The sequence below is a fragment of the Macaca fascicularis genome, chromosome 19 (assembly GCF_037993035.2).
Source record: "Macaca fascicularis isolate 582-1 chromosome 19, T2T-MFA8v1.1".
NCBI classification, from domain to species: domain Eukaryota; kingdom Metazoa; phylum Chordata; class Mammalia; order Primates; family Cercopithecidae; genus Macaca; species Macaca fascicularis.
The window spans coordinates 64912447-64973431 of record NC_088393.1 but is presented as its reverse complement, the minus strand read 5'-3'; the positions used below and the strand labels follow the sequence as shown (position 1 = coordinate 64973431).

At 45.3% G+C, this 60985-nt stretch overlaps 3 protein-coding genes and 1 long non-coding RNA gene across 5 annotated transcripts; 2 read left to right on the top strand and 2 right to left on the bottom strand.

Annotated features, from left to right (window-relative positions):
- The first annotated feature begins 627 nt into the window (after window positions 1-627).
- Window positions 628-10173, top strand: DUXA (double homeobox A). The gene is made up of 6 exons (XM_005590495.3): window positions 628-694; window positions 3609-3763; window positions 4614-4725; window positions 5776-5921; window positions 7967-8072; window positions 8886-10173. The coding sequence occupies exons 1-6, from the start codon at window positions 670-672 to the stop codon at window positions 8954-8956; spliced, it is 615 nt and encodes a 204-aa protein (XP_005590552.2). The 5' UTR covers window positions 628-669; the 3' UTR covers window positions 8957-10173.
- A 4906-nt stretch (window positions 10174-15079) lies between these two features.
- Window positions 15080-25985, top strand: ZIM3 (zinc finger imprinted 3). 2 transcript variants are annotated; one of them, XM_045379787.2, is made up of 5 exons: window positions 15080-15938; window positions 20342-20398; window positions 22184-22310; window positions 23561-23659; window positions 24445-25985. In XM_045379787.2, exons 2-5 carry the CDS (start codon window positions 20384-20386, stop codon window positions 25677-25679), a joined length of 1476 nt encoding a protein of 491 aa, XP_045235722.2. In that variant the 5' UTR covers window positions 15080-15938; window positions 20342-20383; the 3' UTR covers window positions 25680-25985. The 2 variants fall into 2 exon arrangements, with proteins under 2 accessions (XP_045235722.2, XP_073881013.1); XM_074024912.1 differs by lacking the exon at window positions 22184-22310 and having other exon boundaries at window positions 15086-15938; window positions 20342-20369.
- A 1572-nt stretch (window positions 25986-27557) lies between these two features.
- USP29 (ubiquitin specific peptidase 29) lies at window positions 27558-31202 on the bottom strand. The gene has a single exon (XM_005590493.4). It carries the CDS (start codon window positions 31184-31186, stop codon window positions 28448-28450), a length of 2739 nt encoding a protein of 912 aa, XP_005590550.3. The 5' UTR covers window positions 31187-31202; the 3' UTR covers window positions 27558-28447.
- Window positions 31203-37793: 6591 nt separating this feature from the next.
- LOC135968613 (uncharacterized) lies at window positions 37794-41534 on the bottom strand. Its single transcript, XR_010583533.1, has 3 exons — window positions 41142-41534; window positions 39488-39639; window positions 37794-37894 (listed from the first exon to the last, which is right to left on the bottom strand). It is a non-coding gene; the product is annotated as an uncharacterized lncRNA (long non-coding RNA).
- Window positions 41535-60985: the final 19451 nt, after the last annotated feature.

Genomic DNA, 60985 nt, shown 5'->3' with positions numbered 1-60985 from the left:
ATTCAAATATTATTTATCTTGATCATAGAATTTTTAGCACCCCCTTAAATTTTGTTCCTGTCTCACTAGCCTCACTCTTAATTGGTACTAATTAGAAATAACACTTCTGATTTAATAAGCAGAGGCCACTATGTCAAAAAATAGGTGGAGAGCATAAAAACCCCATTTACAAAAGAATAAATGTATATCATAAGCATTGAAAAAATATGTATAAGCAGAATAGTACTCAAAAATATTCTTTTTTAAAGAAATTGGGAACTATTGCAAGCTTGTCTCCCTGTTCAGATTCCAGTGATTTGGGAGGAATTTTTTTCCCACAAGGGGGTTAGGGGAGCCAAGGAGCATGACTCTGTGTATTCATGAGTTGGCATGGGGCAAAATGTTCTTGTGATGGCTTAAGTGTAGGGGTTGATAACAATTTATACATTGGTGTATATTATTAACTATCCGTTGACGAAAAGGAGTTCTATCGAGTCCTTTTTAGATTGAGGACACACGTTTCTAAGGAGTTTCTAGGGAGTAATAAAATTACTAAGGGTGGAACTAGAGATTTATGTAAATGGTTTAAAAAAGTGGGCGGGACCACCTGGCTAAGCGTATAAAACCCAGCCCTGTGCAGAGTGACTTGTCTCTCAGACGGTGGCTCAGCCTTCAGGACTCTCTTCCAGCATGGCCAAAGACACCTCTTCACACAGTAAGTTCCCTTGTGCTTGACTGAGCGTTTGTTGGCTTGGGGGAAAAGTCGGGCTAAAAACCTAGTGGTCTTCTCAGAAGTTGTGAGAGTTCCATTTGTAAACTTTAAAATAACTGTATCTGGATAAGGGAAAACCAGTTTCTCCGATGTGATATTATGAAAACAGGCTGTTTTCAGTGCATTTGAGCATTGGGAATTTCAGAAAGGTACAGATATTCAAGAACTAAATAAGACATATTTGAGCTTCAGGTGGGAAGAGAGGAGGAAGGAGCAGAAAAGAAAAAAAAGGAGAGGGAGACAGATACTAAAAGAAAGCAACTATGGGCCACGTCACAAAGTTGAGAGCTCAAAATATCCTTGGAATCAAGGATTCCAAATCTGGAGAGCACTTTCCAGATTTCTCTCTACAGAACGTTTGAACTTTTCTCCTGAACTTTGGACTTTATCTAATCGCCTACTGGTCTCTAACAGGCATCTCAGACTCAACGTGTTCCAAACTGAGCTCCTGATGTTCACATCTAAACTATTCCTCCCACTGTTTTCTCCAGCTCTGGAGGTGACAGGTCATGTCTCATATCTAGAAAACACCCCGACTCCATTTTTTTCCTCATAACATAATCTAGTCAGGCTGGACATTCTGATGGCTTTAACGTTCAAATATTTAAGGAATCTGACCATTTCTTGGTCCATCTCCTTAGATGATTGGTCCATTGCATTAGATTATTGCAGCCTTCTCCTAACTGATCTCTCTGCTTCCACCAACCTATTCTCAATGCTGTACCTCATGTGATGTTGTTAAACTGTTAATTAAATTATGGTAGCCAGGTGCGGTGGCTCATGCCTGTACTCCCAACACTTTGGGAGGCTGAGGTGGGCGGATCACGAGGTCAGGAGTTCGAGACCAGTCTGGCCAACATGGTGAAACCCTGTCTCTACTAAAAAAATTAGTAGAGACAAAAATTAGTGGCCGGGCGCGGTGGCTCAAGCCTGTAATCCCAGCACTTTGGGAGGCCGAGACGGGCGGATCACGAGGTCGGGAGATCGAGACCATCCTGGCTAACACGGTGAAACCCCGTCTCTACTAAAAAAAATACAAAAAACTAGCCGGGCGAGGTGGCGGGCGCCCGTAGTCCCAGCTACTCGGGAGGCTGAGGCAGGAGAATGGCATGAACCCGGGAGGCGGAGCTTGCAGTGAGCTGAGATCTGGCCACTGCACTCCAGCCTGGGCGACAGAGAGAGACTCCGTCTCAAAAAAAAAAAAAAAAAAAAAAAATTAGCTGGGCGTGGGGGCATGTGCCTGTAACCCCAGCTACTTGGGAGGCTGAGGCAGGAGAATCACTTGAACCTGGGAGGCGGAGGTTGCAGTGAGCCAAGACTGCACCATTGCACTCCAGCCTTGGCAACAAGAGTGAAACTCTGTCTCAAAAACAAAAAAACAAAAAAACAAAACGATGGATCAGTTGTGTGAAACTGAAGACAGGGACAAGCATTCAAAGATCAAACAAAAAAGCTGTTGGGCTTTTAACTGAACCTCTAGCATCTCTAATAACTTTTCTTGTCATCTCAATTCACTAAGTCTAATTCTGTTACAGAGTGGTATGTTCCAAAATGCTTTCCAGATTTGGTTATTTCAAGGGGATGTCCTATCCAGAAAATTATGTGATGTTGTTTTTTTTTTTTTCCTATTGGAAAATTCTACTGAAAGTATGAAATTCTTTTTCCAGTTAGTTTTGTCCTCTCTGTGGTGTTTTTAAAAACATCTTGGAAACTGATACTGTTTGCCTGCTATTGCTATTTGCAATGGAGCAATGGAGCAATGTAAAAAAATATGCTCCGGCCAGGGGTGGTGGCTCATATCTGTAATCTCAGCACTTTGGGAGGCCAAGGCTGGGGGATCGCTTGAGCCCAGGAATTTGAGACCAGCCTGGACAATGTGGTGAAACTGTATCAAAAAGTAGAAAAATTAGCTGGGTGTGGAGGTGTGCACCTGCAATCCCAGCTACTCCGGAGGCTGAGGTAGGAGGATCACCTGAGCCTGTGGAGGTGAAAGCTGCAGTGAGCCATGATTGCACCACTGCACTCCAGCCTGGGCAACACAGTGAGATCCGGCCTGAAAAAATAAAAATAAAAAAAAATAAAATATATGCACCAAGGAATTTTGACCTGAAAAACTGAAAGGGGTTGAAATGGTCCATTGTATCACAAACTCTTCGTTTCTATGACTTCATCACTATGCCATATCACCTGCATTATTGACATATTGTTTCTAATCCATATGAACAGAACACATTGTTTTTCTTAAAAAAATTATTGGTATTTTCACGACATACACATTGTTTTTTTGTTTTGTTTTGTTTTGTATGCTTTTGTTTTTTTTTTGTTTTTTTGAGATGGAGTCTCGCTCTGTCACCCAGGCTGGAGTGCAATGGCATGATCTCAGCTCACTGCAACCTCCGCCTCCCAGGTTCAAGCAATTCTCCTGCCTCCACCTTCTGAGTAGCTGGGATTACAGGCACATGCCATCACGACTGGCTAATTATTTGTATTTTTAGTATAGATGGGGTTTCACCATGTTGGCCAGGCCGGTCTCGAACTCCTGACCTCATGATCTGCCCACCTTGACCTCCCAAAGTGCTGAGATTACAGGTGCGAACCACCGCGCCCAGCTCACAATGGTTTTTAATGGTTTTACAAAACAGAGGATCCCTGACTTCTTAGGATGGCATTCAGATGAGCTCAAGAAGTTGAAAAATCGCCATCGTGTGTTCAAGAGCTCCACCATTGTACAAGGGCAGTTCTCCCCGAGTGGGTTCCCGTGGATTCGGGAAGAGGAAGTGAGAGACTAGCCTGAACCTGAAGTTCGAATATATAAATTAACCTATTACATGCTGCTTCTTTTGTAATCTTCCTACAGAGATGGTAACAACAAATCACAGGCGCAGTCGCACCAAATTCACAGAAGATCAATTGAAAATCCTCATCAATACCTTCAATCAAAAGCCTTACCCAGGTTACGCTACCAAACAAAAACTTGCTTTAGAAATCAATACAGAAGAGTCCAGAATCCAGGTAAGTTTAAGTTCGGTATCTCCAGGACTGGAAATAGAAAGGCAGGAGGGAGAACCATTAACAGAGCCCGTACTATGTACCCATGTGTTGAGGGTTTGGTGGGGAGTCTCTCAACGGACCCTCAATAAACCCACAAAGGTGTTGGTTGATTGACCAGCTAATTTTCTTTTGTATTTTTAGTAGAGACGGAGTTTCACTATGTTGGCCAGGCTGGTCTTGAACTCCTGACCTCATGATCTGCTTGCCTCAGCCTCCCAAAGTGCTGGGATTACAGGGATGAGCCACCGCGCCCAGCAGGCTAACCTTTTTTTTTTTTTTTTTTACTTTTTTGTTTTTAGTAGAGATGATGTTGTCACACTATGTTGCCCTGGGTGTGAATGCCAAGTCTTGACCTAAGACTAGGTAGATGGGCCAGGCGTGGTAGGTCATGCTTATAATCCCAGCATTTTGGGAAGCCAAGACAGGTGGATCACCTGAGGTCAGGAGTTTGAGATCAGCCTGACCAACATGGAGAAACCCCATCTCTACTAAAAATACAAAAATTAGCCAGGCATGATGGCACACGCCTATAATCCCAGATCCTTGGGAGGCTGAGGCAGGAGAATACTTGAACTCAGGAGGTGGAGGTTGCAGTGAGCCAAGATCATGCCACTGCACTCCAGCCTGGGCCACAGAGTGTGACTCCATCCCAAAAAAAAAAAAAGAAAGAAGAAGACTTGGCAGAATGTGACAGAAGTGAGTAATAATCCTGGGCTTAGGCCCAATAAGAATTGCTCACTTTGGGAACAGGCAGTGATGTAGCTTAAATGACATTAACATGTAATTCTCTCCTTTTGTTTTCCTCACTTAGATTTGGTTTCAGAATCGAAGAGCTAGGCAGAGATACCAGAAAAGACCAGAAGCTGACACTTTAGAGTCAAGCCATAGCCAGGGGCAAGATCAACCTGGTGTAGAGTTTCAAAGTAAATAAGCATCTCAGTTCTGTTCCCCAGCAGAGCTTCTCTACAGTGAAGCCAACTGCTACTTTGAAAAAAGAATGTCTCTTCCCTGACGACCTCCTATTCAGGGTCTTATGGTGGCAAAGGGTTCATCATACCCTAGAAGTTCTCCCCTGCCCTCTTCCCAGGCCTTCTGAGTGTTTCTCTTGTCTATTTTCTATTTATTTATTTATTTATTTATTTTTTTTGAGACGGAGTCTCGCTCTGTCGCCCAGGCTGGAGTGCAGTGGCCGGATCTCGGCTCACTGCAAGCTCCGCCTCCCGGGTTCACGCCATTCTCCTGCCTCAGCCTCCCGAGTGGCTGGGACCACAGGCGCCCGCCACCTCGCCCGGCTAGTTTTTTGTATTTTTTAGTAGAGACAGGGTTTCACCGTGTTAGCCAGGATGGTCTCGATCTCCTGACCTCGTGATCCGCCCGTCTCGGCCTCCCAAAGTGCTGGGATTACAGGCTTGAGCCACCTTGTCCGGCCTCTATTTATTTATTATTTATTTTATTATTATTATTTTTTGAGACGGAGTCTCACTCTGTCACCCAGGCTGGAGTGCAATGGCTTGATCTTGGCTCCCTGCAACCTCTGCGTCCCGGGTTCAAGCAATTCTCCCGCCTCTGCCTCCCAAGTAGCTGGGATTTACAGGCAGGCGCCACCACGCCCAGCAAATTTTTGTATTTTTAGTAGAGATGAGGTTTTGCCATAATGGTCAGGCTGGTCTCGAACTCCTGACCTCGTGATCTGCCCCCCTCAGCCTCTCAAAGTGCTGGGATTACAGGCGTAAGCCACTGCGCCCGGCCTCTTGCCTACTTTCTACTCGAGTCCAGAAGTCCAGACATATCATCCCGTGTCTCCTCTAGAACTTTCCACCTCGAAGGAACCTGGGACAAGACCCTCTCAGGAGGAGTCAGTGGGATCGAAATTGGATGGAGAGTGACAAGTTTGGGTTGTGTGTTTGAATATGTAAACGGACTCTTGAAATATTCCTTGACCGCCTCCCTCAATCTTTCCATGCCCTCCCTAGGTAGAGAAGCCAGACGGTGTCGTACCACCTACAGCACCTCTCAATTACACACTCTCATCAAGGCGTTTGTGAAAAACCCATACCCTGGGATTGACTCCAGAGAAGAACTTGCTAAAGAAATCGGTGTTCCAGAGTCAAGAGTCCAAGTGAGTGATAAGCGTGGCTGTCCCATCTCCTAGGGCTATAGGTATACAGGAAGGGAAGCCGCATGGGTCTCAGGCAGTTCCTCATCATGCGGGGCACAGTTCAGGGTCTTTCACAGCTGGCTGTTCCCTGTCTGCTGGCTTCTACCCCCAGGTGCCCACAGGATTCAATCTCACATCCCCTTCTGGTATTTTCTGTCTGTCCTGAGCAATGTTGTATTCCTTGGGCCCCGAACAGTGCGTGGCAGTGAGAATTTGTTGAGTTAGTGAATATTAGTTAACATGGCATATAAGCCAGGCATTTGGCTAAAGCCTTTTTTTTTTTTTTCCACAAGATGGGTACTCACCCTATTACCCAGGCTGGAGTGCAGCGGCGACATCTTGCCTCACTGCTGCCTAGACCTCCTGGGTTCAAGTGGTTTTTGTGCTTCGGCTGCCTGAGTAGCTAGGATTACAGGTGTGTGTCACCACGCCCGGCTAATATTTTTTGTATTTTTAATAGAGACAGGGTTTCGCCAAGTTGCCCAAGCTGATCTTGAACTCCTGGCCTCAGGTGATCCACCCTCCTTGGCTTCCCAAAGTGCTGGGATTACAGGGTTGAGCCACCGTGCCCTGCTTATTTGACTAAAGTCTTTATGTCTACCTTATCCTTCAGATCTTTAAGTATGCCCTGAGGTTAGAATTATGAGGTCCAGGCTGGGCGCGGCGGCTCACATCTGTAATCCCAGCACTTTGGGAGGCTGAGATGGGCAGATCACCTGAGGTCAGGAGTTCAAAACCAGCCTGGCCAACATGGTGAAACCCCGTCTCTACAAAAATACAAAAATTAGCCGGGCATGGTGGCGCACGCCTGTAGTCCCAGCTACTTGGCAGGCTGAGGGAGGAGAATCGCTTGAACCTGGGAGGTGGAGGTTGCAGTGAGTAGAGATTGCGCCACTGCACTCCAACCTGGGCAACAGAGCAAGACTCCGTCTTGGAAAAAAAAAATTATGAGGTCCACTTTAGACATTTAACATTTAGCTCAGAGAAATGTACCAGTCTGTCCGAGGATTCATTCCTGACACATCTTAAAACGGAATAAAATTGTCGGACTGCTGCGTAGGGTGTGTGTGCGTTTAAATCAGTGCTGCCTCCTGTAAGCAGGACATGAATGCACATTAGTGGTTCTGATGGTTCTTTCTCTTTACCTCCCTCATCTTATTTTCATTTTTCATTCTCTCCTTTCATTTTGCATTATTTGGAGCATCTACTATGTGCTAGGTACTGTACTAGGTAGTGATTGCTATGGTTTGAATGTTTGTCTCCTCCAAAACCAATGTTGAAACTTAACTGCCATTGTAACACTATTAAGAGTTGTGGCCGGGCACAGTGGCTCACACCTATAATCCCAGCACTTTGGGAGGCCGAGGCGGGTGGATCACCTGAGGTCGGGAGTTCGAGATCAGCCTGACCAACATGGAGAAACCCGGTCTCTACTAAAAATACAAAAATTTAGCTGGGCATGGTGCTGCATGCCTGTAATCCCAACTACTCGGGAGGCTGAGGCAGGAGAATTGCTTGAACTTGGGAGGTGGAGGTTGTGGTGAGCCGAGATCACGCCACTGCACTCCAGCCTGGGTGACCGAGAGAGACTCAAGAAAAGAAAAAAAAAAACAACAGTGTATATATATACTATATATACACACTATATATAAAAAATTTATATAAAATATAATATATACTATATATATATAATATACTATATATATTATATATACGTATATCTTGGGTTGGGCATAGTCAAGTGTGCCTCTAGTCCCAGCTACTTGGGAGGATTGCTTGAGCCCAGAAAGTCATCAGCCTGGACCACGTGGTGAAACCTTGTCTCTACAGAAAGTTTAAAAATTAGCCTAGTGTGATGATACACACCTGTAGCACTAGCTACTCTGAGAGAGACCGCTGTCTCAAAAAAAAAAAAAAAAAAAAAAAAGAAAAAAGAGAAGAAAGCAATCATGAGTTTTACACAACATCCTTTGTTTAAATTAAGTTTCTTTGTCTTACCCACTTAGATTTGGTTCCAAAATCGAAGATCTAGATTACTTCTCCAGAGAAAAAGGGAACCTGTGGCTTCCTTAGAACAAGAAGAGCAGGACAAGATTCCTGAGGGACTGCAAGGTAACTAGCCTGTTGTTGCAATGTGGTTCACAAGCAGAGCCCTTGGATGTCCAGTGCTTCGTCCTGGTGGAGCCGACAGCTGCTCTGGGAGGTGGAGGATATTCCCACCCAAGTGTTCTATGGTTCCGTGGGATTGCTCACAGTCCCCAAAGACTCTTCCCAGGCCTGTGGACCTTCTAAAGAATCCACTGCCCACTTTCCAACTGGAGTTCAGCAACCCCACGGATACAAATTCTGTTCACCGACGTATCCACAGTGCCTGGTGCAAAGTAGACGCTCAATACACTTCTGTTGAAGGTGTGATTGAGTGAGCGGAGGAATGAATCCTCCTGTGTGGTCTGCCAGGGACAGCAGGGGCATGGCTTTCTCAGGAGGTAGTAGGTTCCATATTGGATTGAAAAGGTGGGGGCTGGGCGCGGTGGCTCACACCTGTAATCCCAGCACTTTGGGACGCCGAGGTGGGCGGATCACGAGGTCAGGAGATGGAGACCATCCTGGCTAACACGGTGAAACCCCATCTCTACTAAAAATACAAAAAATTAGCCGGGTGAGGTGGTGGGCACCTGTAGTCCCAGCTAGTCGGGAGGCTGAGGCAGGAGAATGGTGTGAACCTGGGAAGTGGAGCTTGCAGTGAGCCGAGATCGCACCACTGCACTCTAGCCTGGGCGACACAGCAAGACTCCGTCTCAAAAAAAAAAAAAAAAAAAAAAAAAAAGGAAAAGAAAAAAGACAAGGTGGGAAAAGGTTGACTTCCATGTTTGTGAATATAAGCTGACCTCTTGTATTCTTTCCCCTATCTTTTTTCCGCCTTAGGTACAGAAGATACACAAAACGGCACCAACTTCAGTAACGACTCTCGTTTCTCTGGAGCCAGAACGTGGTGAACATAGTCAAGTTCAGTGTACTCGATATTATCCATTGGGCCCCAAATCTCTCTCACACTCTTTCTGGGAGTCTGTCCTTCTGTTGAAACTGCAACCTAAGCCTTCTGAAGATGGTAAAGGACTTGGCCCGATGTGGTGGCTCACACTTGGAATCCCAGTACTTTGGGAGGCCAAGGCAGAAAGATTGCTTGAGCCCAGGAGTTTGAAACCAGCCTGGACGGCGTATAGGAAGACTGTCTCTATTATTAAAAAAGAAACAAAATAAATGAAAAGGACTGTAGGAGGCAGAGACAGGTACAGGAGGTACCACACTACCCTGTCGACACAGCCTAGATCCAGAGTTTAGCAGACCTTGAGACAATGAAAATAAACTTGGTAATCATTTTTTTTCAATCATCACAGTAATTATTGATTTGGACAAAAATCACTTGACGTTGGAACCTTAAAGTGACACTGCTCTGTCTGTGGAGTAGTCATTCTTTTATTCCTTTATTTTCTAACAAATTTACTTTCACTTGAAAAAAAAAAATCTTAGAGTTCAAGGAAGAATGAGATATATACCTCATCTCAAATAATCTACTCACACACACTTATTCATTGCAAAAGGAAAATCAGTAATATGGCAGTGGAGAAATATGGCCAACTCCACCTTAACCGCGTGGCTGAAAGTCACAGTAATGGCACAAACCAACGTGAGCGGCTTCCTGATATGATACAGGAAGAAGGCCAGTCTCTTCTGCATGTTACTGACAAACAGTGGGTGAGCTGAAACTCATAATTAGGCAAAGTCAAGCAAACACAAACTCGGGATGACAGACTGCAAAGTAACATCCATGTACTCTTCAACAACGGATTGATCAGGGCTACTCCGGAGGCTGAGGCGGGAGGATTGCTTGAGGCCAGGAGTTCCAGATCAGCCCGGGCAACATGATGAGACCCTATCTCTACAAACAAGTTTTTAAAAAATGAGCCAGATGTGGTAGTGTGCGTCTGTAGTCTCAGCTACTCAGGAGCCTGAGGCAGGAGAATGGTTTGAACACAGGAGATTGAGGCTGCAGTGAGCCATGATCGTGCTACTGCACTCTGGCCTGGGTGACACAGCAAGTTCCTGTTTCCAAACAATGACAACAACAACAGCAAAACAAAAAACAAACAACAAATGGATAGAATAATGACAATAAACATGGAGAAAAAGTAGGCTGACTCAGGAAATACTTAGAAAGTACAGTCATACTTTGCCGGGCACGGAGGCTCACGCCTGTAATCCCAGTACTTTGGGAGGCAGGTGGATCATGAGGTTAGGAGATTGAGACCATCCTGGCTAACATGGTGAAACCCCGTCTCTACTAACAATATTTTAAAAATTAGCCGGGTGTGGTGGTGGGTGCCTGTAGTCCCAGCTACTCGGGAGGCTGAGGCAGGAGAACGGCGGGAACCCGGGAGGTGGAGGTTGCAGTGAGCTGAGATCGCGCCACTGCACTCCAGCCTGGGCCACAGAGTGAGACTCCGTCTCAAAAAAAAATTTAAAAAATTTAAAAAAAAGTACAGCCATACCTCAAAGACATTGTGGATTGGGTTCCAGACCACCACAATAAAGCAAATATTGCTATAAAGCGAGTCACACAAATTGTTTTGTTTCCTTATGAATATAAAGTTACATTGGCCGGGTGTGGTGGCTCATGCCTATAATCCCAGTACTTTAGGACATAGAAGGGGGAGGATCACTTGAGCCTAGGAGTTGTGAGGTCAACCTGGGCAATATAGGGAGATCCTGTCTCTACTTAAAAAACTAAGCTACATTTACTCTACACTGTAGTCTAATAAAGTGTGAAATGGCTTATGTCTAGGAAACAAGGTACATACCTTAATTTTAAAATACCCCATGCCAGCTGGGTGCCGTGGCTCATGCCTGTACTCCCAGCACTTTGGGAGGCTGAGGCAGGTGGATTGCTTGAGCTCAACCTGGACAACATGGCAAAACCCCGTCTCTAAAATAAAACAAAAACAAAAAAGCTTGATGCCCTTATTTGTAGCTCAATTATTTTTTAAAAAGAAAATATATAAAAATACTTTATTGCTAAAAATACTAATTATCTTAGCTTTCAGGGAGTCATAATCTTTTTGCTGGTGAAGAGTTGCCTCGATGTGGTTGGCTGCCGGCTGATAAGGGTGGTGGCTGCTAAATATTGAAGTGGTTGTAACCATTTCTTAAAACAACAATGAAATTTGCCACAGTAACTGACCCTTCCTTCCACGAAAGATTTCTCTGTAGCATGCGATGTTGTTTGATAGCATTTTACCCACCGTAGAACTTCTTTCAAAAGTGGAGCCAATCCTCTCAAACCCTGCCACTGCTTTTTAAACTTCGTGCATCAATATTGTCTTCGGACAATTCAGGCCCCTGAATTGTCCTAGGAATTTTCTTTGCTAAGCATTTGTGAAGACACTGGGATGAAGGTTGGGTTAAACTTTTGAATTTGAAGTAGGCCAGGCATGGTGACTCAGGCATGTAATCCCAGAGTTTGGAGAGGCCCTGGCAGGAGTATTGCTTGAGGCTAAGAGTTCAAGACCAGCCTGGGCAACATGGCCAGACTCTATCTCGACAAACAAATTTTTCAAAAAAATTTGCCAGGTGAAGTGGCACATGCCTGTGGTCCCAGCTACTTGGGAGCTGAGATGGGAGGATTGCTTGAATCCAGGAGGTCGAGGCTGCAGTGAGCTGTGATTGCACCACTGCACTCCAGCCTGGGTGACAAAGAGAAACCTTGTCTCAAAAAAAAAAAAAAAAAAAAAAAAGACTTTGAAGGAAAGTGACTTACGGGGAAAGAATGTGAAGAAAACATTGGCGGCCAATGCTGTGGTTCACACCTGTAATCCCAGCACTTTGGGAGGCCGAGGCGCTTGGATCATCTGAGGTCAGGAGTTTTAGACCAGCCTGGCCAACATGGTGAAACCCCGTCTCTACTAAAAATACAAAAGATTAGCCGGGCGTGTTGGCGCATGTCATTAATCCCAGCTACTTGGGAGGCTGAGGCAGGAGAATTGCTTGAATTCTCTGGGAGACAGAGCTTGCAGTGAGCCAAGATCACGCCATTGCACTACAGCCTGGGTGACAGAGCGAGATTCTGTCAAAAAAAAAAAAAGAAAAAAACGTGGGTAGTTTGGCTAGAGCATAATAGATTTTCTGGTTTTTAAAAGTTTGAATTGCAATGAAGAAGCTGTAATGTACCGCTTTTGCAATTTTCAGTAGCAAATACGCACATAGAGAAAAAATAAAATTGACACATTTGAGTACCGTTAAAAAAACACTTTATTTGCTTATCCATAGAAGCAATTCCTCATCTGTTCAAGTGTTTTTGTTTTTGTTTTTGTTTTTTTTTAATTTTAATATTTTCACAGAAGCTGGTCTTTCTTTTTCTTTTTTTTTTTTTTGAGACAGAGTCTCACACTGTTGCCCAGGCTGGAGCGCAGTGGCACGATCTCGGCTCATTGCAAGCTCCACCTCCCGGGTTCACACCTTTCTCCTGCCTCAGCCTCCCGGGTAGCTGGGACTACAGGCACCCGCCACCTCGCCTGGCTAATTTTTATATTTTTAGTAGAGAGGGGGTTTCACCGTGTTAGGCAGGATGGTCTCCATCTCCTGACCTTGTGATCCACCTGCCTCAACGAGGTCTTTAATTTAAAAAAGACTGACCTCATGATTCTCCTCCCTAGGCCTCCCAAAGTGCTGGGATTACCTGGCCGATACATTTTCAAAGAGCAATGACATTTTGTGTTTGTGCGGTCTTTCGCTTTTTTCTTATTTTTCTATTGTTGTGTTTAGGTTTGATGAGCAGTAACATATTTTTATTATTTATTTATTTACTTATTGTGTTTGGAGGCTGAACATCTGGGATCTGAAGAGCAGTAATGCTTTGAAGGGAATCTTTTTTTTTTTTTTTTTTTGGTCTGAGAAGTAGTTCTCAACAGTGGACTTCAAATATTCAAAATCATACTGTAAACAAATGTGCTATCACCCAGGCTTTGTTGTTCCATTTACAGAGCACAGATAGAGTAGATTTAACATAATTCTTTTCTTTGTTTGTTTTTTTGAGACACAGTCTCACTCTGTCACCCGGGCTGGAATGCAGTGGTGTGATCTTGATCTTGGCTCACTGCAGCCTCCATCTTGGCTCACTGCAACCTCCACCTCCCAGGGTCAAGTGATTCTCTTGCCTCAGTCTCCTGAGTATCTGGGCCTACAGGCATGGGCCACCATGCTCAGCTAATTTTTTTGGTATTTTTAGTAGAGATGGGGTTTCACCATGTTGGCCAGGCTGACCTGGAACTCCTGACCTCAAGTGATCTGCCAGCCTTGGCCTCCCAAATTGCTGGGATTAGAGGCGTGAGCCACCACACTCGGCCAGCGCAATTCTTAGAGGCTTTAAAATCTTTTATTTTTTTTTATTTTTTTATTTTTTTAATTTTTTTTTTTTGAGACTGAGTCTGGCTCTGTCGCCCAGGCTGGAGTGCAGTGGCCGGATCTCAGCTCACTGCAAGCTCTGCCTCCCGGGTTTACGCCATTCTCCTGCCTCAGCCTCCGGAGTAGCTGGGACCACAGGCGCCCGCCACCTCGCCCGGCTAGTTTTTTGTATTTTTTAGTAGAGACGGGGTTTCACCGTGTTAGCCAGGATGGTCCCGATCTCCTGACCTTGTGATCCGCCCGTCTCAGCCTCCCAAAGTGCTGGGATTACAGGCTTGAGCCACCAAGCCCGGCTTAAAATCTTTTAAATGGTAAGTGAGCATTGGGTTAAACTCAGTCACCAGCTGCATTAATTTCATGTAAAAGAATCATCCTGTCCTTGGAAGCTTTGAGGCCAGGCATTGACTTCTCTCTACCTATAAAAATCCTAGATGGAATCTCCTTCTAATAGAAGGCTTTTTCATCTACATTGAAAATCTGCTTTGAGCCAACTGCAGTGGCTCATGCCTGTAATACCAGCATTTTGGGAGGCTGAGATGGGAGGATTACTTGGGGCCAGGAGTTTGAGACCAGCCTGGCAACATAGTGAGACCTTGTCTCTAAAAAAAATTTTTAAAAAGGCCAGCACAGTGGCTCAGAAAAAAAAAAAAAAAAAAAGATGTAAATCACTCCACCCCTTTCAGTTCACCCTCAGGCTTGCTCTGTCCCTCAGGCTGGAATGCAGAGGTAAGATCCTTGCTCACTGCATCCTTGACCTCTTGGGCTCAATCGATCCTCCCACCTCAGCCTCCCAAGTATCTGGGACTACAGAAGTCCACCACGGTCGCTGGGATTCAGGTGTGAAGCACCAGGCTGGCTGGGTCATTTTATTTTTCTTTTTTCTTTTCGTTTTTTTCTTTTTTTGAGACGGAGTCTCCCTCTGGCACCCAGGCTGGAGTGCAGTGGCACGATCTCGGCTCACTGCAACCTCCACATTTTGGGTTCAAGCGATTCTCTGGCCTCAGCCTCTTGAGTAGCTGAGTAGCTGGGACTATGGGTGTGCACCACCACGCCTGGCTAAATTTTGTATTTTTAGTAGAGACAGGATTTCACCCTGTTGGCCAGGCTAGTCTCGAACTCCTGACCCCAGGTGATCTGCCTGCCTCAGCCTCCCAAAGTGCTGGGACTACAGGCTTGAGCCACCGCACACTGCCAAGGGTCATTTGCTAATACGATCTTTGGATACCTCTTCTCCTGGGAGGAGGTCTAGTCTGGTGCATCCTGTCCCATGAAGTCTGGTTTAATCTCTCAGAATACAGCTGGACACTCAATTTTGGAACATCTCCATGTCTGCAGGCAAGGGCAGGTAGCCTGTGTTTAAATTCAACACCCAGACTAGGGTGGGGCTGGATTGGCATGTTGATCTCATTTTGAGAGCATTAGTACCACTGAAGAGATTTTGCTGGTTGCAGATTGGAGCCTGAATAGTTTCTGCCGGGTGGAGAGCGCTTTAAGACATTATTCCACCTCCGTTGGCCCTATTTCTTTTTTCTTTTCCTTTCTTTTTTGTTTGAAACGGAGTCTTGCTCTGTTGCCTGGGCTGGAGTGCAGTGGCATGATCTTGGTTCACTGTAGCCTCCGTCTCCCAGGTTCAAGCGATTCTCCTGCCTCAGCCTCCCAAGTAGCTGGGATTACTGGCACGTGCCAACATGACCAGCTAATTTTTGTATTTTTAGTAGAGACAGGGTTTCCCAGTGTTGGCCAGGCTGGTCTTGAACTCCTGTCCTTCCAAAGTGCTGGGATTACAGGCATGAGCCACCGTGCCCAGGCAATTTTTTGTTGTTTTAATGTATTTTCATCCTCTGACCTTTGGATAATGTTTTCCATGCTTTCTATTTCAAAGTTAAGATAAAAAATTTTCACTTGTAGGAACTTAAAAAATTTCCATTGGAAACAGATTGGGCAGATTGGAAAATTAAGCTTTCACAATCACAATTTTTGTGAGAGTTCATTCGGTCTTGGAGAAGTCGAGGAAAGAATTGGGAATTGAAATTTCGGCGTGGCCTGATAGGACCAGGTGGGGCTTTTGATAGGAAGTGAGTGTTTTGGGTTGTTTCTTGACTGGATTATGATGCGGAATACAGTGGGTAGGGGGCCAATTAAGTTTTAGCCATTCGTCTAGCTTTTCAGTATACATGTGTTGATCCTCCACGGGGGCCTGCTGTGCACTGCTCTGACAAGGCGTTCCACGGGGGCAACTGCCTACCGGGAGCTCTCTCAGGATCCGCATCGCTCAAGCTGGCCAGAGTCCCCAGAAGGGATGCTCTACTGGGCAGGCACTTAAGAGCTCTTACGACGCGAGTCTGCCGACGCTCCCGGCCGAATAAAAAACCTCTTCCTTCTTTAAGCCGGTGTCTGAGGAGTTTTATCTACGGCTGGTCCTGCTACACATGCCTTTTCATTTTCAGTCCCTTTCAGAAGAAAAGACCACAGGCATCAGAAATCAATCAACTTGCTAATTTATGCCAGATTCCAGTGGAGGTAAGCTGATTTTGTTTCTCCCTGAAAAAGCCAAATGTCTGGGTTTTGTTTCTTTCTTTTTCTTTTTCTTTTTTTTTTTTTTTTGCATTTTTACTTAGTTTCATTTTTCTACCTCTCCTATTTGCTGGAATAAGCCAAATGTTTTACATTGGTACGTTAGATTTTTTTTTTTTTTTTTGAGATGGAGTCTCGCTCTGTCCCCCCGGCTGGAGTGCAGTGGCGTGATCTCGGCTCACTGCAACCTCCACCTCCCAGGTCCAAGCGATTCTCATGCCTCAGCCTCCCAAGTAGCTGGGATTACAGGCGCCCACCACCACACTCAGCTAATTTTGTGTATTTTTAGTAGAGTTGGGGTTTCACCATGTTGGCCAGGCTGGTCTCGAACTCCTGACCTCAGGTGATCCACCCACCTCGGCCTCCCAAAGCGCTGGGATTATAGGCGTGAGCCACTGTGCCTGGCCTAGATTTTTTTTTAATTGTCATATTCAGAAGTGATGCTCCCAGGACACCGAAAATTATTTTCGTGGTCCTCCAACCCTCAGCATTATTGGTGGCCCACAGCTACTTCTGAAAAGTTTTTTTATTGACAAATAATAATTGTGTTTATTTATGGGGTACAATGTGATGTTTTGATGCATGTTTACATTGGGGGATGATTAAATCAAGCTAATTAGTCTTTTTTTGTGGTGAAACCATTTACAATTTACAATTTACTCTTTTTAAAAAGTATATATATTTTTTGTTGTATATATATGTGTAAAAGTATATATATTTTTGAAAGTATATATATATTTTTGTTCCTCAAACTTTAATAAACATTAAAGTTGTGCCCAGCAAGTTTACTCTTTTTTAAAACATATTTACTTATTTAAAACTTTATTCCTGGCTGGGTGTGGTGGGTCATGCATGTAATCCCAGGATGTGGGGAGGCTGAGGGAGGGGGATTGCTTGAGCCCAGGAGTTTGAGACCAGCTTGGGTGACATAGCAAGATCCCTTCTCTACAAAAAATAAAAAGTTAGCTGATGTGGTAGCATGCGCACATAGTCTTAGCTATTCAGGAGGCCGAGGTAGGAGGATTGCTTCAGCTGGAGATTTTTAAACTGCTGTGAGCCGGGATCACACCACTGCACTCCAGCCTGGGTGACAGAATGAGACCCTGCCTCAGTAAAATAAAATAAAAAATAAAAATTTTATTATTTGGCCAGGCGCGGTGGCTCAAGCCTGTAATCCCAGCACTTTGGGAGGCCGAGATGGGCGGATCACGAGGTCAGGAGATCGAGACTATCCTGGCTAATATGGTGAAACCCCGTCTCTACTAAAAAATACAAAAAAACTAGCCGGAGGAGGTGGTGCACGCCTGTAGTCCCAGCTACTCGGGAGGCTGAGGCAGGAGAATGGCGTGAACCCGGGAAGCGGAGCTTGTAGTGAGCTGAGATCCGGCCACTGCACTCCAGCCTGGGCGACAGAGCGAGACTCCGTCTCAAAAAAACAAAACAAAACAAAACAAAAAAAACTTTATTATTTAAACAGAGACAGGGGTTTCACTATGAGGCTGGTCTCAAACTCCTGGGCTTGGCCGGGTGCGGTGGTTCACGCCTATAATCCCAGCACTTTGGGAGGCTGAGGTGGGTGGATCACTTGAGATCAGGAGTCTAAGACAAGCCTGAACAACATGGTGAAACCCTGTCTCTACTAAAAATGCAAAAATTAGTTGGGCATGGTGGTGCGTGCCTGTAATCCCAGCTACACGGGAGGCTGAGTCAGGGGAACCCCTTGAACCCGGGTGGCAGAGGTTGCAGTGAGCCGAGACTATGCCACTGCTCTCCAGCCTGGGTAACGGAGCAAGACTTAATCTAAAAAAAAAAAAAAAAAAAAAAAAAAGTAACTCCTGGGCTCAAGTGATCCTCCCACGTTGGCCTTCCAAAGTGCTGGGATTATAGGTGTGAGCTACCACGCCTGGCCCAAATCTACTCTTTTAGCAAACAATTACCAATGATCCAGCTATCCCACTTATGGCAAAGCTGAAGGGCTGTCTGCATCCCGTGTTCACTGCGGCGTTATTCATCATGACCACAGCTGCTTCAGGATTCATGGCTTCTGCTCTCAGCCTTCCTCACTGTGCTCTAGCTGATCTGATGCTTGCTACATCGTCTTTGCACAAGCTTGTTTTGTTTTGTTTTGTTTTAGCTTGAATCTTGCTCTGTCGCCCAGGCTGCAGTGCAGTGGCACGATCTTGGCTCACTGCAACCTCCGCCTCCTGGGTTCAAGTGATTCTCTTGCCTCAGCCTCCTGAGTAGCTGGGATTACATGCTGGCACCACCAGGCCCGGCTCATTTTTGTATTTTTAGTAGAGATGGGGTTTCATCATGTTGGCTAGGCTGGTCTTGAACTTCTGACCTCAGTTGATCTGCCCGCCTTGGCCTCCCAAATTGCTGGGATTACAGGCGTGAGCCACCACACCCGGCGACAATTTTTTAAAATTTTAAATTAAATTTTTTTTTTTTGTAGACATGGGGTCTCACTATGTTGCCCAGGCTGATCTCAAACTCCTAGGCTCAACCAATCCTCCCATCCAGCTGGGATTACAGGTTCGAACCACTGTGCTCAGCCCTGTTTTTTTTTTTTTTTCCAATAGTTTTTGGGGTATAGGTCATTTTTAGTGACATGGATGAGTTTTTTTTGTAGTGAATTCTGAGATTTTCACGCACCCATTACCTGAGCAGTGTACTGTGTACTCAGTATGATATATTTTAATAATATAACTTATTAATGTTGGAAATTCTAAGCAATTTCATTGATAAATAGTCCTGCCTCCTCACCACCTTGCCCTCCAAAAACTTTTGTACGTATAAATTTTAAATAACTGCCTGTATTCAGAGGCAGTTGATTAAATATTCAAATAACTGCTCCTACCTACTATCGTTATTTTTGCTTGTGTATGAAAAATCCCCAGACACTGAAAAGGGAGAGAACGGACATTTCAAGGTGTTAAACGTGCTGCGTGTCAGTGAAATCTATGTCAGTGTTAAGTTTTCAGTGTTTCTATTTGCCTCACTTTTAGGAGTGATCAGAAAAGATTAAGATCTTTTTTTGCTGTTGTTTATCTGTTTTTCCATTGATTTCTCATAGTGTCTGCTTTATCATTTTGCCATTATCTGGAGGCAAAGCCATGTATGACTGGTAGATTTTCCTTAAAGATTTCACCTTTTGTCATTATGTTGTACTTAAAAAACACAAAACTCATGCATTTTTTCTTCCTACACTTGATCTTAGCCAAAAGACAGAGAAGTGACTGAAGTCTGTTTTTTCCGATAATCATATTGTGACTTCTACTTTTTTCTGTGCATTTTTACAGTGTTAGCTGATAATTTTAATATTAACTCAATTTATATTATTTTGTGTGGTTCTATTATATACCACAATACAGTTGTGCTTTACTTTTGCATACTACTGGAGAATACTTTTTTTTTTTTTTTGAGTTGGAGTCTTGCTTTGTTGCCCAGGCTGAAGTGCAGTGACGCAATCTCAGCTCATGGCAACCTCTGCCTTCCGGGTTCAAGTGGTTCTCCTGCCTCAGCCTCCCGAGTAGCAGGGATCACAGGTGTGTGCCACCACACACAGCTAATTTTTGTATTTTTAGCAGAGACGGGGTTTCTCCATATTGGCCAGGCTGATCTCGAACTTCTGACCTCAGGTGATCCACCTGCCTCGGCCTCCCAAAGTGCTGGGATGACAGGCGTGAGCCACCGCGCCTGCCTATGGAGACATTTTTGATTGTCACAACTGGGTGTTTGCCTGTTTACTACTGGCATTTAGTGGGTGTAGGTCAGGATTACTGCTCGACATCCTGCAGTGAACAGGACAGCACCTCACAACAGAATAATCTGGTTCAATATTCCAATAGCCCAGAAGTCGAGAAGCCCTTGCTTATATCAATTGATAATATCTTCCCTTTGATTCCTAAAGTTATAAATTTGTCTTTTAAAAAAAATCCTCCCTCCCTCCCTCCCTCCCTCCCTCCCTCCCTCCCTCCCTCCCTTCCTTCCTTCCTTCCTTCCTTCCTTCCTTCCTTCCTTCCTTCCTTCCTTCCTTCCTTCCTTCCTTCTCTCCCTCCCTCCCTTCCTTCCTTCCTTTCTCTCTCTCTCTCTCTCTTTTTTTTTTGAGGTCTCGATAGGTAGCCCAGGCTTGTCTTGAATTCCTGGCCTCAAGCAATCCTCTCAGTGTCCCAAAGTGCTGGAGTTTCAGATATGAGTTGATGTGCCCAATATTTGTTTCTATTTTTTAAAAAATAAATTAATAAGTGAAGATGTAGTTAGCCTGGGTGTGGAGCATTCTACATTGGGTGATCCCCAAGTTCCAAAGCAATTCTGCTGTTTCATGGTTCTTTTCTATTTTCCCTCAGATCTGCCTTCCCAAGACTTTACTGACTGGTAAAGAACAGGAAATGAACAATTCCCAGGTGAGTTTTTCAAACAAATCTAAATGCTCATAATGAACAAACATATGATCCATGGTCCTGTTGCTCAGAATTAACCTCCGTGAACCTTTTGGCATATTTTCCTCCTTCCTTCCATACTTTTATTAAAAGGTAACACACACTCTACTTCCTCCTTTCCTATCAAAGCTAAAACATTTCAAGTAAAGCTCAAGGCCGGGCACGGTTGCTCACACCTATAATCCAGCATTTTGGGAGGCCGAGGCAGGTGGATCGCTTGAGTTCAGGAGTTTGAAACCAGCCTGGGCAACATGGTGAGATCCCATCTCTACAAAAACTTAGCTGGGTGTGGTGGCATACACCTATAGGCTCAGCTGCGCTGGAGGCCAAGGTGGGAAAATCCCTTGAACCTGGGAGGTCGAGGCTGCAGTGGGCCATGATCGTGCCACTGCACTCGAGCCTAGGTGACAGAGTGAGACCCTGTCTCCAAAAAAAAAAAAAAAAAAAAATCTTGGTTAGAGAAACACCAGGGGTTTGGTCTAGGTCTTGCTACTGGCTGCACAGAAAGGTATTGACTGAGACAATAGGTATTGCCAAGGAAGAAGCTTTAATCAGCTGCCCTAGCTGAAGAAATGGGAGCTCAGGCTCAAATCCATCTCCCAGACTCACTAAAACTAGGGGTTTATACAGCACGGAAGAAATGTAACAATGTGGCCAGGCGCGGTGGCTCACACCTGTAATCCCAGCACTTTGGGAAGCTGAGGCAGGCAGATCACAAGGTCAGGAGATTGAGACCATCCTGGCTAACACAGTGAAACCCCATCTCTACTAGCCACCACATCTGGCTAGTTTTTGTATTTTTAGTAGAGATGGGGTTTCACCATGTTGGTCAGGCTGGTCTTGAACTCTTGACCTCAGGTGATCTGCCTGACTTGGCCTCCCAAAATTCTGGGATTACAGGTGTGAGCCACTGTGCCCAGCCTATATTTAAAAAATAATTTCTAGTAGAGGCAGGATGTTTTAAGAAAAATAGAAAAAAAAATAAAAATAAAATTTTCTTTTTTTCTTTTTTTTTTTTGAGACAGAGTTTTGCTCTTGTCGCCCAGGCTGGAGTGCAGTGGCATGATCTTGGCTCACTGCAACCTCCCTCTCCTGTGTCAAGCGATTCTTCTGCCTCAGTCTCCTGAGTAGCTGGGATTACAGGTGCACCCCACCATGCCTGGCTATTTTTTTTGTATTTTTAGTAGAGACGGGGTTTCTTCATGTTGGCCAGGCTAGTTCAAACTCCTGACCTCAGGTGATCACTCTCCTCAGCCTCCCAAAGTGTAAGGATTACAGGTGTGAGCCACCACACCTGGCCAAAATAAAATTTTCTTTGAGATTGGGGTTTCACTATGTTGCCCAGATAGCCTCAAACTCCTGGTCTCAAGCAATCCTCCTGCCTTGGCCTTCCAAAATGTTGGGGTGACAGGTGTGATCATATGACACCATACTCGGCCTCTGGCTTACTCTAAGTAAAAGATGACAACGTGGATTAACGAATGGTGGAGAAGATGGAAACTAATGGCTGGGTTTGAGATTCAGGAAGTAAAATTGGTGGGACTAGAGGGTAGGGAAAGATGGCAGTGTCATGAGTAGGTCTAAGGTTTATGGCTCATTGGCAAGATCCTCTGGGCACAATTTATTTTTGTCCAGAGTAGAGAGAATTATGGACATGCTTAAAGCTTGGTTCAGCAGAAATAAGTTTCTGTATCCCCCGCCGCAGGATTCAATGGCATTTTTATACCGATTGGGAATCTGTTGTTACAGGGAAGAGTGACCTTTGAGGATGTCACTGTGAACTTCACCAAGGGGGAGTGGCAGCGGCTGAATCCCGAACAGAGAAACTTGTACAGGGATGTGATGCTGGAGAATTACAGCAACCTTGTCTTTGTAGGTAAGGACGGCTTCCCGGGCAGGGGGACTCAAAACCTAAAGTGTGAAACACACAGACACCCCATGGCGGGCCGAATAGGGTTGGCACAGAGGTGCTCCTCACTTTGCATATATTTTTGTCGAGCCGGGACTAGGGTGAGGCAAGTGAAATGTACCAAGTGCTGCATTTAAGGAGCCCCCATCCTCAGGGTCGTGCAAGTGCCCGGAGAATGAGTGAGGGTCTCTGTAAGTTTTGTGGGCTGGATGCCCCACCCATCACCCTACCCTGGTCTTGATTTTTGGAAAAGCTTTATCCTCCAAGAAGAAAAATCATTTCCTTCCTTCCTTCCCCCACTCCCTCCTTTCTTTCTTTCTTTCCTTCCTTCCTTCCTTTTTCCCTCCCTCCCTCCATCCCTCTCTCCCTTCCTCTCTCTTTCTTTCTCTCCTTTCTCCCAATGCAGTCTGGCTCTGTCACCGAGGCTGGAGTGCAGTGGTGCAATCATAGGTCACTAGTATTTTTTTCTTTATTTTTGGAGACAAGAGTCTCACCCTGTCGCCCAGGATGGAGTGCAGTGGTGTGATCTCTGTTCACTGCAACCTTTGCCTCCCAGGTTCAAGTGATTTTCCTGCCTTAGCCTCCCAAGTAGCTGGGATTACAGGCGCACACCACCATGCCTGGCTAATTTTTGTATTTTTTGCACAGATGGGGTTTCTCCATGTTGGTCAGGCTAGTCTCGAACTCCTGACCTCAGATGATCTTCCCGCCTCAGCCTCCCGAAGTTCTGGGATTACAGGCACGAGCCACTGTGCCTGACGTCATTGCAACATTGACTTGGGGACCTGGGCTCAAGCCATCCTCTCACCCCAGCCTCCTGAATAGCTGAGACCACAGACGTGCACTACCACACGTGGCTTTGGTTTCGTAGAGACTGGGTCTTGCTATCTTCATGTAACACGTAACATGTTGGTCTCAAATTCGTGCGCTCAAGCAATTCTCCTGTCTCTGCCTCCCAAAGTGCTGGGATTACAGGCATGAACCACCATGCCCAGCCCAGAAGAAGCATTCTTTGTTTAGTTTGACTGCTCGTGTGCATTCCCTCAAACTGTCCATCCACACAACTCCCCCCAACCAATGGCACCTACCTGCACACTGACATACAAATGCTCACACTCACAAATATTCACACATGTATACGCAAGCACTCGTATACACTCACACACTTGCACAAACAACTCACACATCCACAAACACCAAGGTATCTTCCATCACAGGACGAGAGGAAACCACCAAACCCGACGTGATCTTGAGGTTGGAGCAAGGAAAGGAGCCATGGTTGGTGGAAGAGGAAGTGCTGGGAAGTGGCCGTCCAGGTAGGTGACCAGAGCACTGTGTGTCAGTGTTGCATGGAAGCCAATTCAGTGTTTCTAAATGATGAAGTCATTTGGCAGCAAGCAGGGCCGGCTGTGACTTCCTAGGAGTGCTGGAAGAAATCTCCAGATATTTTTCTCCACTCAGAAATGTTCTTTACATTCTTCTCTGAGTTTTCCTTTGCAGACAAACTTTCTTTTTTTCTTTTCTTGAGACCGAGTCTCACTCTGTCACCCAGGCTGGAGTGCAGTGGCGCGATCTGGGCTCACTGCAACCTCCGCCTCCCGGGTTCAAACGATTCTCCTGCCTCAGCCTCCTGAGTAGCTGGGATTACAGGCATGTGCCACCACGCTTGGCTAATCTTTTGTATTTTTAGTAGAGACGGGGTTTCGCCATGTTGGTCAGGCTGGTCTCGAACTCTTGACCTCAGGCGATCCACTCACCTTGGCCTCCCAAAGTGCTGGGATTACAGGTGTGAGCCACCACGCCTGGCCTGGCAAACTCTCTTTCTTAATCTCCCTCTCCAAGGTATCCCTGGGCTCTCACCTGCTCCCCGTGCACTAGGTCTACGTTGCTCAGTCCTTTAAAGATAGACATGTGATAGCTTCGTGTAACATTAGTTCACCTAGAACTCTAACAGAGCTGACATTAACTTTGGTTTCTCATAGACATTAGGTTTGAAGCCAGAATGATCACCACAATAGATTGTTTATGGCATTTTATTCCAAGCATGTGAGTGGAACGTTCTACACGGGACATTTTTTTTTTTTTTTGTATTCCATTTTAGAAAAAAACGGGGACGTTGGAGGACAGATTTGGAAGCCCCAGGACGTGAAAGAGAGTCTCGCAAGAGAAGTCCCATCAATCAATAAGGAAATGCTGACTATGCAGAAAGCCATAGAACCTACCGGATCTAAGAAAATACTTCGACTGGGCATAGATAATGTTTCTTCCAGACTCAGATTCCTCGAATGTGACCCGTTTGAAAGGCATTTGAACCACAATTTACATTTGAAAAGCTATGTACACAATGATTCTCACAACGATAATGGATACAGAAAATTAGTTGGTGAGAATCCATCCAAATTTGTAGGAAACCAGCTTAAATGTGATGCCTGCAGGAAGTTATTCGGTTCAGAGTCGCGCCTTCAGAGTCATCTGAGGCAGCATGCCGGTCAGAAATCCTTTGAATGTCGTTGCTGTGGAAGGGCGTTCGGGAAGAAGTGGAAGCTTGATAAACATCAGAAAACGCATGCAGAGGCGAGGCCCTATAAATGTGAGAAATGTGGAAACGCCTACAAGCAGAAGTCAAATCTCCTTCAACATCAGAAAGTGCATACTAAAGAGAAACCCTATCAATGTAAGACATGTGGAAAAGCCTTTTCTTGGAAATCATCCTGCATTAATCATGAGAAAATTCATAATGCCGAGAAATCCTATCAGTGTCATGAATGTGAGAAATCCTTCAGGCAGAATTCAACCCTCCTTCAACATAAAAAAGTTCACACTGGACAAAAACCCTTTCAATGTCCGGACTGTGGAAAGGCTTTCATTTACAAGTCAGATCTTGTGAAACACCAGAGAACACACACGGGAGAGAAACCCTATAAATGTAGCGTATGTGAGAAGGCCTTTTCCCAGAAATCCAATGTCATCGATCATGAGAAAATTCACACTGGGAAGAGAGCTTACGAGTGTGATCTATGTGGAAATACCTTCATCCAGAAGAAAAACCTCATTCAACATAAAAAAATCCATACTGGGGAAAAGCCCTATGAGTGTAATAGATGTGGAAAAGCCTTCCTTCAGAAGTCAAACCTTCACACCCATCAGAAAACTCACAGCGGAGAGAGGACCTACAGATGTAGCGAATGTGGAAAAACCTTCAACCGGAAATTAAACCTTAGTTTGCATAAAAAAACCCATACTGGACAAAAACCTTATGAATGTTCCGAATGTGGTAAAGCCTTCGCTGACAAGTCATACCTTGTTAGGCACCAGAAAAGAATTCACTCCAGATAGGAAACCCGTGCACTTAAAAACACATGGGAAAATATGGTCGCCTGGAATTGTCACCCCAGAATTCATGTTGAAATGGCCTGTGATTTGGAGGCTGTGTTTGAAGGTAGCGAGGCTTTATTATGCACAGTGTCCTTTGAACACCGATTTGGCATACTCACTCAGCAAATATTTATGAAGTATAAATATTTCCTCGATGCCTTCTGTGTGCCAGGGACTCTCAAACACTGAAGATGTAGCAATAAACCAAATGTGCTAAAAGGCCCTTATGGAGTTTTTTTTCCAGTGAATAGTGACCAGTGGTATCCATATCTTTAAAAACGTTTAGAAGACTGTACTTTTGGCCAGGCCTGGTGGCTCAAATGCCTGTAATCCCAGTACTTTGGGAGGCCGAGGTGGGCGAATCACCTGAGGTCAGGAGTTCAACACCAGCATGACCAACATGGTGAAACCCCGTTTCTACTAAAAATACAAAAATAGCCAGGCATGGTTGTGGGCACCTGTAATCCCAGCTACTCGGGAGGCTGAGATAGGAGAATCGCTTGAACCTGGGAGGTGGAGGTTGCAGTGAGCCGAGATTGCACCCTTGCACTCCCGTCTGGGCCACCATGTCTGGCCTACACTTCTTTTTTCATAGTACGTTCCTTCTTTTCCTCTTAAATGCTACAAATAATGTATTTTTTAAAAACCTCATATGTGTGTTTCTGGTTGCTCTTCTCTTCTTTCCCACACCTACTCTGCCTAGTTTTGCCCCGTTCATTATATATCACCAGGCTCTTCTTATCTCATTGTACACACAAAACCCTCTCAACTTCCATTTATCTACTCACATGGCCATTTTAAAAAATTGTTCTTTACTCCTTGCTGAATTCAGTCTAATACATCACCCACTGATACTGGGTACATCATAGGCTCTTTAAGGCTTGGCCACTGGGAAATGGACATTTATGGGGATAGGTTTATCATCTTATTCATATTAATAACATGAGCAACATCTTACAGTGCTTTTGAATTCACAAAAATCACATGGATTTTAATATACCGCATTTTTCATATAACCCTGATGTTATGCCCTGAAATTATTGGAAAATGGTAAATACAGTTGATTGCTGCATAGCAAATTTTACTAGTAACCAGTCGCAAACACATGTGGAAGCCAGCCAATGTATTGGTGAGGTTATTATTTTCGTAACTTTACAAAGGAAAACTATTCCCCCCTGCTCTTTTTGTGTCCTGACTGAAAATCATGGAGTGCTTTGACCACTCTCACCAGCCAAGCTGCAGGTTCTTCCCAGAAGGCTTGAATCCAAACCAGAGCCTAAAACAATCCCAGGCACTGATAGAGGTATTTAGGTTTAGGTTGCTGCCCAAAACACTAAAAGAAACTGGTCCCGGCCCTCGACCAAATTCCTTATAAACTTATATAAACCCCATACCCTGACGGTCTCACGGCAGCAGACACACCAAGGTAGACCATCCTCCACCTTTTTTTTTTAGACAGGGTCTTTGTCACCCAGGCTGGAGTGCGATCATAGTTCACTGCAGCCTTGAACTCCCGGACTCAAGTGATCCTCCCACCTCGGCCTCCTGAGTAGCTGAGACATGCCTGGCAAATTTATTTATTTTGAAATGGAGTTTCGCTTTTGTTGCCCCAGCTGGAGTGCAGTGGTGTGATCTCGGCTCACTGCAACCTCCATCTCCTGGGTTCCAGTGATTCTCCTGCCTCAGCCTCCCAAGTAGCTGGGACTACAGGTGCCCGCCACCATGCCCAGCTAATTTTCTATTTTTAGTACAGATGGGGTTTCACCATGTTGGTCAGGCTGGTCTCGAACTCCTGTCCTCCGGTGATCCGCCTGCCTTGGCCTCCCAAAGTGCTGGGATTACAGGTGTGAGCCACTGTGCCTGGCTGCTAAATTACTTTTTGTAGAGACAGGGTCTTGATATATTGCCCAGGCTGACTTTGAACTCGTCTGCTCAAGCAGTCCTTCCACCTTGGCCTCCCAAAGTGCTGGGATGACAGGCATGAGTGACAGTGCCCAGCCAGTTGGCCATGCTTTTTCTCTCACTGTCCGCCTGAGGATATGCTGCAGCACTCTCTAAGTTCCCCTCATAAATGCTCCGGACAGATCCCTCTGGTGTTTAGTGCTTCTTTCTTTGGAATCGCAACTGGCCTGATCTCAGAATGGTTTTGGGCACTCTCTTGTTGGAATTTCCCTGCTGCCACTTTTGGAGTGACTCTTACCTAGTCTTAGGTTCAGTGGGACAAAATAAAGGGAACGCAAAAAATCCAGTGAAAATCATTTATCTAACATAAACAATCCATATCAACAGTAGCAAAATACACCAAGATACTCCACACATTACCAGTGTTCTTCCAACTCTCATGAGCACTAGCATCTCCATCCGATTGCTGGCTCACACCTCCTGTTTCTGAGTCAGTTGGTCTGGAGGGGGCCCAAGAATTTGCTTTTCTAATCAGTCCCTAGCTGCTGCTGTTGCCGGTGGGAGAACAACATTTTGAAAACCATTGTGTCAACACATGAAGAGCACCATTCTAATCTTGTAGGGAAAATATGCATATGCACCTGAGTTCTGGGATCTAGGTGTCTGAAGCAGTTAAAATAGATATACCCCAAAATAAGTGTTTTTCATTGAGCTTTCATCCTGAGATACTTGTTCCTTCATTCTGAGTGAAGTACAGGATTCTTCTTGCAAGGATGAAGTGAGGCCGAGTGAGTTTGCCAAGCAGCTCTGTACAAAGAGTCGTCGTCTTATTCCCCCTGAGGGATCACTCCTGCCTGTGTGCTAAGTAGCCGAGAGTTCTCTGCCTTTCTTAAAAGCTCCTCAAAAATCCCATTGTGCATGTAGAAGAAGATATACCCAGAGTGAAGCCTCGCCTCCTGCATTTTGGTCTCTGAGATTTCTGATACACGTAGATCGTTGTATGTGAACCAGGCCTGCTTCTGAAAGTCATACACATCGCTGATGTAATGGCCTGAATTTGGGGAGCTCCCAATGTGGCTGACAACACTGATGAGTCTGTAGGCCTGGAGAGGATCCCCCATCTTCACGTTTCTTGTCAGTTCCTTGGCTTCACCTCTTGTGTTCTCTGTATCTAAAATGTTTTTGTTTCCTGGGTTATCACAACCCAATGCCTCGAGGTGGTTCAGGTCAGCCTGCTGAAGTCTTAATTCTGTAGACTGACTGGGGGTCTCCTCTGCATGTTCCTGGGCATCCAGTTTCCTAACACCTGGAGGTGGTGCCTGCTGAAGAAATTCCTCTATGATGCTCTCCTCAAAACACTGCTGGAACTGTTCAGTCATTCCTTGAGATCCTTCTGGAATCCTGTTTTCTTTACACTCATAAAAGCCATTGGTAGACTCCATGACACTGTCAAAATCAAACTCTACGAATGTATTGGTTTTCTCATACTTCTGAAGTTCTGGATGTTGAGGCACTTCTTGAAGATGAACCTCGACAAGCCTTGTGTCTGGGCTGCTGATCGGCTTCCCTCCATCTTCACATATCACAGGAAGAGAAATGTCTTCCTGGTCCATCAGTGAGTCAGCCACTGGAAGCTCCTGTTCACTTATTGCCCTATCTCTAAAGTGGACCAATTCTGACTCTAGTGCAGAACCATTTTCCAGGTCTCCCTGATGCTGCTCTTGGCTTTCTTCTCCACAGTCTCTCTGGGATCTTTGTAGGTCGGCATTCTTCTCTGGTTCAACGGGTAGAACCAGGGAATCACTGGATTCTGAGGTCAGCTTCATTGATGGTGTCAATGGGCTGGTGATCTCAGAAATCATCTCCTGAGAGACTTCCAGGACTTCACATTTCCCAACAGGTGCATTACTGCTCAAGGGAAGAGGTGGTTTGGTGCTTTCATTGCAATAAGAAGATAAGCTTAAATATTTGGGAATATAAACTTGCTCGTTATTCTTCACCAGCAACCAAGCATTGTTGAAGCTATAGCGTTTCAGATGAACGATAAGGACCCTGGAGAGCCTACTAAATGTATGCCTTGCAACACAACTCTTGTGCTTACACATCTCACAGTTATACTCAAGCTCTTCTTCTCTAAAGAAAAGATCTAAAGAATTCTGAATGGACAAAGGAAGTGGTTTTGTTTCTTGGTGCAGGTTGATGGAGAGATAATTGTTAGGTTCTACCTTGAGAACCGCATGACCACAGGCTTTACAGACAATGGAGAGCTGCAATTCAAACTCAAAATTAGCAACAACAGGACAAACAAACACTTTGGTGGCAGCACTACCAACATGCATTTGTGGAGATGAATTTTCATCCCCGCATTTTTTCCCAGTATTCAAAATGGCATTTAAGTTCTCCATGTCTTCTTTCAGCTGGTCTAAACACTGACCTAAAAACTCATGCGCATCATTCTGCATGTTGCCAGAAAATATTTCTGCAACTGCTGAAATGACTTTTTTAACATTCCCAAGTAATTCTCTCTTGATCTCTGTACTACAGAAATCTTTCAAAGCAAGCAGCTGGGTCAAGGTCATAATAAGAGCCTCAAAGGGAATATATTCCCATGGGACATCTTGAGTGAGTAAGTCATCAGCAAAAGACGGAATTGCAAACAGCGATTGTAAAATTGCATTCATGTAACAGGTGTTTCCCAAATTGGGGAACCCTTGCTGCAGTTGCTCTGAATGAGAGTCAAGAGGCACCTGGGCTTCGTTGCATCTCGGGTCATCCTGGCTGTGCGCTGGTTCTAATGGAAATGTCAAACCATTTTTGGCATCGAGAGTCTGGGTTGCAAGAACAGTCTCATCTAGGTTAGGATGTCCATTAGAGTTGGTCTTGAATGAAGGCCCGAGTTTCAAATCGCTAGCTTTTTCTAAATCCTCTAAACTTGATGGGTTCTTCCTATTGCTTTGTATATATTTCAAGGAATCTGTCTTATATTTCTTGTTTGGTACAGGGTTATGTTCCTTCAGAATGTCCTCATTCATCTGTAGACCAGATGCTAGTGGGTTTTTCTCCTTCCCACCTTGATTTTCTAATAACCCTTTTTTCACATGTGTTGGTGATTTTGACATAAACAAAGGCATCTTCTGATAACTTGGCTTGTTACAAATCCCGTAAAATGAAGTTTTGTCAATTTCCTTCAGCACATTCCTGCTTTCAAACACACTCCAATCATCATCAGGTTTCACGGGTTGCTGAAATTTGTTTTGATGTATTATGTCCAGGAACATATTCAACTGTTTAGCATCTCTGTAGGATAATTTGTCAATAAACAAGAACACATTGTTTTTCAAAGTTAAACGCAGGTGACTTTGTCTTTTTTTACAATGTCTAAGGACCACACTTCTAATGTTATTACTCAGCTGAAAAATTCTTATAAATTTTCCAGATTTGAAAGTGACCACCAGTTTAATTTCCTTTTTTCTTTGCACTGTTTCAATGAGAGCTTCTTTCAACTTAGTCATCCCAGTCCTCTGGCTCCAAATCTGGATGAATCCACGTACCTTTAGAGATATCATCCTTTCTTTATGTAACCTAAAGAAGAAAAGCACACATGCATTTTAACCAAAAATATATTAACAGTTATATTTTATGAAAAACCTCATCCACATATAATAATGATTTATTTTTCGTCTTCTTATGCTCTAAGTAAAACACTCTTTTGGGGAACTGCTCGTATTCTGAAGCTACGCCAGTTCTGTAGAAGACATAGACTGAGGGCACACACTCTTTCAAGGGAGCTGTTAGACGAGAAAGAAGATACAAATGGCCAACAGAGAGATGAACAGGTGTTCAACATCACTGCTCATCGAGAAATACAAATTTGGTTGGACATGGTGGCTCATGCCTGTAATCCTAGCACTCTGGGAGGCCAAGGTGGAAGGATCACTTGAGGCCAGAAGTTCAAAACCAGCATGGCAACATAGGGAGACCTCATCGCTACATAAACTTTTTTAAATTTAAAAAAGGGGAGGGGCCAAGATGGCCAAATAGGAACAGCTCCGGTCTCAGCTCCCAGCAAGACCAACGCAGAAGGGGGGCGACTTCTGCGTTTCCAACTGCGGTACCCGGTTCATCTCACTGGGACTGGTTAGGCAGCGGGTGCAACCCACAGAGGGTGAGCAGAAGCAGGGTGGGGCATTGCCTCACCTGGGACGTGCAAGGAGCCGGGGACCTCCCTCCCCCAGCCAAGGGAAGCCGTGAGGAACTGTGCTACTTGGCCCGGATACTACGCTTTTCCCACGGTTTTTGCAATCTGCAGATCAGGAGATTCCCTTGTGTACCTACACCACCAGGGCCCTGGGTTTCAAGCACAAAACTGGCCAGTTGTTTGGGCAGACACCGAGCTAGCTGCAGGAGTTTTTTTTTTTTTTTTTGTACCCCAGTGGTGCCTGAAACCCCAGTGAGACAGAACCATTCACTCCCCTGGAAAGGGGACTGAAGCCAGGGGTCCAAGTGGTCTCACTCAGCAGGTCCCACTCCCACAGAGCCCAGCAAGCTAAGAACCGCTGGCTTGAAACTCTGCCAGTGCAGCAGTCTGAAGTTGACCTGGAATGATGGAGCTTGGTTGGGGGAGGGGCATCCGTGATTATTGAGGCTTTAGTAGACACTTTTCCCTGGACAGTACTAAGGAGGGTGAGAGGTTTGGACTGGGCAAAATTCACCACAGCGTGGCAAAGCAGCTGTGGCCAGACTGCTTCTCTAGATTCCTACTCACTGGGCGGGACATCTCTGAAGGAAGGGTAACAGTCCCAGTCAGGGGCTTACAGATAAAATCCCCATCTCCCTGGGATAGAGCAGCTGGGGAAGGGGTGGCTGTGGGCACACAGCTTCAGCAGATTTAATCTTTCCCACCTGGTGGCTCTGAAGAGAGCAACTGATCCTGATAAGAGGGATTTCCCAGCACAACAGCTCTGCTAAGGGACAGGCTGCCTCCTCAAGAGGGGCCCTGATGCCCGTGCCTCCTAACTGGGAAGACACCTCCCAACAGGGGTTGACAGACACCTCACACAGGAGAGCTCTGGCTGGCATCAGGCTGGTGCCCCTCTGGGACAAAGCTTCCAGAGGAAGGAACAGGCAGCAATCTTTGCTGTTCTGCAGCCTCCACTGGTGATGCCCAAGTGTACAGAGTCTGGAGTGGACCCCCAGCAAACTGCAGCAGACCTGCAGAAGAGGGGCCTGACTGTTAGAAGAGAAACTAACAAACAGAAAGCAACAACATCATGAACAAAAAAGACCCCCACACAATAACCCCATCCAAAGGTCATCAGCCTCAAAGATCAACGGTAGATAAATCCACGAAGATGAGGAAAAACCAGCACAAAAACGCTGAAAAATCCAAAAAACAGAATGTCTCTTCTCCAAATGATCGCCAATTCCTCTCCAAGGAGGGCACAAAACTGGATGGAGAATGAGATTGACGAATTGATAGAAGTAGGCTTCAGAAGGTGGGTAATAACAAACTCCTCTGAGCTAAAGGAGCATGTTCTAACCCAATGCAAGGAAGCTAAGAACCTTGATAAAATGCTACAGGAATTGTTAATTAGAATAACCAGTTTAGAGAGGAACATAAATGACCTGATGGAGCTGAAAAACACAGCAAGAGAACTTTGTGAAGCATACACAAGTATCAATAGCCAAATCGATCAAGTGGAAGAAAGGATATCAGAGACTGAAGATCAACTTAATGAAATAAAGCATGAAGACAAGACTAGAGGAAAAAAAACGAAAAGGAATGAACAAAGGCTCCAAGAAATATGGGACTACGTGAAAAGACCAAACCTACGTTTCACTGGTGTACCTGAAAGTGACGGGGAGAAGGGAACCAAGTTGGAAAACACACTTCAGGATGTTATCCAGGAGAACTTCCCCAACATAGCAAGACAGGCCAACATTCAAATTCAGGAAATACAGAGAATATCACAAAGATACTCCTTGAGAAGAGCAACCGTAAGACACATAATCATCAGATTCTCCAAGGTTGAAACAAAGGAAAAAAATGTTAAGAGCAGCCAGAGAGAAAGGTCAGGTTACCTACAAAGGGAAGCCCATCAGATTAATAGTGGATTGCTGCAGAAACCCTACAGGCCAGAAGAGAGTGGGGGCCAATATTCAACATTCTTAAAGAATTTTCAACCCTGAATTTCACATCCAGCCAAACTAAGCTTCATAAGTGAAGAAGAAATAAAATCCTCTACAGACAAGCAAATGCTGAGGGATTTTGTCACCACCAGGCCTGCCTTACAAGAGCTCCTGGAGGAAGCACTAAATATGGAAAGGAAAGCTGGTACCAGCCACTGCAAAAACACACCAAAATATAAAGACCAATGGGACAGAAGAAACTGCATCAACTAATGTGCAAAATAACCAGCTAGCATCACGACGACAGGATCAAATTCACACATAACAATCTTAACCTTAAATGTAAATGGGCTAAATGCCTCCAATTAAAAGATACACACTGGCAAATTGGATAAAGAGTCAGGACTCATTGGTGTGCTATATTCAGGAGATCTGTCTCATGTGCAAAGACACACATAGGCTCAAAATAAAGGGATGGAGGAATATTTGCCAAGCAAATGGAAAGAAAAAAAAAAAAAAAAAAAAAAAGAGGAGGGGCTGCAATCCTTGTCTCTGATAAAACAGACTTTAAACCAACCAAGATAAAAAAGACAGAGGGGCATTACATAATGGTAAAGGGATCAATGCAACAAGAAGAGCTAACTATCCTAAATATATATGCACCCAATACAGGAGTATCCAGATTCATACAGCAAGTTCTCAGAGACCTACAAAGAGGCTTAGACTCCCACACGATAATAGTGGGAGACTTTAACATCCCACTGTCAATATTAGACAGATCAATGAGACAGAAAATTAGCCAGGATATTCAGGACTTAAACTCAGCTCTGGACCAAGCGGATCTAATAGACATCTACATAACTCTCCACCCTAAATCAACAGAATATACATTCTTCTCAGCACCACATAGCACTGATTCTAAAATCTACCACATAATTGGAAGCAAAACACCCCTCAGCAAATGCAAAAGAACTGAAGTCATAACAAACAAGCTCTAGGCTGGGTGCGGTGGCTCACGCCTGTGATCCTAGCACTTTGGGAGGCCAAGGCTGGGGGATCACGAGGTCAGGAGATCGAGACCATCCTGGCCAACATGGTGAAACCATCTCTACTAAAAAAATACAAAAAATTAGCTGGGCGTGGTGGCGGGCACCAGTAGTCCCAGCTACTCGGGAGGCTGAGGCAGGAGAATGGCGTGAACCCGGGAGGTGGAGCTTGCAGTGAGCTTGCACGAAATCGTGCCACTACACTCCAGCCTGGGGGACAGAGTGAAACTGTTTCACAAGAAAAAAAAAAAAATTAGTTAATTAAAAAATAAAAGCTCTCAGACCACAGTGCAATCAAATTAGAACTCAGGATTAAGAAACTCACTAACCCACACAACTACACGGAAATGAACAACCTGACCCTGAATGACTACTGGGTAAATAACGAAATTAAGGCAAAAATAAAGAAGTTCTGTCTGGAAGTGGTGGCTCATACCTGTAATCCCAGCACTTTGGGAGGCTGAGGCAGGTGGATCACTTGAGGTCAGGAGTTCAAGACTAGCCTGGCCAATATGGTGAAACCCCATCTCCACTAAAAACACAAAAATTAGCCAGATGTGGTGGTGCATGCCTGTAATCCCAGCTACTCTGGAGCCTGAGGCAGGAGGATCACTTGAACCTGGGGGGCGAAGCTTGTAGTGAGCCACGATTGTGCTACTGCACTCCTGCCTGAGTGACAGAGTGAAACTCTGTCTCAGAAAAAAAAAAAAAAGGAAAAATAAAAATAAAGAAATAAAGAAATTCTTTGAAACCAATGAGAACAAAAGGACAACATACCAGAATCTCTGAGACACATTTAAAGCAGTGTTAAGAAGGACATTTATAGCACTAAATGCCCATATCAGAAAGCTGGAAAGGTCTGAATCAACACCCTAACATCACAATTGAAAGCACTAGGGAAGCAAGAGCAAACAAATTCAAAAGCTAGCAGAAGACAAGAAATAACTAAGATCAGAGCAGAACTGAAGGAGATGGAGACACGAAAACCCTTCAAAAAAATCAATGAATCCAGGAGCTGGATTTTTGAAAAGATTAACAAAATAGATGGTTAGCCAGCCTAATAAAGAAGAAAAGAGAGAAGAATCAAATAGACAATAAAAAATGATAAAGGGGATATCACCACTGATGCCACAGAAATACAAACTACCATCAGAGAATACTACAAACACCTCTGCGCAAATAAACTAGAAAATCTAGAAGAAATGGATAAATTCCTGGACACATGTACCCTCCCAAGACTAAATCACGAAGAAGCCGAACCCCTGAACAGACCAATAACAAGTTCTGAAATTAAGGCAGTAATTAATAGCCTAACAACCAAAAAAAGCCCAGGACCAGATGGATTGACAGCCGAATTCTACCAGACGTACAAAGAGGAGCTGGTACCATTCCTTCTGAAACTATTCCAAACAATAGAAATATAGGGACTCCTCCCTAACTCATTTTATGAGGCCAGGATCATCCTGATACCAAAATCTGACAGAGACACAACAAAATAAGACAATTTCAGGCCAATATCCCTGATAAACATCAATGCAAAAATCCTCAATAAAATACTGGCAAACAGAATCCAGCAGCACATCAAAAAGCTTATCCACCATGATCAAGTCGGCTTCATCCCTGGGATGCAAGGCTGGTTCAACATAAGCAAATCAATAAATGTAATCTAGCATATAAACAGAACTAATGACAAAAACCATATGATTATCTCAATAGATGCAGAAAAGGCCTTCGATAAAATTCAACATCGTTTCATGCTAAAAACTTTCAATAAACTGGGAATTGACGGAACATATCCCAAAATAATAAGAGCTATTTGTGACAAACCCATAGCCAATACCATATTGAATGGGCAAAAACTGGAAGCATTCCCTTTGAAAACCTGCACAAGGGCGGGCACAGTGGCTCACACCTGTAATCCCAGCACTTTAGGAGGCTGAGGTGGGCGGATCACCTGAGGTCAGGAGTTCAAGACCAGCCTGGCCAACATGGTGAAACCGCGTCTCTTCTAAAAAGTACAAAAAGTTAGCCAGGTGTGGTGGCAGGCACCTGTAATATCAGCTACTTGAGGCTGAGGCAGGATAACTGCTTGAACCCCAGAGGCGGAGGTTGCAGTGAGCTGAGATCACGCCACTGCACTCCAGCCTGGGCAACAAGAGTGGAAACTCCGTATCAAAAAAGGAAAATGAAAATTAAAACTATACCTGATGAGTTATCATTCGCTGTCATATTTGGACTGGAGTGGATTGCAGAAGTTGGAAAACATGAAGGAAAACTGGAATACTATTAGGAAGAATTGATGGGGCAGAGAGTAAATGCTGGATATACAACCAGTAGTGTCAACACAGGGAGTACGGGCCGGGTGTGGTGGCTCATGCCTGTAATCCCAGCACTTTGGGAGGTCGAGGCAGACAGATCACCTGAGGTCAGGAGTTTGAGAGCAGCCTGGCCAACATGGTGAAACCCGGTCTCTACTAAAAATACAAAAATTAGCCGGGCATGGTGGTGGGCGCCTATAGTGCCAGCTACTCGGGAGGCTGAGGCAGGAGAATTGCTTGAACCCTGGAGGTGGAGGTTGCAGTGAGCCAAGATCTCGCCACTGCACTCCAGCCGGGGCAACAGAGTGAGACTCTGTCTCAAGAAAACACAAAACACAAAAAACAAACAAACAAACAAAAAAACAGGGAGTAAGGAAAGGGAGTAAGATGGCGAGTTGTTGTGCTAGCTAATTAGCAATACTGAGGTGGGGAGAGAGACAGAGAAAGGGAATTATGAAGAGTGAAAAAAAAAAACATGGAGGAAAAGACATCTCAAAACACAAACAGAGATTTCAGAAAAAATAAAAAATATCTCTCTTAATTTGCTCCCTCCCCTTACTCATTTGCCTATTTCTCTCCAGGCAATCAGGAATGCCTACTTGCTTCTAACGTTCCAATTTCAGGAAAAGCAGTGAAATCCCAATGAAACCAACAGAAAAAATTGCCCTTTGCCTACTCACAGTTGTTTCCGAAGAAACTTGAGTCAATTTACGGAAGTTTAAGCTTTGGAGAGCTGTCCATGGTCACACTGCAGGCAGAGCCCTGACTGCCACGGCTGTTACTAGAAAGAAAGAAAAAGGTCAGAGTCCTGAAAATGAGCTTTATTTAAAAAGTCTGCACATAGTCCCAACCATCTTTCGTGTTAATTTATTGCATTATATCTTAGAAACTGGGAAAACCAACCTTCCTCCAAAATCCTTTACGTTAATTCAATCTGGGAGAAAACCTGGTGTGTTAATGGGATTATCTCTAGATGCATTCCTAAAAGCGCCCCTCCCCAATTACACAGATTAGATTAGTATATCAACCAACCTCACATTCATTGGTTTTCTTGGAACTCTGCCACAACCAGACTTTCTAACATTTGTTGCCTGATAAACCCTGTAATTTATGGGTCTCTACCTTAAAGACTAGTTCTGACTTTGCTCACCTAGAACTCTAAGCATCTTTATTTTTTCCTTGTTACAAAGAGGCACTACAGAGAGGATGCACAGAGATCACACATTGTACATTCCAATTTCCAGGATTCCAAGCCTGGCTTCACCACTTACTGCTTTTATAATATGAAGGCTGAAACTCAACGCTCCTGAGTCTTAGTTTCACATAAGTGAAAATGGGGCAGCAATAATAACAGCGACTTCTTAGGATAAGCCATTGGGCTAAAATGGCTCAAAATCATGTCTGCACATAAGTAATTACCATAATTGTCAACATCATATTCCTATTGCTAATTCTAAGAATATATTAAACTACAGGGATGCCTCATATGGAGAAAATTAAGTCTCCATCATGGGAGGAAAGGGAGTTTAGTGACATTTATTACAGGTTTATTGTTTGTTGTACTATATCAGTCTGTATGATTTACATGCCTTAATATAATTTAATTCTGCAAGTGACCATATGATATTCAATTTTATTACATTTAACATAGTAAGAAAACTGAGGTCCAAATACATTATTAATACATTAAGGGACTTTTAGGAGTCAATTCAGCTAAAGAAACAGGGATGTGCAGTTAGAAATGGCTGCAGTTGATGGGTGCCCACATTTCTTCAAGGTAGGGCATGAACTATACTATGCCAAACCCAGCAAACCGTGTGGGAAGCAGAAAATCTTCCATGATTATAATTAATGTGTCCTCCGTTTCCCGAGAGATCCTAACATAATATCTAGAGTGTGAAGAAAAGTCCCTCTATTTCATCCTGTTGCTGCTGATAAATTAGTGCCTCTTTAGGGAAACTTCACCCTCACTGGACCTTAAATTTAATGAAAGGAGGAATCACAAAAATTAGAGTGATCTCTAATTTTAACTCAGCTTTTCCCTGAGCTGAGTTCAAAAGACAGATAGCCTTTATCATTTTCATTTTGAATGCATGCTCTTTTCTGAAGATGCCAGTATCCAATGCCACAGAAAACAGAAAACTATCCCTCAAAATAAAAACCCGGAATCAGGATTTTCTAATTTACAATTCAGCCTCATAAAGGGTAGGAGATGAAATTCCCCTCGTCACAATATCTGACAATATCTTTAGGGCATTAAGTTTAGAAAAACCCTCCTTCCAACACACACACACACACACATACACACACACACACACACACACGCACACACACATCCCATCACCCAAACAAGCAAACCTTGAATGAAACTTACAGTTCGGAGAGCTGTTCTGGGTGAGAGTGGACGATAATTCTTTTTTCAGAAATGAGATCTTGCTATGTTGCCCAGGGTGGTCCCAAACTCCTGGCCTCAAGAGATCCTCCAGCCTCAGCCTTCCAAAGTGCCTGGATTAGACTCCATAGTGCCTGGATGAGAATGGATGAAAGTTGAGTCTGACAGGGATTACGATGTTCCGACCTTTTATTCCCAGGTGGCTCCACCCATATCATGGGTTTTTCCAGGACATACGTTTCTTGATTAACTCATCTCTGTGTAAGAGTTTAAAACATTTGTCTAGAAAAGGCTAGCTAGGTCTACTACATTTCTAGACATTCTACTACATTTCTAGACAAATGTTTTAAACTTTATTTATTTCAATTTGTAAGTTAAAACTTTTATTTAGAAGTCATTGCAAATATACATAAGAATTGCAAGATTAGTAGAAATAACTCATATTCCCTTCACCCAAATTTACCAATTGTGTATATTTTGCCACGTGTCTGCTTTCTCTCTCCCTCTTTTGATGTTTTTTCTTTCTTTCTTTCCATCTATCTATCTATCTATCTATCTATCTATCTATCTATTTTTTAATAAAGACGAGGTCTCGCTATGTTGCCCAGGTCTGGAACTCCTGACCTCCAGTAATCCATCCCTCTCGGCCTCCCAAAGTGCTGGGATTATAGGCGTGAGCCACCGTGCCCAGTTAGATGTTCAAGTCCCTTATATAAAATGATATTATTTTACTCCAATTAATGTTTACCTGTTTTCCTTGTAGTAACCGTCCTTTTTGTTTTACATATATATAAGTATGTATATATTAAACATATATATAGCCTACATTTTCAACACGTGTAACAGATGTGGATAGTTTCAAAAAGATCATTTTACGTTCTAGTGGTTACCCTGCTTGACCAGAGTGTACTACTTTTATTTTTCTATTGCAGTGCATTTTCTTTTCTTTTCTTTTTTTTTTGGCGGGGGGCAGAGCAGGCGCGGGGACGGAGTCTCACTCTGTCACCCAGGCTGGAGTTTAATGGCGCAATCTCGGCTCACTGCAGCCTCTGCTTCCCGGGTTCAAGTGATTCTCCTGCCTAAGCAAGTAGCTAGGATTACAGGCGCCCGCCACCACACCTGGCTAATTTTTTGTATTTTTAGTAGAGACGGGGTTTCTCTATGTTGCCCAGACTGGTCTTGAACTCCTGACCTCAGGTGATCCACCTGCCTTGGCCTCCCAAAGTGCTGGAGTTACAGGCGTGAGCCACCGTGCCCGGCCTTTTTTTATTTTTATTTTTGAGACGGAGTCTTTCGCTTTGTTGCCCAGGCTGGAGTGCAGTGATGTGATCTCGGCTCACTGCAACCTCCACCTCCCGGGTTCAAGCAGTTCTGTCTCAGCCTCCCGAGTAGCTGGGATGACAGGCACCGACCATCATGCTCAGCTAATTTTGTGTTTTTAATAGAGACTGGGTTTCACCTTGTTGGTCAGGCTGGTCTCTAACCCCTGACCTCAGGTGATCCACCCGCCTCGGCCTCCCAAAGTGCTGGGATGACAGGAGTGAGCCACCGACCCAGCCCTTTTTTTCTTTTATATACTTTTTGAGACAGGGTCTTGCTCTGTTTCCCAGGCTGGAATGCAGGGGTGTGATCATACCTCACTACAGCCTTGATCCCCGAGGCTCAAGTCATCCTCCAACCTCTGCCTCCCGACTATCTGACACTACAGGCGTGGGGTAATTTTTAAAGTTTTTTGAGACATAGTCTCACTTTGCCGCCCAGGCTGGAGTGCAGTGGCGCGATCTCAGCTAGCTAATTTTTAAATTTTTTGTAGAGATGGGGGGGGAGGGTCTCACTATGTTGCCCAGGCTGGTCTCCAACTCCTGGGCGCAGGCGATCCTCCCGCCTCGGCCTCCCAAAGTGCTGGGATTACAGGCATGAGCCTGGCCAGCATTTTCTGTTTGGATGTTTTTACGTAACCGGAGTCGTCATGATGGAGGTACAGTTCCTTGGACTTCCGGCTCCCGGGCTCTGGAAATCTCAGCTCGGACCCGCCCCTTCCGGCGCCGCCTCCCCCGAGTCTCCCGGCAACATAAGAGTTCCGGGCTCCACACGCTGCGTCTGCGCAGTGCCGGGCTGAGGCCTCCAGAAATGTGGGACTCGGGGCGGGCTCCAGCGTAGCCAGGGAACATGGAGTTGCTGGCCTAGAGCGGGTGGGGCCTAAAGGCGGGAGTTAGGGTTCAGAGAAAACCAGCCCAGGGGCGGGTTCCCTCCGCTACCCATTCAGCCTCAAGCAAGGTGGGGTGTGGTAGGCGGGCTGGTGCCAGAAACTACGCCAGCAGTTGTTAGTAACAGTCATCCCCGCCGGGCGCGGTGGCTCACGCCTGTCATCCCAGCACTTTGGAAGGCAGAGGAGGGCGGATCACCTGAGGTCAGGAGTTTGAGACCAGCCTGACCAACGTGGCGAAACCCCGTCTGTACTAAAAATACAAAAATTAGCTGGGCATTGTGGTGCGTGCCTGTAGTCCCGGCTACTCGGGAGGCTGAGGCAGGAGAATCGCTTGAACCCGGGAGGCGGAGGTTGCAGTGAGCCGAGATGGCGCCATTGTACTCCAGCCTGGGCGACAGAGAGAGGCTCTGTCTCAAAACAACAACAACAAAACCCAAAAAACAGTCATCCTCCAGGTAGAAGAGACAGAAAAAAGGGTGCGGAAGAGACTTAAAAGTCTCAGGCCTTCAAGCGTATTTGCCTCAGCCACCCAGGAATCGTGCAGGAAAACTAAAACAACATGGCGACAAGCCCCTCAGTCTTGGGGAAGCGGACGGTTTCCCAGCCGAGCTTTAGGAGGAGGCGCCGCGGGGCCTCACGGGTGACGTCGTCCCCGGGGGTGGTTTGCGCGGAGGGTCGCTTTGGGCGCGCGTAGAGCCGCGCGGCGCCTGGGCCGGCGAATCCCAGGCACAGTCATTTGCGGCCCTGTCCCGGCGCGCGAGGGGCCAAGGCTGGCCGGGGGCTGGGTCCGCGCGGTGGCGACTGCGTCCTGCCATCTTCCATCTCTCCGCCTGAGGCGGTTGCCAGAGTCAGGTCTCCAGGCCGGGCGCTCACACGTCTGTGCCCAGGGAGGCCCCAAGATGCTGGTGAGGCCTCCACCCGGACTGGTGTCCAGGCTCTTGACACTGTCGTGAAAAGGAATTCATGGAGGAGCAGAGCAAAATGTGGAGATTCATTGCGAATCTCCTGAACATACTGAAGAAAGAAAAGTGCAGGCATACCACAGAGCATCACGCCCAACGGGGTTTGGGGCTGCTACCTGTAAATATTTATTTAACCGAGGGGTGAAATATTCATGAAGGTTCTTGGAAAAAGGTAAACATTTCTTGGTACTGTGGTGCCACCCGTTTTTTTTTTGGTTTTTTTTTTGTTTTTGTTTTTGTTTTTTTTTTTTGAGACGGAGTCTCGCTCTGTCACCCAGGCTGGGGTGCAGTGGCGCGATCTGGGCTCACTGCAAGCTGCGTCTCCCGGTTTCACGCCATTCTCCTGCCTCAGCCTCCCAAGTAGCTGGGACTACAGGCGCCCGCCACCTCGCCCGGCTAGTTTTTTGTATTTTTTTAGTAGAGACGGGGTTTCACCGTGTTAGCCAGGATGATCTCGATCTCCTGACCTCGTGATCCGCCCGTCTCGGCCTCCCAAAGTGCTGGGATTACAGGCTTGAGCCACCGCGCCCGGCCTACCACCCGTTTTTATACTAAATATGGGTGTTCCCCAGAACTGTCACAGTGGGTGTGTGACTTAGTATGTAAATGAGCACATAATGAGAGGTCCTAGCTGAGACGGGTCAAATCCAGCACCATGTTGGGTCCAGTTGGCTTTAGCCAGCTTGGCCCACACCCTGGTTTTCAGGGTCTTATCCACCGCTAACTTATGCAGCTGTTTCAACGATTTCCTTTGCTAGTCATGTGAAACTGTTGCCTGGAATTTTCCGTTCTCCTGAGACCACCTTTATTATTCCTGTCTCAAGGGGCACCCCATTTGTGCCTGTAGGGAGATTGCGTTGCGACCAGGCTTCTGGCTGCTCATGCAGCCTCAGCCAGATGGTTGTGTGGTTGAGTCCTGTGTTCATTCCACAAACATGCAGCAAGGCTGCGTGGGTTCCAGCCCTTCCTACGCACTTCCCTGCTGCATGACACTGGCAAGTTGCTTAAGCTCTCTGTACCCCATTTCCTCCTCAATAAGGCAGGGATGGTGATAGTACTAGTTCCAAAGGATTATTGTGAGAATTAACGTAATACATGAGTTAACATGTATAAAATGCCTAGAACCTTGTCTTTGGATTCCCTCAAATATCCAAGGTGTTTGTACACTAAAGGAAGACACCCAACTTAATTTTGGATCTACAGACCTTGCATTATCTGCAAAATACCACTGGCTTCTTGACACTGAAGTTATACAAATGTGCCATAATTTCCTTCACAAATTTCTGGTGTATGTTGATGTTGCTTGAATTAAAACAACCCTGTGACAAGTGGCCTCGTGGAAGACTTTGCACATGGTTATGCTTGTTTTCTGTGGCTGAACTTGTGGGATTTACCTGAATCACCTGTAGGCAAGTTTGTCCCTGCCTCAACATGGTCTCCTGTCTTTCACAAGACTTCAGTGTAATGTCAGCTAAGGCTGAGACTTGGGGCTACATAATTGGGTAGGGCATAGAGCCAGCCTGGATTCTCACATCTGTTTGTCCTTCCCATAATCTGCTCCTCAGCCCTATGCCCTTCCTCAGGAGGTGCAGGAAATGACCAAAACCCTGATGAGTTTGCATTACTTTTTGTTGTTGTGATTGAGATGGAGTTTTGCTCTTGTTGCCCAGGCTGGCGTGCAGTGGCAGGGATCTTGGCTCAGTGCAACCTCCACCTCCCAGGTTCAAGTGATTCTCCTGCCTCAGCCTCCCTCGTAGCTGGCATTACAGGAGCCTGTCACTACGCCCGGCTAATTTTTGTATTTTTAGTAGAGATGGGGTTTCACTATGTTAGCCAGGCTGGCCTCGAACTCTCAACTTAGGTGATCTGCCTGCCTTGGCCTTCAAAGTGTTGGGATTACAGGCATGAGCCACCATGCCCGGCCAGTTTGTGTTACTTTTTAACTTGCCCCTACATCATTTTCCAGCTGTGTAATAAATTTAACGAGCATTTATTGTGTGTTGAACGCTCACTTTTCTGGGTTAGTGATTCTCACTTGGTGGCAGTTTCGCCCCCTAGAGGACAATTGGCAACGTCTGGAGACAGTTTTGGTTGTCACATGGATGCTTCTGCCTGGGTAGAGGCCCAAGACACTACTCAGCATCCTACAGTGCAGTGGATGGCAGCCTCCCCACCCACCCCAGTCTCCTACAGAAACAGTTATCCAGCCCAAATGTCAGTAGTGCCCAAAGTGAAAAAATACAAAAAATTAGCCAGGCTTGGTGGCAGGTGCCTGTAGTCCCAGTTAGGAGGCTGAGGCAGGAGAATGGCGTGAACCCAGGAGGTGAAGGTTACAGTGCACCGAGATAGTGCCACTGCATTCCAGCCTGGGCAAAAGAGCAAGACTCCATCTCAAAAAAAAAAAAAAAAAAAAAAAAAGAAAAGAAAAGAAAAGAAAAAAACCCTGAAGTCTAGAGCTAAGATCTTGGTCTCTAACGTGCCTGCACTTAATGAAAGTCAGATGTAAAAACTAATAAGTAAAAAGAAATTTGATATATAGGACAAAATAAGAGTATATACCCACCGAGGAGTATGTGTAAAAAAGTTTAATTCCACAGTGTGATAATGGAAAGATTCACAAGTGATAAATTTTAGGAAATGACTAGGAAGTTGGTAACCAAATAGAGATGCACCAAGAAAACAAGGAGGGACTTTTCTTTTCTTTTCTTTTCTTTCTTTTTTTGAGGTGGAGTTTTGCTCTTGTTGCCCAAGCTGGAGTGCAATGGTGCGATCTCGGCTCACTGCAACCTGTGCCTCCTGGGTTCAAGTGATTCTCCTGCCTCAACCTCCTGAGTAGCTAGAATTACAGGTGTGCGCCACGATGCCCAGCTAATTTTTTTTTTTTTTTTTTTTTTGAGACGGAGTCTTGCTCTGTCACCTAGGCTGGAGTGCAGTGGTGCAACCTTGGCTCACCTCAAGCTCTGCCTCCCGGGTTCATGCCATTCTCCTGCTTCAGCCTCCCGAGTAGCTGGGACTATGGGTGACCGCCACCACACTTGGCTAATTTTTTTGTATTTTTAGTAGTGGCAGGGTTTCACCATATTAGCCAGGATGGTCTCGATCTCCTGACCTCGTGATCTGCCCACCTCAGCCTCCCAAAGTGCTGGGATTACCAGTGTGAGCCACTGCGCCCAGCCTAATTTTGTATTTTTAGTGGAGATGGAGTTTCACCATGTTGACCAGGCTGGTCTCAAATTCCTGACCTCAAGTGATCCACCCACCTTGGCTTCCCACAGCGTTGGGATCACAGGCGTGAGCCACCATGCCTGGTCAAGGAGAGACTTCTGAATCAAGTTAATTTCATCTGTGAGAAAACATGTACTGAGCAGAAAGTCTATGAATGTGAGGCTTTTGTCAACAGTATCCCCTCAAGACAAAACTCCATGAACATGTCTTAAGTGGAAGGGGCTTGAAGCATAATTTTGATTTACTTAATTATAGAAGAAATAACCTTTATCAATTTAATGGAGATGAAAAATCATTTGTTCAGTTATAACTCATCTTAAATGAAGCATGAAAAAATTCATACAAGGCAGAATGTAGTGAATGTGAGGAGGTATTCAGGCAGAAGTTATACCTAATTGGACATCAAAGAATACATACTAAAGACAAACTCTGTGGATGCAATGAGTGTGAGAAACCCTTTACTGATTGCCCATCCTGTGCTAGACACATAAGAATCCACACAGGTGAGGAACCCTAAGAATGCAGTCTCTGCCTGAAAGCCTGAAGCAGAAAAGCACACCTCCTTATACAATGGAAAATTAACACTGGGGAGAAACTTTATAATTATAGTCAATGTAGGAAAGGCTTTATTGATAGTTCATCTCTTTTTCAGCATATGAGAACTCATATGGGAGAGAAGCCCTGTGAAGGCAATCAATGGGAAGAAGCCATCAAATGCAGCTCAGCTTCCTTGCAGCATGACAGAACCGATACAGGAAAGAAAATCTGTGATTGTAAAGAATGTGATAAAGCAACAAGAAACAAGACCTCCCAGCTCATCCTGCATCAAAAAACTGATTCTGGGGGAAGCCCTGTGAATGTACTGAACGTGGGAAGGCTTTTAGTGTGAGTTTTCCTCCTTAAGGCAACGTACTAGAACTCACACTGAAGAGACACCTGACAAACATAATACATGTGGAAAAGCATTCTGTTGCATGACTGACATTATTCAACACTAGGAAATCCATCGTGGAGAGAAACTGTTATGTCTCTAATGCACATGAGGAAGCCTTCCAAAATAGCTCAGCCGTTACTCGACTTGAGAGAACTCATACTGAAGAGAAGCCCTATACATTTAATAAGTGTGGAAAAGCCTTTGCTCACAGTTCATCCCTTAGTGAATGTGCAAGAACTCATATGGGCAAAAAATGTTGTGAATCAAGCCTTCAAAATTAGCTCAATATTTATTAGAAACTAAAGAATTCATACTATATGTTGGTAATTTTTTTTTTGAGATGGAGTCTCGCTCTTGTCGCCCAGGCTGGAGTGCAATGGCACGATATCAACTCACTGCAACATCTGCCTCCCTGGTTCAAGTGAGTCTCCTGCCTCAGCCTTCCAACTGGCTGGATTACAGGTGCCCACCACCATGTCCAGCTAATTTTTGTATTTTTAGTAGACACAGGGTTTTGCCGTGTTGGCCAGGCTGGTCTTGAATACCTGATCTCAGGTGATCTGCCTGCCTTGGCCTCCCAAAGTGCTGGGATTACAGATGTGAGCCACCACACCCAGCCTATATATTAGTAATCTAATGAGCTTAATATAACTTATATATTTTCAAACTCTGTTATATTAGAAATTACTTTCTAGACCTAAAAGCCAACTTACTATTAAAGGTTTATGGAAAAAACTGGCTGGGTGCAGTGGCGCACACCTGTAATCCCAGCACTTTGGGAGGCTGTGGTGGGCTGATCACTTGATCCTAGGAGTTCAAGCCCAGCCTGGACAACGTAGCAAAATCCCATCTCCACAAAAAATACAAAAAATTTAGGCAGACATGGTGGCATGTGCCTGTGGTCCCAGCTACTTGGGAGGTTGAGGTGAGAGGCTCACATGAGCCTGGGAAGTGGAGGTTGCAGTGAGCCATGATCATGCCACTGCACTCCAGCCTGGATGGCACAGCAAGACTGTCTCAAATAAATAAATAAATAAATAAATAAAAGGCCAGGTGTGGTGGCTCATGGCTGTAATCCCAGCACTTTTGGAGGCTGAGGCTGATGGATCACGAGGTCAGGAGATGGAGACCATCCTGGCTAACATGGTGAAACCCTGTCTCTACTAAAAAATACAAAAAATTAGCCAGGCATGGTGGCAGGCGCCTGTAGTCCCAGCTACTCGGAAGGCTGAGGCAGGAGAATGGCGTGAACCCAGGAGGCGGAGCTTGCAGTGAGCCAAGATCACACCACTGCACTCCAGCCTGGGCGACAGAGTGAGACTCTGTCTCAAAAAAAAAAAAAAAAAGAGATGAGAAAAAACTTACGTTAGGCCTGTGTTTTGTATAATATAAAAGTTTAAACATAAAAACGTAAGAAAAAACAAAACAAAAAAACCAAATAATATATGCAGTTAAATGGTGTATCTCATATTGTATACAACTTACATAAGGTCAATTATGACATCTTTTTAGTCTTTTCTAGCAGTTATATGAGTATCTACCTTTATTTTTATTAAAACTTTTTTTCAAAGACAGGGTCTCTCTACGTTGCTCAGGCTGGTTTCAAGCTCCTGGGCTCAAGCTATCCTCCTGCCTTGGCCTTCCACAGTGCTGAGGTTACAGGCATGAGCCACCACAGCTGACCGATGAATACTTATGTTGATTTTTTTTTTTTTTTTTTTTTTTTTTTTTGAGACGGAGTCTTGCTCTGTCACCCAGGCTGGGGTGCAGTGGCCGGATCTCAGCTCACTGCAAGCTCCGCCTCCCAGGTTTACGCCATTCTCCTACCTCAGCCTCCCGAGTAGCTGGGACTACAGGCGCCCGCCAACCCGCCCGGCTAGTTTTTTTGCATTTTTTAGTAGAGACGGGGTTTCACCGTGTTAGCGAGGATGGTCTCGATCTCCTGACCTTGTGATCCGCCCGTCTAGGCCTCCCAAAGTGCTGGGATTACAGGCTTGAGCCACCGTGCCCGGCCTTTATGTTGATTTTTAAGAAATCAGAAGGAAATGTGTATATATATATATATATATATATATATATTTTTTTTTTTTTTTTTTTTTTTTTTTTGAGACGGAGTCTCGCTCTGTCGCCCAGGCTGGAGTGCAGTGGCGCAATCTCGGCTCACTGCAAGCTCCGCCTCCCAGGTTCACGCCATTCTCCTGCCTCAGCCTCCCGAGTAGCTGGGACTACAGGCGCCCGCCCCTGCGCCCGGCTAATTTTTTCTATTTTTAGTAGAGACGGGGTTTCACCATGGTCTCGATCTCCTGACCTTGTGATCCGCCCACCTCGGCCTCCCAAAGTGCTGGGATTACAGGCGTGAGCCACCGCGCCCGGCCGGAAATGTGTATATTTTTATAATTATTTATTTAGAACATTACACACAAAGGTGATTCAGTGGATAAATGCAGATGTTTTGCATTCCTGTTAGCAGTTGTGTGAATATCTCATTTAAAAATGCCTAATCCAACACAAATTAAAATGCTAATTGCTTTCTTACGACAGTGTCACTTGATATTATGGAAAAGCAGAATTGAATCTTCATAAGCAGAGATCACGATGAAGCACCGAAGCATACTACACTGACTGATCAGTTTTCTCAAGTACATTTCATTCGTTAAAAACGTTAATTGTATTCATGTTCTAAATATTTATTTTAAATGCCATTTGGGGTCATAAGTTGAAATGACCATAAAAGTCATTTTATGGGTCACAGGTCATCCTTCAGAGTTGTCATCTTCTGTATCTATATCATTTTATTCAAGCACAACAGGAATTTTTAATATTCATTTTACATTTTATTTATTTATTTATTGAGGCAGAGTCTCCCTCTGTTGCTCAGGCTGGAGTGCAGTGGCGTGATCTTGGCTCACTGCAACCTCCACCTCTGGAGTTGAAGCGATTCTCCTGTCTCAGCCTCCCGAGTAGCTGGGATTACGGGCACGCACCACCACGCCTGGCTAATTTTTGTATTTTCAGTAGAGACGGGGTTTCATCTTGTGGATCAGGCTGGTCTCGAACTCTTGACCTCAGGTAATCCACCCGCCTCAGCCTCCCAAAGTGAGTATTGTTTTTTTTGAGTGATGTTCAGAACAATGAACACTAGTTCATGGTCATGGAACTTCCTTACTAAGTTATATTTTCCGTCTCATCTGCTTTGCTTTTCTCTTCTTTTTCCCTCCCTGTATCTGCAGTGTCATCTCAGGAACTGCCATGTTTCTGCCTCGGCACTGAGGCTCTAAGAATAAAGCTAATATATGTCAGGTTCAGGGGAATCATTTCATGAGCTATACTGATGTGTTTAAAGTTTTACTCTGACTTATAAAAAATTATAAAAGTAAGAGTCGTTCGTTTCAGTGAATAAATACTTTTCTAGGGACAATTTCTTTGGCAAGAATGCTTCTAAAACTTGCTTTTTTTGAGACAGGGTCTCACTCTGTCACTCAGGCTGGTAGGTAGTAGTGCAGTCATGCTCACTGCAGCCCTGACTTCCTGGGCTCGAGTGATCCTCTCACTACAGTCTCCCAAGCAGCTGGGGCTACAGGCACACACCCACACCCAGCTTATTTTTATTTTTATTTTTTTATAGAGACAGGGGTCTCACTGTGTTGTCCAGGCTGGTCTTGAACTCCTGGGCTCAAGTGATCTTCCCACCTTGGCCTCCCAAAGTGCTGGGATTACAGGCCTGAAACTTTGTTTTTCTCTTCTAAATCTGTATTGGTTGAGATTCTTTGTGTTGGAAATGACAGAACACACACACTGATACAAGCAACAAAAGAAAGTTTATTGGTCATATCACTGGAAAGTCCAGTGTACCTACTGGACAGGAAGAAAGAGATGTCATAATTTTTACAGAGGAAATGACTGCTTAGAAAACCAAAAAGAAACAAGAAAAAATAATTGAAAAGTCATAAATTTAGTAATATGACCAAGCACACAGTAATATATTTTAATCAATATTTAAATCAATAACATTCCACAATAACTACAATTAGAATGAAATGGGAAATTATTCCATGTGAATAGTTTAATAAAATGTAAAGTGCTTAGGAATTAGTATAACCAAAAAGTGAGATCTCTATATTATTGGAGGAAACAAAATAAATATTGTGTTGAGTTCACATAATATGTTAGAAATAAGTTGAAAAAGACCTGGAGAAAAGAGCCTTGTGAAAACATTATAAACATGATGAGGGGCGTGTGGGGAGGCAGACTATTTCAGCAGCAGCTGGTCTTCATAAAATGCTATAGAAATTAAATGTCTCAGCCAGGTGCGGTGGTTCACGCCTGTAATCCCAGCACTTTGGGAGGCCGAGGCAGGCGGCTCACGAGGTCAGGAGATCGAGACCATCCTGGCTAACACGGCGAAACCCCGTCTCTACTAAAAACACAAAAAATTAGCCGGGCGAGGTGACGGCGCCTGTGGTCCCAGCTACTCAGGAGGCTGAGGCAGGAGAATGGCGGGAACCCGGGAGGCGGAGCTTGCAGTGAGCTGAGATCGCGCCACTGCACTCCAGCCTGGGCGACAGAGCGAGACTCCGTCTCAAAAAAAAAAAAAAAAAAAAAAAAAAAAAGAAATTAAATGTCTCAGCCAGGTGCGGTGGTTCACGCCTGTAATCCCAGCACTTTGGGAGGCCGAGGCAGGCGGCTCACGAGGTCAGGAGATTGAGACCATCCTGGCTAACACGGTGAAACCCCATCTCTACTAAAAAATACAAAAAGTTAGCCGGGCGTGGTGGCGGGTGCCTGTGGTCCCAGCTACTCGGGAGGTATGACTGGGAGGCGGAGCTTGCAGTGAGCCAAGATCGTGCCACTGCACTCCAGCCTGGGCGACAGAGCGAGACTCAGTCTCAAAAAAATAAAAATAAAAATAAAAAATAAATAAATAAAAATAAAAATAAAAAAATAAATAAGAGAAGAAATTCAATGTCTCCTTTCTGTATTTTAACTACAGATACGTGGTTTGCACACATCTGGAAGAAAATTAACCGATGGTAGTGTTGTCATCACTAAAGAAGGCTGAGAAGTGTCAGACAAGTTGGTGAGGAAACCCCCAAACTATGGCAATATTAGGAGATGGAAATCCAAGCCTAATTTGGGTATGGAAATAATCACATCCTGGTGCCATCCTGGGAGTGACCAAGCAACCTCAGATAGATCCTGGGAAAAGCAAGAATGATGCAGAAAGAAGAAACACATGACAGGACTTGGATGTAGGATAGAGCTGGCAATCAAAGCATGTGCTTGCTGAAACTCCTAGATACTGCTGTTCTTTCTGCCCAAACTGTGCACTCATTGGTCAGTCAGTATAAGTAATAATAACACTGAACACTTACATAGTTGTCGGCCTATTCTAAGTACTTTACATAAGCTGAGTTAATTTATTAAATCCTTCTAAGACTACATGAAATAGATTTCATGCTTAAGCCATTATATATATATATATATATATATATACTTTTTTTTTTTTTTGAGACAGAGTTTCACTCTTGTTGCCCAGGCTGGAGCACAATGGTGCCCTCTGGCTCACTGAAACCCCCACCTCCTGGGTTCAAGCAATTCTCCTGCCTCAGCCTCCCAAGTATCTGGGATTACAGGTGCACACCACCGCACCTGGCTAATTTTTTGTATTATAGTAGAGACAGGGTTTCACCATGTTGGCCAGGCTGGCCTTGAACTCCTGACCTCAGGTGATCCACCTGCCTCATTCTCCCAAAGTGTTGGGATTACAGGCGTGAGCCACTGCGCCTGGCCTCATTTTAAATTTGATATATGAGAACATTAAGTAATTTACCCTCAGTCACCAAGATTGGAACACAGGCAGTCTGAACAAGACAAGATTCTTATCCTTGTGGCACTCTTTAAAAGATTATTTTAATTCATGCAGAAACATGCTATGTTCGTGGATGAGTGACTCTAAGACTGTAAAGGCTGAAGTTCTTTCAAAATAATTCACAGAGCTGTGAATTTACCCCAGGACTTTGTTTTTACCCAGAGCTTGACCCCCAGAAGCTTCCTGTGGGCAAAGGAGGTCAAGTTCAAGTTAGGTCAAGGTCTCTGGTGGGATGGCCACTGTCCTCCTTGCTGCTTCTGGGAGGGGCTGGCTCAGTGTGTCACTTATAGCTGGTGGGAAGAACACAGTTTTCTTAGACTGATGGTTCTGAGGGCTTCCAATCAGACCTGTTGTTCAGACTGTATTAATATTTCTTCTTCTGTAGATCTGCCTTCTTCTTTTTTTTTTTTTTTTTTATTTTTTATTTGAGACGGACTGTCGCCCTGTCACCAGGCTGCAGGCTGGAGTGCAATGGCGAGATCTCGGCTCACTGCAACCTCCACCTCCCAGGTTCAAGCGATTCTCCTGCCTCAGCCTCCCAAATAGCTGGGACTACAGGTACGTGCCACCACCACGCCCAGCTAATTTTTGTATTTTTAGTAGAGACGGGGTTTCACCTTGTTGGCCAGGATGGTCTATTATCTCTTGACCTCGTGATCCACCCATCTCAGCCTCCCAAAGTGCTGGGATTACAGGTGTGAGCCACCGCACCCGGCCTAGATCTGCCTTCTTAAAGCTCAATCTGTACCTGAGAAGACAGCACTACTAAGGTAGTATTATTACTCACTGTATTCATTTTCTATTGCTGAATAGCAAATTGCCACAAACTTAGCATCTTAAAACCACACTTGTTTATTTGCCCACAGTTCTGTAGGTCATAAGTCTAGACAAAATTGGTTGTGCTGTCTGCTCCAATTCTCCCAAAGTGGAAATCAAGACATCAGCCAGGGCTGAATTCTCATCAGGAGCTCAGAGTCCTCTTCCAAGTTCATCCAGCTTGTTGGAAGAATTTGATCCTTTGCAGGCTGGTGGGCAAAGATAACTCTCAACTTCTAGAAGCTACTCTCTGCATAGCCTCCTTGGTTTTCAAAGTTAGTAACAGCAAATTTCTCATGTGTCAAATTCAAATCCCCCTTCATGCTTCATGTCTCCGGGACTATAGGAAGGGACTCATCCCTTTTATGGGCTAACATGATTAGATCAGGACCACAGACAGAATCCCTCTTTCTTAAAGTCAACTGTGCCCTTTTACACAACTTAATCAGAGGAGTAAACTAAATTATAGTCACAGTCCCAGGAATTTTACCAGGAATCTACACCAGGGGGTGGGATTTATTTATGTATTTTTATTTTTTAATTTTTAAGCTTTTTTTGAGACGGAGTCTCGCTCTGTCGCCAGGCTGGAGTGCGATGGCATGATCTCGGTTCACTGCAACCTCCGCCTCCTGGGTTCAAGCGATTCTCTTGCCTCAGCCTCCAGAGTAGTTAGGATTACAGGCAAGCACCACCACACCTGGCTAATTTTGTGTTTTTAGTGGAGATGGGGTTTCAGCATGTTGGCCAGGCTGGTTTCAAACTCCCGACCTTAGGTGATCCACCTGCCTTGGCCTCCCAAAGTGTTGGGATTACAGGAGGACCTGTATTTGTGGACCTAAACACGGGAAAGGTGTAGTAGTGTGGGGCGCCATGGCTCATGCCTGTAATCCTAGCACTTTGGGAAGCTGAGGTGAAGAGATTCCTTGAGCCCAGGAGCTGCAGACCAGGCAGGGGGCGTGGAGAAACCCCATCTCTGCACACACACACACCCCAACGTCCCCCACCCCCTGCCAACATTAGCCTGGTGTGGTAGTGCATGCCTGTAGTCCCAGCTACTTACTCAGGAGACTGAGGTGGGAGGATCCATTGAGCCCGAGAGGTCGAGGCTGCAGTGAGCTGTGATTATGCCAGTGCACTCCAGCCTAGGGGTCAGAGTGATATCGTGTCTCAAAAAAAAAAAAAAAAAAAAAAAGTAGTACAGTAAGCATGTGGTATGAAGGATAAAAAAAAAGGTCCACCTGTGTAGGGCACTTACCATGAATACAGCTTGCAGGATGGGAAGTTGCTCTGGGTATTGTGAGTGAGTGAATGTGAAGGCCTGGGACATTGCTGTAGACTTTATAACACTCTACGCTTAGGCTACACTGAAGTTATATTTTTAAAATACAGTAATTGTGCTATGATGTACTTTGGCTACCGCATCACTGGGCGGTAAGGGCTTTTCCAGCTCCATTATGATCTGACGGGACCACCATCACGTATGCGGCTCATTGTTGACCAAAACATGGCTACGCGGCACATGACTGTACCAGAAACTACTCAACTAATAGCAGTGATGAATTTGAGAGAAAAGATAAAATAAAAATAAAGTATCTTTGAAAATTGCTCAGAGTAGATTTTATGTTCTCACCACAAAGAAAATCTATGTAGAAATTACGTGGCTACATTTCACCCTTCTACAATGTATATGAATATGGAAACATCATGTTGCATGCCATAAATATATACAACTTTTGCTTGTCATCAGTTTTAAAATAAATAAAGATCTAAAAACCGAAAAAGGCCGGGCTCAGTGGTTCATGCCCGTAATCCCAGCACTTTGGGAGGCAGAGCTGGGCGGATCACCTGAGGTCAGGAGCTCGAGACCAGCCTGACCTCGAACATGGTGAAACCCGGTCTCTACTAAAAATACAAAAATTAGCTGGGCGTGATGAAGGCCCCTGTAATCCCAGCTGCTTGGGAGGCTGAGGCAGGAGAATCGCTTGAACCCAGGAGGCAGAGGTTGCAGTGAGCCAAGATGGCGCTACTGCTGTCCAGCCTGGCGACAGCAAAACTACAAAACAAAACAAAACAAAACACAAAACAATCCCTCAAAACCAAAAACAACAACAAAAGGCCCCAAACTACTCTATGACTTGACTTTCACCGCCACCTAATGGCAGCAGGTAGCAACTGCTCCAGAAACTCAGGCTCACTCCTGCAAGGCAGATAATGAAATTGTGGAAGGAGGCATTTGTGCAGTTACTGTTCTCTCATAAATCACAGGGACATGAATGGCTTAGTAAAATGCAAATGTCCTGATGGGCTTTTAAACTCACCTCCCTATGTGGATGACTTTAGTATTTCTCCGCATAAGGGGAGAAATCATTATTATTTAGAGTGGGGTGGTGGAAGGGGTCTCAACCAGTGGTGGTTCTTTCCCTAACCAGTGGACCTTTGGCAATGTCTGGAGACACTTTGGTCACAGCTGGGTGAGGGGTTGCTCCTGGCCTCTAGTTGGTGAGACCAGAGATGCCGCTCAACACCCTACAATGCACAGGACAGAATCCCCCCACCCCCACCCCACCACAACCAGCAAAGAATCCTCCAACCCCAAATGCTGAGGGTACCAGAGCTGGGTATCCCTGATTTAGAGTGACAGTGGAGGGAAGGAGCACTGGTGAGCTCACAAGCACCCCGACAGGACGCCGGCTCTGCTCCCTATTCAAGTCCAGCTTTGACAGTTTCAGGAGCTGGGAGGAGTTTGAATCTTGCTGTGGGCACATCAAATGATCCCTGGGTGAGGAGAGGCAGTTTGGGGCAGGGATGAGGATATTTAGAACTTTCCGCAGCCCAGGAGGTGACGGCGGTGGCTTGGTTTTCAGTGGCAGCAGAGGAGATGGGGGGAAATGGGCAGGTTGATCAGTGTCAAACGGCAGGATGTGGTGACCGATGGGAGGGGTGATGAGAAGGGCGTCATTGGCCTCTGGTCAGTGTAACCAGGTGGATAATGGTGCCATTGGGGGAGATGGGCAACTCTGGAAGGTGAGCAGGTGAGGGGAAGATGTCGTAAGCTTCGTTTGGGACAGGTTGAGGCATCTCCCACAAAACATTAAGTAATTAGCTTGTTACAGGCTCAATTTTGTCCCCACAAATTCATGTTGAAGTCTTAACTCCCAGCACCTAGAAATGTGACTGTATTTGGTAATAGGCTCTTTAGACAGGCAATTAAGGCAAGCCAAGGCCATTAGGGTAGACCCTAATCCAATATGACTGATTTCTTTTTTTTTTTTTTTTTGAGATGGAGTCTCATTCTTGTCACCCAGGCACTGGAGGGCAATGGCGTGATCTCGGCTCACCGCAACCTCCGCCTCCCCAGTTCAAGCGATTTTCTTGCCTCAGCCTCCCGAGTAGCTGGAATTACAGGCATGGGCCACCACACCTGGCTAATTTTTGTATTTTTAGTAGAGACGGGGTTTTGCCGTGTTAGCCAAACTGGTCTTGAACTCCTGACCTCAGGTGATCCACCTGCCTCAGTCCCCCAAAGTGCTGGGATTACAGGCATGAGCCACTGTGCCCGGCTGATGTTCTTACAAGAGGAGTTTACGGCAGACACACACAGAGGGAAGAACACATGAGGACACAAGGAGAAGACACCATCCACAAGCCAAGGAAAGACACCATCGCAAAATATGGTCCATCCACACAACGGAATATTATTTATCCTTAAATAGGAAGGAAACTCTGATACATGCCCAACATGGCTGAACTTTAAGACATTATGCTAAGTGAAATAAGCCAGTCACAAGAGGACAAATACTATGTGGTTCAACTTACATGGATGGGGTACCTGGAGTAGTCAAATTCATAGAGACAGAAAGTGCAATGATGTTTGCTGGGGGCTGGGGCCAGGGTAATGGAGGGTCAGTGTTTAATGGGTACAGAGTTTCAGTTTTACAAGATGAAAAGGGTTCCAGAGATGGATGGTGGTGATGGCCATACAACATTATTAGTGTGTTTAATATTCCTGAGAGGTACACTTGAAAATGGTTAAGATGGTAAGTTTTGTTATGTGAATTTTACTACAATAAAAAATAACTGGAGAAAGAAAAGGTGTTTTTGTTTTGTTTTGCTTTTTGAGATGAAGTCTCGCTCTGTCATCCAGGCTGCAGTGCAATGGTGCAATCTCAGCTCACTGCAACCTTTGCCTCCCAGGTTCAAGCGATTCTCCTGCCTCCGCCTTCCGAGCAGCTGGAATTACAGGCATCCGCCACCACACCCAGCTGATTTTTGTATTTTTAGTAGAGACGGGGGTTTCAGCATGTTGGCCAGGCTGTCCTCAAACTCCTGACCTCCGGTGATCCACCCGCCTTGACCTCCCAAAGTGCTGGGATTACAGGCGTGAGCCACTGCGCCCAGCCAAGAAAAGTTTTTTAATCATTAAGAACGTAAAGTTAAGTTTCTATGGCCAATTTTGTTTCTGCAGAGCAAATTCAAGCCACTATCCCCAACTCAGCTGAATGTATAAACCAGGAGGCATTCAAGCTACATCTCAGAGAACAAGTTCTCAAGTTTTTCTTTTCCTTTTTTTTGTTTCTGAATGGTGTTTCCCCTTGCAGAGTAGGACTAACTCATGGGCAGTAGGTCCGGAGTCTGCCCCACGTTCTTCTGTTGAAAACAAGGAACACAGGCTGGGCATGGTGGCTCACAGCTCTAATCACAGCACTTTGGGAGGCCGAGGCAGGAGGATTGCTTGAGCCCAGGAGTTTGAGATCAGCCTGGGCAACAAAGCAAGACCCTGTCTCTAAAAAATATTTTTAAAAAACTAGCCAGGTGTGGTGCTGCACACCTGTAGTTTCAGCTATTCAGGAGGCTGAAGTGGGAGGATTGCCAGAGCCCGGAAGATCAAGGCTGCAGTGAACTGTGATCATTCCACTGCACTCCATCCTGGGTGACAAAGCAAGATTCTCTCCAAAAAACAAGGGACATGACACATATTTCAAAACATCATGTTTTACACAATACATATATACAATGCTTACTTGTCTATTAAAAATATATGGTTTTTTTGAGACAGAATCTTGCTCTGTTGCCCAGGCTGGAGTGCAGTGGCACAATCTTGGTTCACTGCAACCTCCTAGGTTCAAGCGATTCTCCTGCCTCAGCCTCCCGAGTAGCTGGGATTACAGGCACCTGCCCGTGCACCTGGCTAATTTTTGTATTTTTAGTAGAGATGTGGTTTCACCACATTGGCCAAGCTGGTCTCGAACTCCTGACCTCAGGTGATCTGCCCTCCTCGGCCTCCCAAAGTCCTGGGATTACAGGCGTGAACCACCGCGCCCAGCCTAAAAATAACTAATTTTTAAAAAGAAAACAAGGGACATGAAGGCAGGAGCAGCTTGGAGATAAGAGAAGATGGTTTGATTTAGCCGACAGCTTGGCAGAAGGAGAGCCTGTGGTTAAGGTTAGAACCTGAGTTTGATAAAGTTAAAGGAGTCAGCATGACATGATGTCACAGCTGTGGAGACAGTGGGATTAGCGTGGCCCTTCCATTCAAGGAAGCCAATTTATGGTAGAAAATAGCATGTGGAGAGAAACGCAGGTAAAAACGCTTAGAAAGAGGCAGCCTCGTGTAGCAGTTAACACCCGAGAATCTAGGTTCAGGCTTCCTGAGCCTAAATCCTGGCTCTGCCTCACACAGCTGGGTCTCCATGGACTTCACCTTTTGTACTCACTTTTCTCACTTTTGAAATGGGACAGTAGCAGCGTCTTCGTCGTAGATGCTCTGTGAGGATGAAATAAGTTAATGCATACAAAGTATCTAGAAGGGTGGGTAAATATTTTCAGTAAATGCCCCCAGGAAAGGGCCAGAATAGCAAATTTTTTGTTGTTCTTTTTGAGACAGAGTCTCGCTCTGTTGCCCAGGCTGGAGTGCAGCGGTGTGATCTCGGCTTACTGACACCCCCACCTCCCAGGTTCAAGCAATTCTCTTGCCTCTGCCTCCTGAGTAGCTGGGATTACAGGCACCTGCTGGCACGCCCAGCTAATTTTTTTTTTTTGGAGGGGGTATTTAGTAGAGTCAGGGTTTCAGCATGTTGGCTGAAACCCCTCTCCTTCCCTTCCCTCTTCCTTCTCCCTCCCCCATCCGCCCCATCCTCCATTCATCCATCTGAGGTGCCCGACAAGGAAGATATTAAAAATATTTAACAAGGGTGGGGCAGTAGCTGAGTCTGATGAGGCCCTGGCCAATGATACACGAGCCCCAGCTGGGAGCCATTGGTGCCATCCGCAGCTGCTGTGGACAGTGACATTTAAATTGATTTAAACTTCTTCTTTTTTTTTTGAGAGGAAGCCTCACTCCACTGCCCAGGCTGGAGATCTCGGCTCACTGCAACCTCTGCTTCCTGTGTTCAAGCGATTCTCCTGCCTCAGCCTCCCAAGTAGCTGGGGTTACAGGAGCACACCACCATGCCCGGCTAATTTTTGTATTTTTAGTAGAGATGGGGGTTTCACCATGTTGGCCAGGCTGGTCTCGAACTCCTGACCTCGAGTGATACACCCACCTCGACTTCCCAAAGTGCTGGGATTACAGGCCTGAGCCACGCGCCCGACCAGATTTGTAATCTTAAAAAGGAAAAACCAGGGACACCCCACCGCCTGGGGATCGAGGGGAGCCCAGCATAGGGAGGGAGGGGGAGCCAGGGTTATAACGTCCACATTCATACCATCTCAGCCTTGACCCCTACGTGCGGATCATGGCGGTACGACCCGGCAGGAAACACAGCGAGCGAGCTGATTTGTGATCGTGGTCAGTGCTCTGAAGAACAGACAATGAGGCGTGGAGCGCGTGCCCGGTGCGATCCTGGAAGGCTCCTCAGAGGAGGTGACATCTCGCCGGGCCTGGGCGGCCCTGACGTCCAGCGGCGATGGCAGCCCACGGCCACCAGGTGGCGCCGCGAGAACGTGGCTGCAGCGGCTGGACTGCGCTCGCGCGATCTGACCGTGCAGACAGCTGTGGCTCCAGGTTTATCGCAAACCGTTTTTCTCAGCAGGTGAACTTAGGGAGGGAGGGAGGCAGGAGAGCAAATTCCCCTCACTGCCCGTGTATCAGTTTTATTTTACCTTAATGGTAGTCAGTGCTGCAGCAGCCGAGAGCCCGGGCTCCCAAATTAGGGTTTACAGGCTGGCTCCAACCCAAACCAGCATGTGTGTGTCCCTGCCGTGAGGCGTTTTATGTATTTATTGTGTATTTGTTTTTCTATTGAGACAGGCTCTCACTCTGTGGCTCAGGCTGGAGTACGGTGGCACTATCCTGGCTCACTGCAGCCTCCCCAGCTTGAGCAATCCTCCTGCCTCAGCCTCCCAAGTAGCTGGGACCACAGGCCTGCACCACCATACCCAGCTAATTTTTGTATTTTTTTGTAGAGAAGCGTTTTTACCATGATGCCCAGGCTGGTCTTGAACTCCTGGGCTCAAGTGATCTGCC

What these genes read in the sequence shown, in the direction of transcription:
- DUXA (XM_005590495.3), top strand. Translation starts at nt 670, where the DNA reads ATGGCCAAAGACACCTCTTCACACA. An exon ending in CAAAGACACCTCTTCACACA is followed by an intron (nt 695 to 3,608) that starts GTAAGTTCCCTT and finishes ATCTTCCTACAG; the next exon opens with AGATGGTAACAACAAATCAC. An exon ending in CAGAAGAGTCCAGAATCCAG is followed by an intron (nt 3,764 to 4,613) that starts GTAAGTTTAAGT and finishes TTCCTCACTTAG; the next exon opens with ATTTGGTTTCAGAATCGAAG.
- ZIM3 (XM_045379787.2), top strand. An exon ending in CAGCAACCTTGTCTTTGTAG is followed by an intron (nt 22,311 to 23,560) that starts GTAAGGACGGCT and finishes CTTCCATCACAG; the next exon opens with GACGAGAGGAAACCACCAAA. An exon ending in GCTGGGAAGTGGCCGTCCAG is followed by an intron (nt 23,660 to 24,444) that starts GTAGGTGACCAG and finishes ATTCCATTTTAG; the next exon opens with AAAAAAACGGGGACGTTGGA.
- USP29 (XM_005590493.4), bottom strand. Translation starts at nt 31,186, where the DNA reads ATGATATCTCTAAAGGTACGTGGATTCATCCAGATTTGGAGCCAGAGG.